Raw genomic sequence first — 72,089 nt, forward strand, 5'->3', positions numbered from 1 at the left:
TGTTAAAATCAACAAGTCTGCTTCGAATAATAAGAAACACGTGATTTTCTGGATCATATAAGCGAAAAATGAACAAACAAAACATATAACGGTAAAACTGCATGTCTATTGCTGAAAAGAGAATTAAGAAATTAAACAAAAGTAAGAATAACGGAAAGTGCAAAATTGTACACATAGGAGTTGTTTTGGTTTTTTTTGTTTGAATATTTTACTGATTCTGTTTTGTTTTTATCATATACGGCAATTTGTTGAGGTTTAAAGACATATTATTAGAACAAAAAGTTTTTTTGATTTGCTTCATTCGTTTGCATTTTATTGGCCCACAAAGTTGATAATGTCAACTATGGAAAACTTTTGCTCCCTACTGTATGTACATCACACATATGTATGTTCGTATATAAATATAATTATACTCATTTATATATAGCCAATACTTACCAGACACTGCCCATCTGATCAGCAATCATTTTAATGACACTGGATTTGAACAAGACCAAATTATTATTCAAATGGGTACAGTTTACATGCAGTGGTTCACAGCCAAAATGATGCAGCAACCACTTATGGCAATATTAAGTTAAAATAATGCAAATATTATTACCCCCCTTGTATTTAATTTCTTACATGTATTTATGTAATTTTATGTATATTTACACATGTATGCATTTTGGGGGGGAAAAAAATTATATGGAGTGCCCACACGTACCACAAGCAAACGCCAAGCGGTGCCAAATTTTAAATGCATAGCAAGGAGGGTTGGGCATTTTGCGCTACCACTAAATTTCACAACAGTAATTTGAAAACAAAAAATACAATAATAAATAAATAGTTGGCGCGTACACTTCTGTTAGGTGTTTGGCCAAGCTCCTCCTCCTATTTGTGGCGTGCGTCTTTATGTTGTTCCACAAATGGAGGGACCTACAGTTTTAAGCCGATTCCGAACGGCGAATGGTTTTTATGAGGAGCTTTTCACAGCAGAAACATACTCGGAGATTTGTCATGGTCTGCCGACGAGCGACCGCTCTTAGAAAAAACCTTTTATTTTTGATGCTCATGCACGGAGATCCGATCCTACGTACTCCCGAATGGTTTAAACTATTCGCTTATTGCATTCATTATTTAGAGCAACCCTGAGAGCAAGTGATATTATTCTTTTCGCTGGTGAGGAGGTTTAAATGTCTAATGCATTATTTGCCGCGAATCCACTGATGCTTTCACATGTTTCCTCGCTGCTTAGCATCTTGTCGATTACATTTTCGGTGGTTATATGTCCGACTGCATTCTCCAACGTTCGACGTTGTTGGCAACGCGTGCATCGGTACATTGAGAAAAGGTATGTTCAGCGTCATTTCTGCATCACCATATATTCATGTAGGCTCTTTGCTTTACCCTATTTTGAGCAGGTTTTTCTGTAAAAACCCGTGATCCGAAAGCATTTGGGTTGTCATCATCATCATCATCATCATTATAGCAATTACAGCTCGGGGTGAGCCAATTCTTCCTTTCGAATATCCCTCCATACGTCTCGGTGTTCATTGCTTCGCTTCTTCTACATAGTACGAGGGGTGCCTTCTATTTGGCAGGATTTGGCAACCCTGGTGTTGCAATCTGGCAACTGACAGCTGTATCGCAAAGTTTGACATTTTTTGGCTTTTACGTACTCAGAACGTTTTGAAATACCAGCGCTATTTGTGTTGTTTACAGTAACTTAAAAGATTCATCTCGGTCCAAAAATGGAATTAAATCGTGAACATTTTCGTGCGATTATTTTTTACAACTTTCGACGTGGATTACTCGTAACTCAGCAACATTGCATGGATGAACTTAATTCATTTTTTGGCGATGAAGCTCCATCAAGGACCAGTGTTTATCGATGGTATGGTGACTTCAATCGTGGTCGTAGTTCACTCCAAGACGAATTTCGTGAAGGTCGTCCAAAATCAGTTGTTGTTCCGAAAACCATTGATGCTGTGCGCGAACTGACGAACTGATTGCAAGATCGTCATGTGACCTATCGTGAGATTGAGACAATGTTACGCATAAGTGGCACCAGCATACATTCAATATTGCATAAATATTTGATTGTCAAAAAAATTTGTTCGCGTTGGATCCCACACAATTTGTCAATCGTTCAAAAAAAAACTCGTGGCGATTGGTCCAATGGAAATGCTCAAAAATTACGATCGCGGGGCTTCGAAACACGTCTATGACATCGGACATCGTGACAGGTGATGAATCATGGATTTACGCGTATGAGCCCGAAAATAAACAGCAGTCGACTGTATGGGTGTTTCAAGATGAGCCAAATCCAACAAAATCCAACAAAAGTTGTTCGCGCACGAAGCACTTCCAAGCAAATGGTCGCCTGTTTTTTCGGAAAAACTGGACATGTCGCAGCCGTACCACTAGAACAACGCAGAACAGTAAATTCTGAGTGGTACACAACCATTTGTTTGCCAGTTGTCTTCCAAGAAATTAGGAAAACCAATCGCCAAAGACGGATCACTCTTCACCAGGACAATGCGAGCTCTCACACATCGGCTCAAACAACTGCATTTTTGAGCACCCAAAACATCGAATTAATGGGTCATCCGCCGTATAGTCCTGAGTTGGCACCGAATGACTTCTTTTTATTCCCGTACGTGAAACACAAACTGAGAGGTCAACGTTTTTCGACACCTGAAGAAGCGGTTGCGGCATTCAGAATGCATGTTTTGGAGGTACCTCATTCAGAGTGGCAAAAGTGCTTCGATAATTGGTTCAAACGCATGCAAAAGTGTATAGATCTGCCTATACAGGGAAAGAATCGAATGCGTTGAAACGCAAAAGCATTTTAACGGTACCAATTGGCAGTGCGGAATGGACACGCTAACCACCTTGGTGGCGTGTTGCCAACGCCAATAAATCTGAGTCGCTAGGGCCAATATCAAAAGTCGCTAACTCCCTCAGGGGCGGATCCTAAATTTCATTCTGAGAGGTGCACAAGAGGCCAGCTGCGGACTTGAAATTTTTAGATGAATAATAATTAAACCAGTAATACCTACTCTACTGAAATTTGAGATCAAGAGAGGTGAATTCATTATTTAAGCAACCTCGAGATAGATTTAAATATTTTGTATATACTTAAAATGAATTAAAAAGTAAGTGAGCTAGAGGATAGTAAACATGGGGGATTTCCGACCGCATTGCTCTTATGTGATCAGTGGTAAAAATAATTTGGTTACTCATTACAATTGTGTGAAACAAGGTGGCATTGAATTGGAATATATTTTATTATTTCTTAATACAACGTATGATTTTTGTTAATTTCATAACAAAATTTAAGGTAAAAATAAATTTAAAATTTCAATTATAGATCGATAATTTATCGACGATAACACACCAATAGGTAGTGCGTTATTTTACCTATAGTCAGTAAATTGTTACTCTAGAGCATGAAAGGTAAAGGGCATTCACGGGTAATCAAGTTGACAGAAAAGTATCTATTGCCTAAAACGGTTTTGATTTGCTCTCCAAAAGTCGCCAGATAAGTCGCTAAATCATTTTTGTCGTGAAAACTTTTTTTTGTCGCCAAGACTCAAGCAAAAGTCCTCAATTCTAGCGATATAGTCGCTAAATTGGCAACACTGGTCTAAATACTTCAGGCGCATACTGCCCTAAGAATTATAGCTGCTGAAAACGACGCGCGGTTTATGCTGTTTCTTTTTTTTCATTTAAAACATAACTTTTCACAATTTGCTAACCACGTTTTTTTTTTCTTTTTTGGTTTTGTTTTGTATTCAACTAACCGCACTTGACACTTTTTGTTATGTATTTTGTTTCCATTCTCTCTTAAGTGACGTGGCAAGCAAACTTTGAAACCTATCATCCTTGTGCAAAAAATGTATTTGTTGGTTTTTATTCTGAACGAAAATTACTTGCCTACATTTATTTTCAATCATAGAAGCTCTTCAATGTTCACGGTCATGCGGAAACATCGTAAAATTCATAAAACATACTTTTAGGGGCATGTAGAAGCGTGGGAAAATTTAATATTTTTCTCAAAGCGTTTGTCAGCACATTTTTGCCTAAAAGTAGGGAATATTAGTTTCAATTTGAGTTCAGTAGTTTTTCTATTTTAGTTTTAAATTGTTCAATATTTTGTAATAATCCAAATGCAAATTTTAAGCGAGAGTAGCAGCATGCATTTCAAACCCATTTTTCGCTGCGGGTTGCGTTGGGTTGGCAAGCATTTTAACTCTTTGCGGTCGTATATCTGCAGGCACAATATTTTATAAGAGCGTACAATTGCTGGCGTATGCCGATGATATTGACATTATCGGCCTTAACAACCGCGTTGTTAGTTCTGCCTTCTCCAAACTGGATACGGAGGCACAGCGAATGGGTCTGGTGGTGAACGAGGACAAAACGAAGTACCTCCTGTCATCAAACAAACAGTCGGCGCACTCGCGTATCGGCACCCACGTCACTGTTGACAGTTATAATTTCGAGGTTGTAAAAGACTTCGTTTATTTAGGAACGAGCATTAACACCGATAACAATGTCAGCCTTGAAATTCAACGTAGAATCTCTCTTGCCAACAAGTGCTACTTTGGACTAAGTAGGCAACTGAGCAGTAAAGTCCTCTCTCGACGAACAAAACTAACACTCTACGAGACTCTCATCATGCCCGTCCTAACGTATGGCGCAGTGGGTGGACGATGACAATATCCGATGAAGCGACGCTTGGAGTGTTCGAGAGAAAGATTCTGCGTAAGATTTTTGGACCTTTGCACGTTGGCAACGTAGACATAGCGCAGCGAATAAAGATCCTTATATATATACATATACATACAATTGGCGCGTACACCCTTTTTGGGTGTTTGGCCGAGCTCCTCGTCCTATTTGTGGTGTGCGAGAAAGAATTGTGTTCCACTATACTGCAGTACCAGGAAGACGAATTCTATTGATTGAGGGTTATATCATCATGAGCGTGTTCTTGGGCCGGAGGCGCGAGGGAGACACGACAACTTTTAATTTTTTCACAGATCTGGAGTTGATACTCTGCACTTTTTTCAATATGTTCAAAGTATACTTATTTTTACTTATGAATTTTAAAACCTTGCCTAAATGTTGGTTGGGCTAACGGTATTGTCCTAACGGGACTCAAATTTCGTTTATCTATTCTGTGAAACGGCTGCTGATATTTTTACTAAAACAATTTTGTGCAATATGAATAATTATTCTGGTAAATATAAATAAATTAACAAACAAAGAGTTTAATAACATTGATAATTTAATATGTAGATGACGATGAAGCTTCCACCAGTGCAGGTGTGAAAAAAAGGATAAGCGCGAGTGAAATCAAATCAATGTGGAATTTGACAGACGTGGTTACCGAACTGGGAACACAAGAAAAATGCCCTAAATTCGCGGAAGAAGCTGGGCTCTTGAGGAAAACAATGTTGTGTGCAGTACATAAGACACAAATGCGGCTAAAAATGGGCAACAACAAAGTTGGGTTCTTTGTGTGCTCTTGTGGCCAGTGCAGCTCCAAGAAGAACATCTCTCGTGTCACAGGCACTTAATTGAGAATGCGCGACTAGATCTTCCGCGAATATTTTATTTAATGTTTTGTTTTGCATACCGCACGCCTCAAGAAACGGTGCAGCGCGAAGATTTCATAAAGGATGGAACCATCCTATCATCAAGAACGATATCTGACTGGTATGGCTACTGCAGGGAGGCTGTGGTAATATACCAGTTAGATAATCAAGCAGTTCAAGGGAGAATTGGCGGCGTTGGAAAAATTGTCCAAATTGATGAAAGCAAATTTGGGAAAAGAAAGTACAACAAAGGTAATTTGGTTAATAGTGGACAAAATTTGTAACAGCATTATCTGTGACTTATCTTATATTTTCGAGGGAAGAGAGTCGAAGGACACTGGGTACTTGGAATGATAGAGGATGGAAAAGAAGACCTTCGTTTGGAGGTGTGCCCAGACAATGTAAGATCCGCCAAGGTTCTAATACCTCTTATAAGAAAACATGTCATTGAAGGCACCACCATTCGTACTGATTGCTGGTGAGCGTACGACTCCCTGCCGGAGTATGGGTACGTTCACCAAAAGGTGAACCACAGCGATCCTGTCAGCTCATTTGTAGCAGAAGATGGAACACACACCCAGCGGATCGAGTCGCAGTGGCGGGTTGTGAAACGTTTTTTTTTTTTTTGCAAAGATAACTACAACATCACTGGCAACTTCTCCGATGTCATAGTAGAATTCATGTGGAGACGCGACAGTAAGTCGAAAAAACTAGATCCATTTAAAAGTTTAATTGAAGCAATAAAATATTTATATAAAATATAATAAATTCTTACAAAATTGTTTTTATTTTATGTAAATTAATATTTTCAGTACAAACTGCAAATGTGGTCGGAAAAAACCTAATTTTTAAACTTCTCCTGGGGGTTCTATAGGGACCCTAGGAGGTTGGGACTTTCACAGTTATAATGGTGTGACCTTGCTCTTTCGAATGGGTGTGGTGGGTGGTGCCACGCTCCCTCCCCCTCCGCTCCCCATTCAAATATATCGTTGTAGTAAATGAAAGTTTTGCCAAGGTTTTATACCACACAGCTTCTGTCCAGACTTGGAAGATATAATATGCGAATATGTACAATATGTAAATATTTCGCGCACTGGTAAGAACAGTCTTAAAAAATTTATATGAGTATATTTGATTTATTGGATGCTGTTTGTTGCAGTCGATCGAGTTGTGACTTTGTTGCTAGACAGTCTGCGCTTGCAGTTGTTTGAAAGTATGTAAGTTATCCGAAAGAGTTAGATTTCTGCAGGATAGAAAAAAAAAAAATTCACTACTTTCTTTCACCATTGAATTACAACTGATTCTCTTTATTAAAAGTGTTTAATATGAAATTTATAATTTAATTACAAAATTGCTTATTCTGTATTTTAATACTAAATCAATTTCTTAATAATGTTAATATTGCTTAATTAGCAGTTTACAAGATTTTGTTAATTCGGCAATCGGTAATATGAAGCTTATAAATTAATTGCAAATTTGCTTATTCTATATTTTAATAATAATTCTTATGAACTCAATTTAGTTCATTGACTTAGTTATTTTGTATTTAATCTTAGAGGTTCGATCGGTGGTTGTGTTATGAGGGTTTCCATAACTCGCTCATTAGAATCATTTTTAAAATTCGATCAAAGTGAAAACGCCACACTAAAACAAAACGTGCTAAGCATAGTTCAGTGGCCGCCACTAGCTTACACTCGGATAAAGAGAATACTACTAAAAAACACATCCAACGAAAAAGAAAACGGTTGGTGTAAAAACAACAAGCATATATATATATATGTATATATATATATAATTGGCGCGTACACCCTTTTTGGGTGTTTGGCCGAGCCCCTCCTCCTCCTATTTGTGGTGTGCGTCTTGTTGTTGTTCCACAAATGGAGGGACCTACAGTTTCAAGCCGACTCCGAACGGCAGATATTTTTATGAGGAGCTTTTTCATGGCAGAAATACACTCGGAGGTTTGCCATTGCCTGCCGAGGGGCGACCGCTATTAGAAAAATGTTTTTCTTAATTTTGCTTTCACCGAGATTCGAACCAACGTTCTCTCTGTGAATTCCGAATGGTAATCACGCACCGACCCATTCGGCTACGGCGGCCGCCAACAGTGTTACAAATAATATACATTTTTCTTCTTTATTTAGTGCATCAATGGTATACTCACCCGATGAGCACAACAGTTCGGTCACATTGGCAAGCAAATCTGTGAAAAAGCGCCGTATTCTCGAACCTTTTTGCTACCTCAGTGCGAAGCAGCTTAATTTGAAAAGAAAACGTACATATATATAACCTCAACGGCAGACGAGCAAACACAGACGGACGATGAAATCGACGAAGAAAGTTCCGATGAAGAGGGCAATGAAGTCGAGGATGAGGATGCCAATGAGCAGTTGGATAATGACTCGGATCTTTCGCAAATGGAAAATTTGGCCAAGAAATCAACACCAAAACAACTTTCGTTCAAAGGAAAGTTTCTAACGCCATCTGTTCCGGTAACATCAATAAATGTTCGTATACAGTTTGAAAAGTTACTATATGTACGCTTCGATAGGAATTGTCTCAAGCCATACAGGATAATCCGCATTTCCAAATGAAAGCAAAACTTTCCATTACTACCACGATATATTTGAATGGGGGGGCGGAGGGGGATGGGGCGTGGCACCACCCACCACACCCATTAGAAAGAGCAATGTCACACTATTATAACTGTGAAAGTCCCAACCTCCTAGGTTCCCTATAGAGCTGAACAGGCGAACTTGTAAAATAAATTATAAAGTAAAACTACTTTATGCCGATTGAAATTTTTTTTACATAATTTTCGACACATATGAAATCGAAGAGTGATTTTTTAAGAGCTATAGGAAAGTTTTCCAAAAAAACACACGTCAAATTCAGAAAAATGCATGACATTTTTATTTAAATCGATAGTACAGTCGATATAACTTAATGTTTGAAGATTATTTCATGCAAATGTTGACCGCAACTGCGCTTCAAATTGTCCATCCGCCTAGTCCAATTTTGGCATACTCTTTCCAATGCTTCGGCCGGTATCTCACATATAAATGCTTTAATGTTGTCTTCCAATGCGTTAAGCAGGTTTGTCTGAATAGACATGAGCTTTAACATAGCCCCACAAAAATAATCAAAAGGCGTTATATCCCACGATCTGGGTGGCCAATTGACAGGTCCCGAACGTGAAATAAATTGTTCACCGAACTCGCCTCTCAACAAGTCCATTGTTACGCGTGCTGTGTGGCATGTGGCACCGTCTTGCTGAAACCACATGTCATGCAAGTCAAGCTCTTGCAGTTGGATATCATTTCACGGTAGCGCTCACCATTCACAGTTACGTTACGATTCGCAGCATTTTTGAAGAAGTACGGTCCAATGATACCTCCAGCCCATAAACCGCACCAAACTGTGACCTTTTCTGGATACATTGGTAGCTCTTGCAATTCTTCTGGCTGATCTTCACTCCAAGATCGACAATTCTGCTTATTTACGTACCGATTGATCCAAAAATGAGCTTCGTCGCTGAACACAATTTTTCGACTTTAAACTTTCTTAACAGAACACGCATTTTTATAATAAAATTCAATGATTTGCAAGCGTTGTTCGTTTGTAAGACGATTCATGGTTAAATTATAGACCAAACTGAAGATGTTTGACAATGAAACAAAACTGTTTAAAAAGATAATAGCTAAAAAAGCACCCGTTATAATAATGATGGTAAGCTGCGTTTATAGCGGTGGAAAGACCGTCAGCCGAAGCAAGAATGTATCATTGCGTTCAGCTGACGTATTTTCCCCCCTCTACGGCGCAGCTGATTATTTTTTTTTATTCTACTAAATGTCAACAATACACAAAAAAAATTTCAGCCGGTATTAAATGAGTTGTTAAAAATTTTTTTTCGACACGTTTCGCGGCATCCCACGCACGTACCCACCGCTACTGGAGCAGCTGACGGTTGGTTTCGTCATCCATTGGATGGTGTCTGCTTTCAGTATTAAAATCAGTCGACATGAAATGATGAGGTCAAAATGACCCCTGGCTCCCGGACTATATTGCGAATGTAGATATGCGCCAAAATAAAAGAAATCAAAAGAATAGTTGGTGCGTGTCAGAACACAAAATTTACAAAGTGAGTTGGTCCTGGTGAGCAATTGTGCAATTTTTTGTGAAAAGTTTCGAAAATTATAAACATTCAAAAAAAATGTCTAAGGTGCATAAGTGTATAGTTCACGGGTGTAACGAGGAAAACAAAAAATTATTTCTTTTACCGCGGAATAAGGCCGTGGCACAGAAATGGCTCCAAAATTTGCACTTGAAACCAACTGCTCGCTCCACGCCTTATAATTCGTATGTGTGCAGCAATCACTTCGAGGACTATGTTGTTGGAGAAAAATATTTAAAACGTGATTCAGTTCGAACTATAAATCACGGCAAGTTCAGCATTTATGCGTTTATGTGCACATTCGAATATGTGCGATTATATTGTCCCATATATTTTTGTATGTACAGACATACTATGTGCATATGTATATAAGGTGTATATGAAAGTGTAATAACTCAAAAGTGTATTGATACCAAATGTGCCAACCAGTGAAGTTTCCATTAACACTCTCTGCTTGTACGGTTCATACTAACATACAGCAGCGAGGTAGAGTACTTAAAACAACAGACATCCACCAAATACTGAGGTTTGAAAAAAAATGTCTGCAAAAAATATATGGTCCCTTCCGCCGAGGTGACGGAACTTATCGATGTACCATGTACAGAATGCTCAAATGGAGAGCTGCCAGTATATAGTTCCATACGCAAGTGACTGAGCGGAGAGGTAGAGGGAGACCAAGCAAAAGCTGGATTGAGCCCACAGCCAACTTGCGGAAACTGGGGATGGCAAACTATAAAGGCGTAGCAGAGGATCGATGGGAGTGGAGAACCGTAGTTGTGGAAACAATGGTCTGCACAAGACTGTAGTGCTATTGATGATGATGATGATGACGTTGAGGTATGGTATTCTATATGTTTGATTATAACTCTTTATTTTCTTTATTTAGTAAAAATACAATATGCAATGTTTTTCATTTATAAAAAATATATTAAAGAAGTTATGTACCATTTTTCATACAATCAACACATGATTTTTGTTCACCCCACAGAGGAGCTTCCTTACATATAGAGCAATATGTATATATGCATTAGGCCGGGTCGATTTGTGGGGAGGCAAAAAAATCGCCCATTGCTCTGTGAAAATCATATTCTAGGGATTAAAATAAGAAACTTTGCCGAAGGAACCATACCTATAAAACGAATTCTGATGTCCCCCAATTTGGGTCGAACTTTTTAGTTTCTTTTCTATAACTCACTTAAATTAATTTTTTCATTTACATATGTTCTGACTAAATAAATTTCTTAAGAGAAAAAATAGATATTATTATAAATAACTAATAAATATTATTATAAATAAATAAAAATAAAGAAAAAACATAGCCATTAGTTTCTTTTCTCATGTAAAGGCCAAAAATGGTGATATTTTGAAATGATTGTATGGGGAACCCCCCAGGGGAGTTCCAGGTGGTGTGCCACTGGCATGGGTGGATCGGCCGTCCAAAGTTAGTGGGGGTCGGTCATACATTTGGACTCGATTGGAGCACTCTAAATGGGTCAAAGTGGGATTTTTCGTTCGACCCAAATTGGGGGACATCAGAATTCGTTTTAGAGGTATGGTTCCTTCGGCAAAGTTTCTTATTTTGATCCCTAGAATACGATTTTCACAGAGCAATGAGCTATTTTTAAATCGGCCCGCCCTAATATGCATGTATGTATGTGTGTATGTACAAAAGTAGTTGTTTTTTGAGCAATGGCAAAACTTGGAGTAAGTTCGGATGACTTTTAACGAAGAAGCTTCTTTTGTCATTTAAGGTTTGTTTAACTGTTTAACAAAGCGCGCCAGTCGTTTCTTTTTCGTGCTAACCGGCACCAGTTGGGCACACCAAGTGGAGCCAAGTCCTTTTCTACCTGATCTTTCCAACGCTGAGGAGGCCTTCCTCTCCGTCTGCTACCACCAGCTGGTACCGCATCGAATACTTTCAGAGCCGGAGCGTTTGTATCCATTCGGACGACATGACCCAGCCAGCGTAGCCGCTGGATCTTTATTCGCTGCGCTATGTCAATGTCGTCGTAAAGCTCATACAGCTCATCGTTCCATCGCCTGCGATATTCGTCGTTGCCAACGTGCAAAGGTCCAAAAATCTTTCGCAGAATGTTTCTCTCAAACACTCCAAGTGTCGCTTCATCGGATGTTGTCATCGTCCAAGCTTCTACGCCATACGTTAGGACGGGCATAATAAGAGCCTTATAGAGTGTTAGTTTTGTTCGTCGGAAGAGGACTTTACTACTCAGTTGCCTACTTAGTCCAAAGTATCAGGTCAGTCCATAAGTTCGTGCATTTTTTAAAGCTGGTTTTAAAATTAATACAAGAGATGTTTAAAGTAATTATTAATCAAAAATATATTTTCCTTCAATATTAACAATGTCTTCCCAACGTTTAGGCAAATTTTTAACTCCCTGCTCAAAAATTGTTTGTCCTTGGGGCCAAAATACGCTCCGATATCTCTTTTTATAGCTTCTTGTTACTCATATGGGATTGAAGTCCACGGAAAAGGTGATAGTTACGAGTATTATCAGGTGCAATATATCCGGAGAGTATGGTGGATGCGGCATTAGCTCCCATCCGAGCTCGTTCAGCTTGCCTAATGTTTGCCTTGCGGTATGAGGTCTTGCGTTGTCGTGGTGAAACAAGACTTTACGTCTATTCACTAAAGATGGTCGATTTGTTTTAAGTGCCTCATTCAGGTGTGATAACTGATGGGAATAATAATCAGCAGTTGTCATCTGGTTTGGTTCCAGAAGTTCATAATAAACAATACCGGCTATATCCCAGCAAATAGACAGGAGAATCTTCTTGGGGTGAAGGCCATCTCTAGGGGGCGGTTCTGGTGTTTCATCTTTATCTAAAGATTCAAGACGTTGCAGCAGCTGAGAACACACATTCACTCTCAACAACCTCGAAATCGTAACTGTCAACAGTGACACGTGGGTGCCGATACGCTAGTGCGCTGACTCTTTGTTTGATGACAGGAGGCAGATATTTTAGTAGAATGAATTGAGAATATAACACCTGGGAACTCAAGTCAAAAAGAAACCAATCGTCCCCTTAGTATAACAATAGCCTATGTGCTCATAGGCTATTATTTTTTTATTGAATTTTTGGATTCTCCATCGTCGATTTTATATGTGGTCAAAATTTTATCAAATTCTTGTTCCACAAAGTGGGTCAAAACGTCAGTCAAAAAATAATAAATATTTACAGACATAATAAGATTTGAGTGAGAGCTACTTTCAACAAAAAGTTTGAAATTCATTTTCTCAAAACATCGAAAAATTTATAGGCTATTTTAATACTAAGGGGACGCAATAAAAGAAAAATTTCTGCCCCTATCAGAAACACCGCATGACGTGACAGCGTGCTCATTGTGTAAAAAAGTATATGCGGTGAGCACAAGTTGATTTGTGCACCTTCTATTCAAAACACTAACTTTTTATTTTGTTCTTGGTTTTTTTTTAATATATAAGTATTGTTAACGTTTTAGTAGTCGAAAGCTTTTTATGTTGACCTTTTTTTTATAATAGCACTAATAAATTTGTCTAAAACTAAAAACCAAACTTGAAAAGCTTTGTTTTTGTTTTACTTCTAACGCGTTTTTCAGTAAGAGCGCTTCAACTTTTGAACTTTTTTGAATAAAACACAAACGGTTTGACTTTTTTAACTAATTTTTTTTTTTATTATCGAGTTTGAACATATACATTTAAGTATGAAATTCGATTTCTTTTGCATGACCACCGCGTGCACGTTTTACGAAGTCCAATCGTTGAACCCAATTTTAGACCACTCTTTTGCATAAATCGGCCGAAATTCCAGCAATTCCGCGTTCAATATTGGCTCTGAGCTCACAAATCGTCGCCGGCTTGTTACTGTAGACCAATGACTTCACATAACCCCAAAGAAAATAGTCTAGAGGCGTCAAATCACACGAGCGCGGCGGCCATTCGACCGGTCCATTTCTGGAAATAATGCGCTCATCGAACTTACTTCAACAAATCAATTGTAGTGTGTGCTGTGTGGCTTGTGGCCCCGTCCTGCTGAAACCACATGTCGTCTAAGTCCATACCATTCAATTGCGGCCAAAAATAATTGTTTATCATGTCGCGGTATCGATTTCCATTCACAGTAACGTGGCGATCGTTCTCGTCAACGAAAAAATATGGGCCAATTACGCCGCCGCCATGTAAACCGCACCAAACAGTGATTTTTTCGGGATGCAACGGTGCCTCATGAATCACGTGTGGATTGCTTTCTGCCCAGTAATGCATATTTTGCTTGTTGACAAAGCCATTGAGCCAAAAGTGAGCTTCATCACTGAATATGATTTTTTGGAAAAAAGTAGTCTTAAAGTAGCAGCAACAGAACGATTATTTTCATAAAAAATTTGCACGATTTGCAATCGTTGCTCAAGTGTGTAGCGTTCCATGATGAAATGTATACTAATGAAGTTTACAAATGACAAGCGAAAAATAAAAAATATTGCGTCGTTCGCCCTCCCTATCGGAAAAAAGTTGAAGCGCACCTATTGAAAAACGCTATACAATCTACAATATTCCTAATGTTCTTTTTAAATAGGTTTTTGGGGTAATTGGGGTGCTCCTGGCTTTTTGGAAGCAGTTTTTAGACTATGTTAGTCGATGTGACTAACATTAGCAAAAATGTATTAAAAATATGATGGGTTATGCAGGGTTAAAAAAGAACATTCTGTTTGTTGAAAATACATTTTTGGGTGCACAAAAGTATTAAACAAGTAAACCCATTTTACAACCCCGTGCTTTATTGATCACACATTGATCATTTCTCACGTTGCACACATCTTGCAGTTTTCATCCCTTGCAGTTTCCACCCAGATATGCTGCATACATATATCGATACAGAAAATGAGCCAATCAACCCAATCAGCACCTAATGTGCTGATAGTACCCCCGCAGAGAGAAGCCAAACTAGTATGCAAAAATTTTAGTACAGATGCTGGTATTTCATAGGAGAAATCATACTACTTCGCCATTGATTAGAATAGTACTGGTAGTAAAATGATATATTTGGCAAATTAGCTGATTTTTTTTAGATGAGTTTAAGACTCTTCTTTAGACGCAACAATGCATCGCGATGATTAGAGGATATTGATTCGGCAAGATTCTGGGACAGGGTAGAATGCTAAACAATTCTTAAGGGGTTAGGTGGGTTTGAAAATTTCAAAAAATCGATTTTTTTTTTTTGTCTTATGAAATAGTATAATATGTTTAAAATATTCTCCTAAAATTTCAAATTGATCCGAGTAAAATTCTACGAGATAGACCCTTCAGAAGTTCCGCCCATCAGGCCATGTCAGTGCAGCGTTTCGCAGGTATACGCGTTTATCTCAAAACTCGATTTTTTAAGTCGGTGGACACGATTTCTCGAAAAGTTATGAAGCGATTTTGTTCAAATTTTGCACACATCTTTGGAATAACATTATCAAGTTATTGAACGAAGGATTTTTTTTTTATTTTTATTACAACTAATTTTTTCGAGCCAACACATGACGAAAATTTGACCAAAAAATGTGTTTTTTTGTTCAAAGTCTGTCAAAAATTCAAATTAAATTTTATTTTTTTTTCCTTCGTCCAGTAACGAGATTTATCCATGTACTAACGAAATATTTTTGGTTTTTTGATTTTAAATGAACCAATAATGAGTTATGCTGTCCACGGCAAGAGCATTTTTTTGTGAGACGTTAAGGGAGATGAGGTACCAACGGCTGAGTTTTCGGAATTTTTAAATAAAAATTTCACAAAATACTGTCTAAATATGTATCTTTGATATGCTGAATTGTTTAAATAAAATATATGATTGTATATATTAAACAAAAATAGTAAAAATACCCTTTTTTTGAACCTCTGTAACCCACCTAACCCCTTAATTAATACATATGAATGAAAAGGTGGTACCGGAAAACAGAACAATGATGGCGTATATTATTTTCGATCACAAAAAAAGCAGAGTGTGTGCATTAAATTTATCTTTAATAGATTTCTGCAATTTTCAGTATTTTGTCAGCAAAAACCTTAAAACATAGACTGAACTCAAGGAAAGAAGAACCAAAGGGCCATACAAATTTCTAAGCGGTGTTATTGGGCAATAAACATGCACACAATATGAAGTTAAATGTAAATTTGTATTTTAATTCATGCATTTTATTTAAGGCGGCCGCCGTAGCCGAATGGGTTGGTGCGTGACTACCATTCGGAATTCACAGAGAGAATGTTGGTTCGAATCTCGGTGAAACACCAAAATTAAGAAAAACATTTTTCTAATAGCGGTCGCCCCTCGGCAGGCAATGGCAAACCTCCGAGTGTATTTCTGCCAGTAAAAAGCTCCTCAAAAAAAAATCTGCCGTTCGGAGTCGGCTTGAAACTGTAGGTCCCTCCATTTGTGGAACAACAACAAGACGCACACCACAAATAGGAGGAGGAGCTCGGCCAAACACCCAAATAGAAGATAGCCACATTTATTTTTTAGACCTACACATGAAGTATATCTGGAAAACCATTTATAGATATAATTGCAACAGACTCAACAGACCACACAAACTAACACAAGAAGTAAAAATGTGTTTTGGCTTAAGCATCTGAACGACAGTGGGAATGGAGTTCGGTCTGAAGTTTGAAGAAAACATCACCGCTACAGACTGGCAAAATCGCTGTGTGCAATTTTTTACCAGAATGAAAATAAAAGATCTCAACATGGCAAGGCAAAAAGCACAGTCAAGTGCGACGCGAATTTATAAACATTTCAAAAGGGGAATCATATATTAAATAAGTTGTGCGACTACCTCACATTACAGCAATTTTCAAAGTAAGTTGTAGTTTACTAAAGCTAAATGCAACCACCAGAAATACCCAGAAAATTTGCACCCTCTGCACTTTAAACGAGGAAGAAGATATGCAGCAGCTTTTAGGAAGCTGTCCGGTACTGAAAGAGATCAGAACAAGATATCTAAACGCAGCGAAGCTAAATGAAGCAGAAGTAATAGATATACTTATTGGCCACAATTGGAAAAGCCTAACTTGCTTTATATACTCAGCCTTACGCTATAGAGAATTTCTCATTGCAGCGTTTAATTACACTGGCACACAAAAAAAAAAAGTTGTCTGTACACCGGAGCCACCTATCTACGGCCATGTGTTTCGACCCGCTGAATACGAATTTCAAGTCAGTTTGGGCCATCCAGCCTTCAATTACGAGTAAATTGCAAAAAAACCCAAAAATTAGCGAAAATTCGAATAAAATAGCAAAAATAGCAAAAAATGGATAAAATAGCAGAAAATTGCTGCTGAAAAAATTGAAAAAAATATTTTAAATACAATTAAATAAATTTTATTGTATTGTTTATTAAAAAAAATACAATATTAAAATCTGAAAATGCAAAAAAATTTTAAAATCTATGAAAATGACGTATAAAAAGAATTAGAAGAACTATTTTCCTTTCCGACTTTCAAACTGTTGTCCGGTGGTATCGAACTCTTTTATTTTCAATTGATCTACGGAGAGGACTTGTCTTTCGTTTGTTATTATCTTTTGGTATATCTTTTTTGAGTGTCCGGCAATAGTCTGCCATCATGTTGATATTCCAATTTCCTTGATACCTAGTCTCCATTTCACTCATGTCTTGATGAAAGCGTTCTACCTGTTCTTCACTGTACTCCCCAAGATTCTCAGGAAAGTAGCCGATGTGAGAATCTAAGAAGTGGAGTTTTAGATTCATTAAGCATCCTAAGTTTTTGTAATTTGTCACTAATTCTTCGACTATTGTAGTGTAATTTTCACTTTTATTATTTCCTAAAAAGTTATGACACACATTTTTTAAACTTACCCAAGCTGCTCTCTCCGTATCATTCATTTTACCTATAAAATTAGCATCCTGAAATAGAGTTCTAATTTGGGGTCCATTAAAAATTCTCTTTTTTAATTTGGCATCACTTATCGCCGGAAACTTTTCTCTCAAGTACTGAAAACAAACACCATCCTTGCCCAGAGCTTTGACATATTGTTTCATGAGACCTAATTTGATGTGAAGAGGCGGCAGCAGATAGCTTGAAGGCTGAATTAATGGTGTTCGTATTACATTTTGAGTACCGACATTTAATTGCACTCTCGCAGGCCATTCTTTTTTCACATAGTGAGTCTTTCTGTCTCTGCTATCCCACAAACATAGATAGCAAGGATATTTTGTGAATCCTGATTGTTGGCCTAAAAGAAGTTTTGCGATTTTGAGATCCCCGCAAATTTGCCATTGGTGTTCTGAATACTTTATCTTGTCCAATCCAATTTCCAAATTTTCATAGGTCTCCTTAAGCTTCGTCGAATGGGCTATTGGAATTGGCGCTAATATGTTTCCAATGTGAAGCAAGACAGCTTTGAGACTTCTAGTTGATGAATCTATAAAGAGTCTCCACTCATCGTCTTTACAGATATTAGGTTTTAATTCATCAACCAAGCTTTTAACATTGGAACAGTACACCACCGAGTTCTCATCGTCCTTTGTGAAAAACTTCCGGAACTCCCCTTCTCTATTCCGATAAAAGTAAGTACGATCGAAATTAGTATGTAACGGATCAAAATACATAAAAAATTATGCTTTCCTTAGATCTCAAAATTTTTTTTTTGCCAAAACATCGAATTTTCGCTATTTTTTGGATTTGTTTGCAATTTACTCGAAATTGAAGGCTTGACGGCCCAAACTGACTTGAAATTCGTATTCAGCGAGTCGAAAAACATGCCCGCAGATAGGTGGCGCCCGGTGTACAGACAATTTTTTTTTTTTGTGTGCCGGTGTTATTCAAACGTAATAAACGTTTATAAATAAATAAATAAATAAAGAATTACTACTACTATTCCATAATAGTTCGCAACTACGATTTTTCCCTGCAGGGACAGTGTTGTTGCATATGTAGTTCATAAATGTCTGTACACTTGCATCACATTGAGGTATTTCTTTTCTTAAGCATACATTTGCGAATGCTTAAATAATTTGTTAATAAAAATAAAAAAACACAATTATCCGCTGCAAATAACTTTACATAATATTTATGCGTTTCGAAGGTGTACACTGTGTTGAAATAATATTTTCCACCCCTTTTCATGTAGGCATGCACATAGGACGCATGTATAGGTATATATGCATTAGGCCGGGTCGAGGAGGCAAAAAAATCGCCCATTGCTCTGTGAAAATCATATTCTAGGGATCAAAATAAGAAACTTTGCCGAAGGAACCATACCTCTAAAACGAATTATGATGTCCCCCAATTTGGGTCGAACTTTTTAGTTTCTTGTCTCATGTAAAGGCCAAAAATAGTGATATTTTGAAATGATTGTATGGGGAACCCACCAGGGGAGTTCCAGGGGGTGTGCCACTGGCATGGGTGGATCGGCCGTCCAAAGTTAGTGGGGGTCGGTCATACATTTGGACTCGATTGGAGCACTCTAAATGGGTCAAAGTGGGATTTTTCGTTAGACCCAAGTTGGGGGACATCAGAATTCGTTTTAGAGGTATGGCTCCTTCGGCAAAGTTTCTTATTTTGATCCCTAGAATACGCTTTTCACAGAGCAATACGCGATTTTTTAATCGACCCGCCCTAATATGCATGTATGTATGGATGTATGCAGAAGTAATTGATATGCAATGACGCATGCACGATAAATCCAAAACAACTATGACGCTCACTCACTTTTCCTTTGCATGCAAATATCTTCAAAACTTAAGAAAATAATAGAAGGAAAGGAAGTCAAATACGAAATCGAAATTTAGCGCTAAATAAATTTTACATTCGTTATATATGTACATGCATATACATATTTATGCAGGGATGAAAGAAACACGTTTTTATCTTTAACGGCGTCCCACAAAATAATAGCCAAGTGAAGTTAAATCGGGGCTTCTAAGCGGCCAATTGGCATCACCGTTTCGGCTGATTATTTGGCTTTAATATTTCTCAACTTTTTTTGAACGTAAAGCGACCAATATTTGAAATTCGCAAGAATCTAAATTTATAACACATTACGGATATTATTTAAGCTTAAAAAAACGATTTTTTCATAGGTTCATAAAAAATAAACAAAAATCACAAATTAAATTCTTTCACTTCATAAAATATTAAACTTAAAATTACTTCACATATAGTGCTACTTTTCATTTCATTTTCATTAGCTATGGTTCATAATTCTAAATCTATGCTTTGTATTTGAGGTCCAGCTTATTTTGCCTTCATTTCCATCTTTTCTTTGTGTCATCTTTTTTTCTAAATTCTGTGCCATTTTTCTTTTATTTCTTATAATTTTAGTTCCTGTTTTTTAGCTCGTACATGTTTCTATTATATCTAGCCATGTTTGTAGTTTCTTTTTCTATAAATTTGAAATTATTAAATAGATTATATACACAAGATTAAAGTGTACTTGCGTCCTTTTGTATTTTTTTAATGCGAACAGAATAAGCAGTAGCCAAATTTTGATAGTAATGGCGAAGTGAATGTAGTTTTTTACAATACAGAGGATCCATTTTCTACACTCATTCGCCATTTTGTGGCGAATTCACTGGCGATTCACATCTCACAATTCGAGACTGCTAGATACGCCTATATTGTCATTCGCTTCGCAGGTGACAATACTAGCCTTAGTGGTCAATGCGTCATAGTTATGTTGTATTTTAATTATTTGCATGGTTGAGCTAGGTAAGTTCTAGCTAAAGATAACTGCTGAGAGACAATATGCTGAGCAGCGACGAGAGGCTTCTTTCGAGCAATTCATGAAGTTTAATTGTGGTTTTGCAAAACTTCGCAGGTTGTTTTATGAGAAATTCATGAAATGGACATGAAATTCATCTTTAAACTCACAAGTTTTATTGTCGAAATGTGCGGTTTCGCGGCTACGTTTCTCTACAAAATAGAGATATTTTCCGTGGTCGTCCACATGCAAGTTTTAGATCCGCTTTCATTTCTTGCACGATTTATTATGTTATAAATAGTTTGTCGTGTTAAATGAAACGAATAATAACTATAATAGGCCGACTGAGTCACCACAAACAATGTCCGTTTTCCAGACATTTTTGTGTTCTTTATCATTTAGTGCGTTTTCATATTTTAATCAACAAATCACTCTAACGACCATTTTGCGGCTGATTGATGACTAATTCATGAGTAACAACTATAGCCAGTGAGATAACGGTATAAAGAATCATCTCAGCATTTGATGCCGAAAATAGATTTGTATGTACGTAAAATCTTGACAACTGAGAGGAGCATTTGTTTTGTTTTTGCCTTTTTGAGTTTCCTTGCTTTGGTGGATTCAAAAAGTTTACCTTTACGAAGTTCTCGTAATTATATACATAAGTTAGCAAAACAATTTCGAAAGCCTCTTCAAATTCAATAAGAACCGATGGTTTTAGTTAAAAAAGTGCAAATTAAATAAAGTGCAGCTGGTTATAAATTACACATCACCATATATGTATATTTGAGCACTGGTGAGAAATGTGCATGTGCATGCATACATGTATGTACATATGTATGTATATACAGGGTGAACGATATAAAGTGTTACCTATTCAAAACACCATAACTTTTTTGTGTGAAATTAGTTTTTATTGATTTCAAAGACAAAATTGTTCAAAAATGATTACAATTTTAACATACATTACAATATGCAAAATTCGTATTAGTACACCCCCTTATAAATAAAAAAACCACGTATATTTTCAAATTAATTTTAAAACAAATGCTTGAGACCGTTTTATTTTATAGATAACTAGCAAACCCGGCCCCCTTCGCTGGGCACACTAAAATAGAATAGATATGGTTTAGAACAGAAAATATATAATTTTCATATTATTTATTTCTGTATTCTTTATTCAAGCGCTTTGGCATAAACAATATTTTTTGTTTTTCTATTTGTTTTGAGTAAATATATCCAAATCAGAAAGAAATATTGACACATTGTAACTCACACTATCAATTTGACAGTTCAGGTCCGCCCCAAGCGTTAAAAAAGTAAGCGACATTATGGCTGGTTCAAAAGAACGCTGTACCCGTTGCCAGTGCTCCGAACTACAACCAAACTTTACGAAACCCATTTTCAATACTTACTTAACAATGTGCGTAAGTTTGGTTTAATTCGGTGCAAAGACACGGCGGGTCCACGTTTTGGCATATATTTCGAGACCCTAGTCATCAATAGGTATGAAAATTACCCCGTATTAAAGCACTTATCAACAGCTTTCATTTGATATCCATATTGTACAAACACATTCTAGGGTCCACGTTATGGTCTCTATCTCGAGATCCTAGTCACGGAGCGGATGGAAATACTCTGAACTAAAGCATTCACCAATAAAAAAAAAAAAAAACATTTTTCTAATAGCGGTCGCCCCTCGGCAGGCAATGGCAAACCTCCGAGTGTATTTCTGCCATGAAAAAGCTCCTCATAAAAATATCTGCCGTTCGGAGTCGGCTTGAAACTGTAGGTCCCTCCATTTGTGGAACAACATCAAGACGCACACCACAAATAGGAGGAGGAGCTCGGCCAAACACCTAACAGAAGTGTACGCGCCAATTATTTATTTTTTTGTTTTTTTAAAGCATTCACCAACAGCTTCCATTTGATACCCATATTGTACATACACATCCGAAGGTTACCCGGGTCCACGTTTTGACCTATATCTCGAGACCCTATCTACCAATAGATATCCAAACTATACGGAAACCATCTTCAATACCTCCTTAACAATGTGTGTAAGTTTGGTTTAATTCGGTGCAAAGACACGGCGGGTCCACGTTTTGGCATATATTTCTAGACCCTAGTCATCAATAGGTATGAGAATTACCCCGTATTAAAGCACTTATCAACAGCTTTCATTTGATACCCATATTGTACATACACAACCAAAGGTTACCCGGGTCCACGTTTTGACCTATATCTCGCGACCCCAGTCACGGAGCGGCATGAAAAATACTCTGTATTAAAGCATCCACCAACAGCTTCAATTTGATATCCATATTGTACAAACACATTCTAGGGTCCACGTTTTGGTCTCTATATCGAGACTCTAGTGACGGAGCGGCATGAAAAATACTCTGGACTAAAGCATTTACCAACAGCTTCCATTTGATACCCATATTGTACATACACATCCAAAGGTTACCCGGGTCCAGGTTTTGACCTATATCTCGAGCCCTATTTCCAAAATAAAATCTAATCCATGTTACTCATGGATGATGTAGCTTTCGAATGGTGAAAGAATTTTTAAAATCGGTCCAGTAGTTTTTGAGCCTATTCATTACAACCAAACAAACAAAGTTTTCCTCTTTATAATATTAGTATAGATTAACTAAAATAAGGCCAAATAACAAAACCGCTCACAAAGTGTATTGAATTGCAAAAAAAAAATAAGAAAGAAAAAAATTAACACTTTTCACAGAAGCAAAACTCGTATTAGTACACATGTATTTTTAATGATTTAAAGAGTAAATAAAAGATAGTTCAGAAAATTAATATTTTGTAGGAAACCCTCGTTGCCTTAGAACAGCAGACAATCTCTTCGGCATAGATTCCACCAATTTTTTTGTGAGATTTGGAGAAATCTTCTTCCACTCTGATTTGAGGACTTTTTTTAAAGGTTCTCGGTTCCTTATTTGATGATGTTTCAGTTGCTTTTTGAAAATCGACCATACATTTTCTATGGGACTAATATCCGGGCTTTGTGGGGGTGTTTTGAGATATTTTGGACAGTTATAAAGGATCCATAACCTTGTATCCAACGCCGTGTGCTTAGGGTCGTTATCTTATTGGAATATAAATTTTTTTTTGCAGCCCAATTTTTTAGCACTTTTGCGTAGATTCTTTTTTAAAATATCAATATATTGCCTCTCAGTCATAATTCCATCAATAAAATGCAACTTTCCTATTCCGTTTACCCCGAAACATCCCCATACCATCAGAGAACCACCACCGTGCTTGAAAGAAGGCTGCAGATTTCGTTTTTGAAGGCTAGTATTACACTCTCTCCAAATTTTTATGCGTCCATCGGACATATTTATATTAAATTTACACTCGTCCGAAAAAATTACCCTTTTCCAAACCTACATATTTTTGTTTAAATATTGCCTGGTGAATATAACACGCTTTCTTCTATTAACTGAGCTTACATACGGTTTTCTAACCGCAGTTCTGCTTTTAAGTCCTAATTTTTTTACATAATTGCGCACTGTTTGAGGTGTAATTTTGGTAGAAACGTATTTTTCTAGTTCTGCAGGTAGTGAAACTCCACTGACGGTGGGATCTTTCCTGATAAGGGGTTTCAAATAAGTCTTGTGCCTCTGTCCAAGCTTTGCCCTGTTCACATTTCGAAGCTTTTTGTCAATCCTTCCACTGTCTCTATAAATTTTGACTACGTTTTGTCTTGTAGACACACTTTTCTGCAATGTTCTCCCAATTTCGCATAAAGACTTTCCGTTTTTGTTAATATTTATTATTAATCTCCTAGTTTTGTTTGATAATTCACTTACTTTAGGCGACATTGCAAACTAACTCCGCGAACTTCAACAAATGGCTACTAAAACGCAACTGCCCAAGGTTGTTGAATGTTCAACACAATCGTTTCGAAAATAACGGTAAATACCAACAAATTGTTTACAAATTCAACGCTACGAAGTGTACTAATACGAATTTTGCCTGCAGTAGAAATAGCTACACTGCTACTAAAGCTATTTTTTTCAATTCTATACAAATGTTTCGGAGTTTTTGTTATTATTCTATTTTTTTATGAATTATACAATACCGCACTACGATTGAAATCAATTGCTTTAAAGTAAATTTGAAAATATACGTGGTATTTTGATTTGTAAGAGGGTGTACTAATACGAACTTTGCATACTGTATATTCACTTTAGCTCGATATGACCACCTTTTGCCTTGTTTATAGCCTTCAAACGGTCAAAAAATGAGTTGCATGCTGCACGAATGTGATCTTGAGGTATTTTGGCCCATTCTTGTATAATCGCTTTTTTCAGCGCATCCATATGCCATATGCCAGTTTTTAGTCTTCACCTTACTCTCCAAAATGGGCCAGATGGAATAGTCCATCGGATTTGCGTCTGGCGAACTCGAAAGCTATTGTGTGGACGAAATGAAGTGTGGAACATGATTTTTTAACCATTCTTGGTTCACACGAGCTTTATGAAACGGTGCCGAGTCCTGTTGGAACGTCCATGGTCTACGACCGAAATGTTTTCGTGTCCACGGCTCTAAACATTTTCTCGATAATAAGTCGCATTCACTTTGACACCAGGCTCGATAAAAACGATTGGAGAGCGTCCATCAGCGCTCACTGCGGCCCAAACCATTACTTGCGATGGGAAATTGCTTCGATTGGCCATACGTAGGCTCAAATACTCGTATGAGCGTTCGGTCAAGTAAACACGATCGTTTTGAGTGTTTACGAACTGCTCAATTCGGAAATTTTTTTCATCAGAAAACACAATGTTAGGAAATTCGCCACGTTCGTGCAAGCGCAACAACTCCTTTGCTCTTTCGCACCGAACTTTTTTTTGATGGGGTGAAAGATCGTGTGCTTTTTGGAACTTGTAAGCCTTGACCTTGAGCTCATTTTTCAATATGCGTCGAATGCTGTCTTGCGATATTTTCAGTTCTTTGGCCATTTTTCTTCCACTTCGACGTGGATTGCGTTCAAGTCGAGCCTTCACTTTCCGAACCATTTCTGGCGCTGTTGCGGTTTTTTTTGGTCCACCTCCATAGCGTTTTGCAATGCTACCAGTATCATTGTAACGTTTTATAGTGCAATACACAAACATTTTATTCACTTTGAGGTGACTGAGCTCACGAACAATGGCTGGCTGTGATTTTCCTGCCAAATATACCGCAATCACACTATTACGTTTGAATTCCATCACAGAAAAAAAAATTCACCAAAACTGAGACGCAAATGCTTCTGAAGGCTTATAAACAATATATTGAACTGTCATTAGAAGAATTTTGACGTTGATGTCATGAGCTGTTTTACAGATACAAGCAGTGTGAAGTTGATAACACTTCATATCCTTCACCCGTTTTCATTCCCACCAGTACTCTACCACAAATAATTTCAGAGGTAAACAGTATGAAAAATCCTGTTTGTATGGGAGGTGTCCAGGGGGCGTTGTCTAATCGAAATTAAAGCTTTTCTTGTTTTTACCTTCTACTCAAATATGAACGAGACGGTATCAATAAAACGGTCCGCGGCTGACATATGGCAAAAATAAATTTTTTGTTTTTTGGTAGGACTGTTATAAGCTTACATGGCAAATTTCAGCGTGATATGTCACATAGTTTGTTTTCTGTGCTACTGTAAACAAGTCAAGCTCGAGTGTGTTCTTCGAATTTAACGATGGAAATTCAAGTTGAACAAAGAATTTGTTTGATATTTTGTTATTCCAACAAAATTTCGGCTTCAGACGCCTTAAAAATGTTGCAGACAACCTATGGGGACTCTGCTCTATCGCGTGCACGTATTTTCCAGTGGTACAAATCGTTCAAAGAGGGCCGTACATCAACCCAAAAAACCACGCCAAAGTCGCTCAAAAATTAAGGTTAAGCTGACTGTTTTTTTCGATTACGAAGGTGTGGTGCACTCGGAGTTCCTTCCGCAAGGCCGATCGGTTAACGCTGAATATTATTTAGACGTTTTAAAGCGTTTGCGCGAGAACATTCGTCTTAAAAGGAAGGAATTGTGGGACAACAAGTCATGGTTCTTGCATCACGATAATGCACCAGCTCACACATCACGTCTTGTTCGCGATTATTTGAACAAAAATAATGTTAATATCGTTCCGCAAGCACCGTATTCGCCTGATATGGCTCCATGTGACTTTTTCCTGTTTCCCAAGCTCAAGTTGCCGTGGAAAACATTTTGAGACAATTGAAGTCATAAAAGAGAATTCGAAGAACACACTCGAGCTTGACTTGTTTACAGTAGCACAGAAAACAAACTATGTGATATATCACGCTGAAATTTGCCATGTAAGCTTTTAACAGTCCTACCAAAAAACAAAAAAATTATTTTTGCCATATGTCAGCCGCGGTCCGTTTTATTGATAACGTCTCGTTCATATTTGAGCAGAAAGTATATATAAATCCTGACCAAATTGTTAAACAACATACTTAATGTTAATGAGGAATATAAAAAAAAAACTTGCGAAAGTTACAGTCGGGAACAGCCATACCTACGAGGAAAGTAAATTTGAAGCGTCGACGTAATATAAGAAAAATTGTTAAAAATCGTAGTAAACTAAATGAGTTTCATTATTTACTATCCATTCGTTTTAATATTCTTTTTGCTAATTAAAGTTGTTACTTATTTTATTGCTTTATAAAATTGTGTTTGCATTGAAATCTCTATTTGAACTTTCGTTCTATGTAAGTAAGTAAGTCGGTGTGAATACCAAAGAAGCTGATATCGCTTATCAAAACTTTGTATGAGCAGGCAACTTGCCGCATCCTTCGTGAGAATCAACTTGGTAACAAAATGTGGTGTGAGAAAAGACTGCATTTTATCACCATTACCTTTCAATACTGTGTTGGACACTGTGTTACTTAACCCTAGAACCCTACCCAGGGTGCCCAAGCACCCTGCTGTTTAATCAAATTGTTGTCATATTTTTATTTGGCGGTGCACATTTTTTTTTTGTTTTGCCTATTTTCATAATATCACCCGTCCTTGACATTTCATCTGTTTTAAGGAGTTACATGGGTTTCGTCGGGTGAAAAAAGGCCTATTTTCAATTTTTTTTTTTTCTATGTAAAAAATTATTTACTTAATTCAAACTTTTTTCTGTCTTATAGATACATATTTAAAGAATAATTTCTGAAATTTTCAGAAAAAAAAAAAGTTAAAACTCCTCCATTGTGACGTCATTTCTGGTGACCCCTCGAAAAAAGGTGCGTCCGCGTTGTCAGCATAACTCCTGACAGGCTCATCAAAAATGAAAAAAGAAAAATAAGTACTTTAGTTAAGACCATAAACTCGTGCTTGAACGAAGGAAAGAAAAAAAAGTAAAAATTGTAATTTTGGCAGACATTTTTGCAAAAAAATGAAAATTTCGATCGAATTTGCTTGACATTTTGGTTTGTTTTAAATAGTTGTAAATGAAAAAAAAATCAAAATTCTTCGTTCAAGCACGAGTAAATTGTATTTCGAACACCTGTGTAAAATTTCATCAAGATCGGTTGAGTAGTTTTCGAGAACACGGTTCCGAGAAAAACGCGTTTAAAGTTTTGAGTAACAATAAAAGTGGCTTGGAGCGCACACATTCCAAAGGCTGTATCTCCGAATTTATTATTCGGATCGACTTGAAAATTTAGGATAATATTCCTGAGATGTTGTAGAAATTAATAAGCAAAAAAAAAAATTAAATCGTATATAGTGAGTATAAATGTGAGTATAAAATCTTAAGAGTATATGGATCAGTGAAGTGCGATGAGTGACGTCTAACAAAAGCGAGCATAGCAAGAGAATTGGAAACGGCATAATTTAGGTGCGTGATAAAATTAAGCTTTGAATCAAAGAAAACCCCTAAATCTTTTACCACATCCGACGAAGCAAGATATGTATAATTGATATGATAAGAGGTGTTGAGGAGGTTTTGAAGCTTAGAAAATGTGACTTTATGACATTTTTTAATATTAAGAAATAGACGATTTATAAGGCACCAGGAAAATAAATTATTCAACTCGGACTGTAGGGCGGCTGAATCACTAGAATTTCTTATTTCAGCGTACACTTTTAGATCATCAGCATAGAGAAGAAAATTAGCGAAGGAAAAACACGAATAAATATCATTAATAAACAAAACAAATAACAAAGGTGCTAAAATACTACCCTGAGGTACCCCAGAGATGGCAGTGTAGTGTTTCGAAGAAACTCCATCGATAACTACAGTGCAGCATCTCTTTATTAAATAGGACCGAATCCAATCAAGGAAAGTAGAATGAAACCCGAGACAAGCCAATTTAGTTACTAAAATCGTATGGGAGATTTTATCAAAGGCTTTAGAAAAATCCGTGTATATCGCGTCAGTCTGGAAACCATTCTGGAAGCCGGCGTGGCAATCATCAGAAAAAACGGATAAGTTAGTTAAGGTAGATCTTGCAGCTACAAAACCATGCTGACGTGGACTAATTAGACGTTTAACACTAAAATATAACTTGTCTTTAACAACGCATTCAAAGAGTTTAGATACAGCAGATAATTTGGAAATTGGTCTGTAATTTACAATATCACTTTTATTACCGCTTTTGAAGATAGGAGTGACTGAAGTCAGCTTCCAATCATCGATAAATATTCCTTCGGCCAAGGATTTGTTAAAAATTAGTTTAAGAGGTTGAACCAAAGAGCGACAATTTTTAAACAAAGTTACAGAAAGCCCGTCTACATCCGAATGGGCCGAGTTTTTAATCTTTAACAATCCCTCAATGACATCATCATCTGATAGAACAAGTGAACCAAAGTCAACTGAAGAAGACACTTTCCCCACGAAATTATGGCGAATGGCTGCCAAATGTTCTTCCTGAATATCTTCATCAGACACGAAGTTAGATGAAAAGAAATCAGCAAATAAATTCGTTGCATCGCTGACAGAGCAGGCAGTTACGTCCCTATAAAAAACAGAATTAAGAATAGAAGAGGCCTTTTTGATCGATTTAATATATCGCCAAAAATTCTCCGGATTACTTTTTATATTAAGCTCAGAGGAGGACGAAATATTGGATAACTTACCAGAAAGAACAAGTGATTTTCTAAAAGTGTTGGATGTGCCCAAAAGAATGTACGGTTCAAACAGATATAAATGGAGTGGAGAAGCTCCGCAACCATCTGGACGTACTCCACAACATTATATTACACCCACCTGGTAATAAAAGACGTGCTAAACAAATTTCTACACCATTAGAAGCTTGGTCTTTATTTTTTGATGACGAATTTCTCCAACGTATTTTGTGTTACAATAATGCTGAAGTCAATTTACAACGTCAAAAATATAAAAACGATCGCCAAAACTATGACGAAGATGATAGCTCTACAAGTATTAGGCCATCGTACACTCGGAACACTACCATTACTGAAATAAAAGCCTTGATAGGTTTATATTATTTGTCTGTAGTTTTAAAAATGAATTCTGTCACGGTAAAAGAATTATTTGATAAAGACAAAGGAGTACCATATTTTAGAGCAACGATGTCTGGATCTAGATTTGAGTTCCTAACAAACCTTTTGAAAACACAACCAGTTGCTGATTATTATCTTCAGTCTTTGACATCTCCCATACACGGATCTAACAGGAACCTGACATGTGATAATTGGTTCACGTCAATACCTTCCGCTACTACTTTACTGGAAAAGAACATAACATTATTGGTACTTAGAAACAAAATAAGAGAGAATTCCTTCACAAATGGAAGATAAACCATCATTTCAAAGAAATTCTGCTAAATTTGCATATAGCGGACCTCTAACTTTATTAGCTTACTGTCCACCTAAAGGCAGCCAAAAAAGGATAGTCACCTTGTTATCAACGAGCACATTAAACCTGATAAAGATAAATCTGTTGTTTTGCCTGAAATGGTTGACTTTTACAACAAGAGAAAAGGAGCAGTTGATACTTTTGATAAACTAAGTCACACTTATTCAGTGTCACGTAAAACCCTTCGATGGCCATTGTGCGTTTTCTTTGGATTACTTAACAGCGGTGGGTTAAACTCGATTATACTACTGAGCCTAAGTAACGCAACAAGTAAAGAAAATGCACCGAATACACGTATTTTTTTAAAACCTTTGTCTCTCCAACTCATAACAGCTTTTTTGGAAGAGCGCCCAAATTGTCGCACTTTGTCTACCAATATTCGCGAAATGATAAATAGCATTCTGAAAATGTCCAGTGAACCTAATGCACCATCTGATGGCACCATAAAGCAAGGGCGATGTAGATTCTGTCCTTACAAGAAAGACAGAAAAAGCAATACTTTTTGCATCAAGTGCAAAATACCTACATATAGGTACCTATGTGGAGAGCATCAAATAAAAATTTGTAGCAAATGTCTCTAAAGCATGTTTTGTGAATTTTTTTTTTATAATTCAATACAAATTTAATCAATAAACACACTGAAGTTAAAAAACCCGCATTTTTATGTCTTATTTGGAAAATATAATCTATAAAAGTTATGGGTGCTCAGGCATCCTGGGTAGGAAAAGTCAATGTAAAATATGGGTAGGGTTCTAGGGTTAATGTAACTAGGGAAAACAGATACATTGCATGTGGCTTCAGTGAAAGGCCCGAGGAATTAGAGTATGCTGATGGCATCTGCCTTTTAAGCAGCACCGCTGCAGACATGAAAAAGAAAATCGAATTGGTGGGCAATTTTGGAACAAAAGTAGGACTGCGGATAAACGTTGTCAAAACTAAAGCTCTCCGCATTAATACCGAATGTAGCGAGCATTTTTTCATCTACAATAAGTCGTTGGAAAATGTAGAACGTTTCTTGGTCCATCCTTGACAAATGTGGCGGCACTTCGGCAGATGTCGTTAATCGGCATGTAAATGCTAGACAAGTTTTTCGGCGCCCTAAGCCCAATATGGAACTCACGCGTCATTTCTCGCCGTACAAAACTAAATATGTATCTTCGAATCGAATATATAGTATAATCAACACTTTTGTACGTAACGTGGAATGCAGCACCAAAAGACATACAGAAGGTACAAGAGTTTTCCAATAAGTGTCTTCGCCGGATCATCAAAATATTCTGACCCAATACAATAACAAATGACATCCTGTGGCACTTGACACAACAGCAACCGATCAATACAGAAATTGTAAAATGTACGGGGAATTGGATTGGTCATACGCTACCCACACCATCAGACATAGCGGAAAACCAGCTCACACATGGAGAAGTCAGCTGCAAATCGAAATGAGGAACCTCCAGCTAAGTTGGAACGAGATTAAAACTCATGCAAGTGACAGAACAGATTGGAAAAAAGTTGTTACGGCCCTTTGCTCCTTAACGGAACGAAATGAACTTATATACATGCATATGTAAGTGACTCATGTACTCATTTGTTGTTCATTACTATATAAATTGCTAATTTTTATCCTTGTTAAGGTATTTATTACTGTTCAACAATTCTACTGTTTATTTATTTTTTTTTTTTGTTTGTTAAAAAAAAGTGTAATCTTAGAAATTGAAAAAAGAAAATTTATATTTCAAATAAAAAAATCCTTCAGTCAATTTCCATACAGCAAACGTATACATGATGGAAATACTACTGAGATGGCGCCTATCGTGGTCCCGTTACTATGCTCTCAGCGAATTTGACAACGAGTTACGTGATTTTAGCACCAGTATGGCCAGATTACCATTTTCGTAACCTGATTTAGCATTTTTTTTTTGTTATTTAGTCTCGGAGTTTTAGTTCTTTTTTCATGACATTTTTCTAGCTGTTCTAATTAAAATTTCATGTTTATAATTTTGTAAAATATACATTTTTTAATAATTATTTAAATAATTCACTCAGTTTTATTTAGCTTTACTTTTTTTAACATCTGGTAGCATTACCCGCGATTGCAGGTGTTGTTGGTGTTCTTTGCTTTCGGCAGTCAAATCTCTCTCTCGCTACTGCAGTGTTGCCTAGCTTTCGATATAAAAACGCACTAAAATGCCCATTCAAAGAAAATAACACAACAAATTTTTATTGAATCACTTAAAGAACTTTGTATGCGTGTCAAATTGTCTTTAAAATGCGCGTTTTCTTAAATAAATGTGCTATGCTTATGTACAATTTATTTTATGACTTATTTGCTATATTTGAGGTTATGTAATTAGATAAGGTACTCTTTTTGTAAAAATGTCAGTATGGTTTCTTTAGTATTTTCTGGTAATTTGTTGCTTATTTTTATAATAAATACACCTCTGGATGCCCTATGCCCCACTAAGGATTGATGGCCGGAAGAAACGATTACACCTCTATGGTTTTAATCACATTCAGTAAATTCATACGCATTTTAAAATGTGTAAAAAGGTTTTCAATCTTAAGAAGAGTTGAGAGAGGGACATTTAATATTTTTGCATAACCTTAAAAGAAGCAAAAAATTAAATTCACACTTTCAAAATATCAAATTTTATAAGAACCAACTAATTTCCAATAGCATTAAAATCTTCTCAGAGTGGCCGTTTTTAAACTTCTTTTGTATAATAATACAGTTTTTTTAACTTAAAGCTTCGGTAGCTTAAAATTAAAAAAAAAAAAAAGAAACAAACACGAAACTTCAAATTTTCGCATTTTCGGCATAAAAAAGCACTAAATTTATTGCGAAGAGCAAATGGTTGGCAATACTGCATAACTTGGAAAAACGTGACGTCACGTACTCTCTGATGGGCGCAATCTTCTTTCAATCATTCTTGAAACGTATAATATTGAAAATTAATTTCTACAAACGATAAAAAATAAAATTAATATTATTTAAAAATACAATTAATATTACTTATTAATATATATGTATATAAGTAAATACATGTAAGGCTCAAACATGACATCGCCACGATTTGAGACTTAATCTAAACCGCTTTCAAACAAACCATGGAGATTTCCTTTTTGATTTTAGGTATTTTGATTTTTGGGATTTCAAGCGCAACCCACATTAGTGCATTAGTCGGGATGAGCTTTTCTTCCAGAAACTCCTGGTATCGCTTGGAGCTCATTCAAGTATCATGGGCAGAAAAAAACCATGCGATTATTATTATGTCGCTCTCGCGAAAGAACTGCAGAACTATCATAGGTAGGTATGCTGAGAGGCCATAATCTATTGGCTGCACATGCGTACAAGATAGGGATTGCCAACACGGACAGATGCAGGAAATGCAAAGTGGATGTGGAGGAAACTTTAAAACACTTTCTGTGCGTTTGCCTGGGGGCCCCACTGTTTGAGAGTGTGGAGGGCGTCCCAACCACGGATCTCCCAGCTCTGCTGAGATTCGCCAAAAGCGCTGACATCCTACATGATGTCTACTTTCAGTATTCATAGAGGTCGATCTCCATCTGGTATCGCTAGGGACCAAAAGGTCTATGCGTGGTCTATTGCCAACCAGGCCAACCTAACCTATTACAGATACACCACTTAAATTTCTTGCAGAAAAATTCCTAGGTTTTGATTATGCCAACAGTTATGAAAACTATCAGGGCCATCAAGATTAAGTTTTTCATCTGACCAGATAAGCTTTAAAAATAAATTCTTCACAAATTGAAGTCTGTGATGTTGATTTTCAAGGATATACTTACATATGTATGTACATACCCTTTAAACCATATCTGATAGTTGTCAGCAAATCCTGCTCTTTTTTAATGTGTACACCTAGTAGAGCAAGAACTGCAACAATTTTTTTGTGAATCTGTAATTTGGACTCATTAAGTGCATTCCAGAAAGGCCACATTAGGTGTAAATTTTCTTCTATGACGGAGCGTACAGTTTGTCGAATTCGAAGCAGCTCTACTCAGCGACGAACTTTTGAAATGAAGAATTTTAAAACGTGTCTGGCGAAAACAAATTTCAACCGCTTGTACTTATTTTCATACTTCATGCTGCGTATTTAAAGGCCACCTATTTTTTTGAAAATGGTAACACAAATGACATGTGAAATGTGTTCATAATTTACTTAAAAGTTTGACATTTACGAAATGGGACGCTAGACGCTTGAACAAAATTGGGAAATATTGAAAACCTATTTCCAAAGTGGTGAGTCTTCTACTCAAACTGTGAGAAATTTGAAAAAAAAAATTCAAAAAAAAAGATTTGCCAACAAGACAGTTTGTGGATCAATTTGTTAATCGTGTTCGTGAAAGTGGATCGTTAATGGATAAAACAACACGTGAACGTGCTCCTACAGTGCGTACACCCGAAAACATTGCTGCTGTAGCCGAAAATGTGCATGAACATCCAACTGCCAAAGTTACACTCGAACTTTTGGCTACCGTTTTTGAAAACCGAATAATCAGCCGAAACTCCGATATCAATTGGCCGCCTCGGAGCTGTGATTTAAGCCCGTTGGACTATTTTTTGTGGGGAGCCGTTAAGGACAAATGCTATGCGAACCATCCAGAGACGATTGCGACGATGCTTTAAAACACGAAATCGAAGTTGCCATTCATGAAATTGGAGTCCAAACAATCGAAAATATGCTTAAAAATTGAGTTGATCGAATGGCCTACTGTAAAGCCAGTCGTGGCAGTCATTTGAACGATATTATTTTTCATTCATAAATGACAATGTTCAATCTTCAAAATAAAAAAAAAAAGTTTGAAAAAATATTGGTTAGTTTTTTTTTATAGCCGATTCAAAAAGCAAATTTTACATGGCCCACCCTTTATTTTAAAATGTAAAAATATTGGATTTGCGTGGACGTATGCCAGGATCTTTTAGGAAAATTAATGAAGAGGATAGAGAAGCCGTAAAAAATCATATTAAATCTTTTCCTCAATATGAATCTCTTACACAAAATCTCATAATCCAAGTAGAAGGTACTTACACCCTGAATTAAATGTTACTAAAATGTTCAATTTATGCCTGGAAGAGTGTAAACAAAAAAATTTAAGCAATGTTAATGAGTGAACATATAGACAAATTTTTAAAAACGAATTTAATTTACATTTTCATCACCCACAAAAAGATACTTGCCAAAAATGTTATCAATTGAATATTAAAATTAAATCACCTTGGAATACGGAAGAAAAGGAAAGCCTCACGGAAGAGCATAATATTCATTTAAGATGTGCTGAATTGGATCAAGATTTGGCCCGAAATAATCCAAATATATATTTCGCTTTTTCATTCAACTTAGAAAAGGCGTTACCTTTTCCAAAATTGTCTGTTTCCATCGCCTATTACAAACGTAACATGTACATTTTAAACTTAGGTTGTCATAATTTTCACAATAATGAAGTTCACATGTACGCCTTGGATGAAACTCGAGAGGTTCTCAAGAAGTAGTATCTTGTATATTAAAACACCTCAAAAATCTTAAAAATCAGAAACATATAGAAATCATAGCTTACGGCGATATGTGTACTGGGCAGAACAGGAATATAAAAGTGGCAGTAACATGGTTGAAAATTGTGCAATCGGCAGAAAATAATGCACATATTATTGACCATAAGTTTTTAGTATCAAGACATTCATTTTTGCCAAATGATAGGTATTTTGGAGTAATAGAAATGGCTTTGATGAAAAATAATTTAATGTATGTCCCCCAGGATTACTATGAAACTATGAAATAAAATGAAACGTGAAGATTTTTTAGTTCTATATTACATAACCTCGGGAAGAAGCAAATCATAAAAGATTAAAAAACACTAATGGCGAACCAGTAAATTAGCTAAGGATATGTTGGATGCAATTTATAAAAAGTGAACCCTATAAATTTTTTTATAAAGAATCTATGGCAGTGGATACAGAGTTCAAAGTACTTGATTTATTACCTTGCCGGGGAAGACCAAGGAACTTCAACCAAATAAAATTAACACCATTATACAAAAATGCACGTCCCATTTCAACTCCTAAGTATAAGGATATGATGGAGTTACTACGGTATACCTTCTACTCAAATATGAACGAGACGTTATCAATAAAACGGTCCGCGGATGACATATAGCAAAAATAAATTTTTTGTTTTTTGGTAGGACTGTTATAAGCTTACATGGCAAATTTCAGCGTGATATGTCACAATTTTGTTTTCTGTGCTACTGTAAACAAGTCAAGCTCGAGTGTGTTCTTCGAATTCTCTTTTATGACTTTTTGTCTCAAAATGTTTTCCACGGAGCGGCAACTTGAGCTTGGGAAACAGGAAAAAGTCACATGGAGCCATATCAGGCGAATGCGGTGCTTGCGGAACGATACTAACATTATTTTTGTTCAAATAATCGCGAACAAGACGTGATGTGTGAGCTGGTGCATTATCGTGATGCAAGAACCATGACTTGTTGTCCCACAATTCCTTCCTTTTAAGACGAATGTTCTCGCGCAAACGCTTTAAAACGTCTAAATAATATTCAGCGTTAACCGATCGGCCTTGCGGAAGGAACTCCGAGTGCACCACACCTTCGTAATCGAAAAAAACAGTCAGCATAACCTTAATTTTTGAGCGACTTTGGCGTGGTTTTTTGGGTTGATGTACGGCCCTCTTTGAACGATTTGTACCACTGGAAAACACGTGCACGCGATAGAGCAGAGTCCCCATAGGTTGTCTGCAACATTTTTAAGGCGTCTGAAGCCGAAATTTTGTTGGAATAACAAAATTTCAAACAAATTCTTTGTTCAACTTGAATTTCCATCGTTAAATTCGAAGAACACACTCGAGCTTGACTTGTTTACAGTAGCACAGAAAACAAACTATGTGACATATCACGCTGAAATTTGCCATGTAAGCTTATAACAGTCCTACCAAAAAACAAAAAATTTATTTTTGCCATATGTCATCTGCGGACCGTTTTATTGATAACGTCTCGTTCATATTTGAGCAGAAGCTATACGCCCTATGCACCATGAATATTTTAACAACCTCACACATAATCTAAATGAGGAGAAATAATATGGCAATATCTTTAATATTATCCTTAATAAATAAATGTTAGTTAATTTTTTAATAAATGAATTAATATTTATTTTTAAATACATGTTTTTCTAATTGAATAAATAAAAATCTGTATCTAAATTGAAAGCTTCCCTATTTATTTCAAAGTTATTACATTCTACTGCATCAAAAATAAAATATAAAATAATAATTTCGAGAACTTACCTTAAAAATATAACTATTTACAGGAATCACTAGATATACAATTCTTTTAGATAATTTGTTCAATATTATTGTGAAACTAAAGTATTTTGTTTGCTAATCAACCCCAGATAATAATTATTTTGGAATTATATAAACGTAGTGGAGTAACTTTAAGTGAAAAAATTAACTTATAATAATATTAAACAAAGAACACAAAGTAGACTTATTCCTTTTCACGAACAAAAAGTTATTTCATTAATTTTGAAAGTTAAGTCCATTTTAGGGTCTGAAACACAGCTTATTTTTCTAGTAAAGTTTACAAAATGTATTACGTTATACATATATTCTAACATGTTTAAGGTCACAAAGCTATAAAAACAACTTAATACCATTTAACAATATTTTTGAAACAATTCAAAAGCAAACCCGTAAATATCTCAATATAAGAAACAAATGGACTTAAACCACTTTCAAAATAAACGTCTCATATAATGAGAAGGTAGACAAACTTACAAGGAGGAGTACTTCAACTGGAAGAGCTTACTCATACCGATCGTTTCGTACAAGTTCTTTGTTAGGACACTAGGCGTATGTACCTCCAACACATATGTACATATGTACATGCGTATATACTCGTATGTATGTTCAGAATACAGCTTGAGGAAATAACAAGAACTACTCACGCTAACTCTCCATGGAGTGACTTAAAAGAGAAATGCAAAATGACAAGGAGATTTTTGTAGAAGCTGGTAGGACTATATATAAGTATACATAGTATATAGTCAAAAACTGTTGGGAGCAGTTTTGTTGAGCCCAGAGACTGTTTTTTTTTAAAGAAAAGTAGGGGTTTTGGATCTATGTCGTAGCGCAAAGGGCGTGTGTGTGCTCTCAACTGAAGATAAACTTCACTTCAACCGAACGAAAGACGAACTAAATCCTCTAAGTTCTGACTGGGTTAGTTAGTTACTCTTGCAGAAGCACTCTCAGCTACAGGTCGTTTGCGTACGGGTACGCTTTTCTTATAACTAATGGCTAAATACGGCAAAACCTTAACTCGTACGCAACATACTGGTGTCCTTGCTTTTTATTGCAGGAAAAATTGACAAAATACGCTCGTATGTAAATTATTAATTTAACAAGAAACGGTTACTGTAAAATACGAAATCCGAATTACCGGAGGGGTTACCGCACCGAACGTGTACGGTGAAATTATAGACCACATAAACGGTTCCTGAAGAGAGTCGCTAAAGCATCCAATCTAGAAGGCTTAAAGTGTATACTATCAGAAATAACTTCAAATTCAGATAAATGTTTAGAAGCTACATATGATAAAAACAAAAGGTTAATACAAAAGAAATATTTGCATATAAACATATGCACATATGTATATTCATATATACATACATATACATAGATATGGATAAAATTGGCGCGTACATCCTTTGTTCGACGTTTGGCAGAGCTCCTCTTCCTATTTGATGTACATATGTATGTATGTATGTATATATACATAAATAAGCCGTATGCCAATATTTCCACTAATTAAGGGGACAGCCGTCAAACTTTTATACATACTACATACATATATACATACATACGTTTTTCAATTTCATTCTGCAACGCTTTATGGTGGGCTTTTTGTTTTTTAAACGCCTTAATGCATCCATAAGAATGTACATATGTATGTACATGCATACATATGCAATATGAATTATAGCCTATTGCAAATACATATGCAAATATAATACGTATTTATGAATGTAAAAAAATACATATAAAATAAATTAATCAACCTAACGTGGCTTTATTTTCGCACTCTGTCCTAATACTTTCACCGCCGTTTTCAAGAAAATCAATCGTAATTATTTTACTGGTATGCAACAGAATATGTATGTATGTGCATACTTCCATACGTACAATCGTGTATGTATGCGATCGTGCTTACGCATCGTTCAGACGCGTCACGTTGACGTTGTCGTCACCGTCGACTTAGGAACAGCGACTGCGAAACATGCAGTGACGCTAACGTGTACATCAACGCTCGTGTCGCTCTGCTATAGTATCGTTTGTATTATGTTTCCACTATGCATTTCGCTTTTGCCATTTTCTAGAAGCATAGAATATACGTAGAATGAGGGAATGGACGATAATCACTTCGCTATGCCGCAAAATCTTCATCAACACAATAAACTTGTCAAGCAGTTGGTCGATTCATGGTTGAGTTCGTTCGTTCGTTCGCTTACTCGTCGGTTATTAGTTCGGGCGTTCGTTAGTTTTTTTTATTTTTATTATAGTTCGAAGGAAGGTGCGGTGGGTACCAAAATCCTAAGCATTGTGCATACACATACATTCACACGAGAGTCATGTAAACATTTGAAGAAATAAAGAGGGGTACGGGGTTGCTGACGTTATTGCGTTATTGTGTTGGTGCAGACGAAATGATGTGGCCGACGTCACTGCCACTTGGCACACCACAAATGTTTGACTGCCTACCTACGCACGAATACTATATGATTTGACCGTTTGGTAGGAACTTAAATGAACAAATTTGTACAGCGAGGATGGTTAATGAGAATTGCGCTGGTTAGTCGGACTCCTCTCATGGCCTGTGATTCTTTTTGTCACATTTAGTTACAAACTTCGGTACATATGTATTGTATATACATACATACATATGTATATATGTATACATGCTCCACGAATCACTCAGGTAAAAACCTAAAATACGAGGAATTAGCTCATCTGTTTAGTTTTGGCAAGCGAAGTAAATATTTTCTGCCGATAAAGCTCTTTGTTGCTTGGTTTTGCTGATATTTAAAATCGTTAAGCCTTTAACTTATGACGTGGTAGTCAGCTTTGCACTCTCTACTTTTCCGATATCTCTACTTTTTGTTTTTATAAAAAAGGGTTTTAAAATAAACTACCAAAAAAGTTGTATATTTATCTTTCCAAATACTGTAATTGGAATTTATTTAGATTCATTTATTTAAATCTCTAACCTTTATAAAAAAGCATATTTATTATAAGAGCTCTACAACATACATACATACATATGTACGTGGTGTAAGACTTCTCCTCCCTCATAAGTTAAAGGTTATTATTTTCCAAAATTTTCAAACAGGTACCTGATAGCATTTATCTTTCTAAGATTATTCCGTATGCTAGAATCGAACGTTATTTTCTTTTGTAATTGAAGTAAAATAAAATAATATACAATACATACATACATATGTGTGTGTGTATGTACATATTTTACCTGGATCATGGGTAGATGTATCATAGATACTACACAAATGCTTTTTTAGCTTCAATTTTGTCGTTTGGTTGGTTAGAGTGGTGACTCATCCACAATTTTGGAGTACTTATAAAATCATCCATCTTGCAATTCATACACAAATTTGGGATTAAATTAGTAAAAGTGAGTATTTTACAGTTTTATTTAGTGAAAAATTTCACTATTCTCCAACTACAGAAAAACAATTCAAAGCAGTTGTGGTGCGACAGACATCGGCCCAGGATGTACATACATATGTACCTACATATTTACTTACATATTTGGATCTTGATGTTCACTCTAACGTTACTCTTGCGAGGGGTAAAAAATTAAAGAAAGAAATCGAAGCCAGCCAAAAGCACTAAATAAAATATAACCATAGATGACGGCATACATATACATATATGTATGTAAATACTTCTAACTTTCTGATACGGTTAGCATAGTCATGCAAAACGAAATTGTGAACGCGTCAGCAGCTAACCGTACTAATGCAAAGAATAAAGCTGGCGACTTGCAGCGTGCAAGTACAGTAGAGAATGCAGTGAGTACATTACTGCAGATTTGTATATTACTGCTCTTTTGTATTTTTTGATTCTTCTCTATAAGGAAATTTTCAATGAGGTTATGCTTTTTAACCTTTCGAACCTCCTGGTACACCATATGTACCACTAAATACTTAATATATAAAGGTCTAAATCCCAAAAATACATATTCCAAACTCAATATAAAATGTACCAAAGCAGGCTTTTTATGTTATTTAACGGTACATGGAAACATTAATTCATTTTCTCTCTCGCAGCGTGCACAGTTTTGAGTGAAATAGCGAAGGTTTCTGACACGTGTTTGATTTTGTGCTAAAAATATTGTAAAAGAAGGTGTGAGGTGCCAAAAAAATTAATAAAATTGGATATAATCATTCCCTCTTCAAATGTAAGTAGAATTAATGAAAATAATATTTTGATTTGTATATTCTTGAGGGGTTTTAAGACCGTGGTACTTATACGTATCAGAAGTCTTTTGTAGCGGTACCTATTTGTATCAGCAGTGCTTATTTGCAATAACTAAGTGACCTCTTTTTTTTTTATAAAGTAATACCATGTCGAAAAAACTAAGGACAGATAAAATAACGGAAATGCTGCTGGATGAAATACTGGACTCAGATTCCGAAAATGTAGAAAGTGATTTTTCCAGCGGAAGTGATGACAATTATGAGCCGGAATCGAGTTTGCAGGACGAGGAATCTAGTTTATCTTCATCGTCGAAAAGTGAACTGTCAGAAGTTGAAAGCACCGTTTCGATGGATGAATTGGAAGAACCCCATTAACAACAAGGAAGGTTATGCTCTTCTCCTGAAGGAAATTTTGTTCCTAAGCATTTTGTAATTGATTATCGTGAGTGTAATATAAATCCAGGAATCCCCCGTACTTCTTCGGCAATCGAAATTTTTCATAAGCTGTTTCCCAGCCTATGCATGTACATACATATATCGTACAATGCACAAATGAGCGCTTTGATGAATTTCGAACAGCAAAAAAACCGACTAATATTTTAAAAACTGTTGTTGGAGAAATACAAATTCTCCTAGGTTGTATGTTTGTTATGTCTTATGAAATTTAAAAACAATCTTCTTTTTTCCTGATTTTCAATTTATATTTTATATTTACTCAAAAACAAATAGAAAAACAAAAAATATTGTTTATGCCAAAGCGCTTGAATAAAGAATAAAGAAATAAATAATATGAAAATCATATATTTTCTGTTCTAAACCATATATTATATATTCTATTTTAGTGTGCCCAGCGAAGGGGGCCGGGTTTGCTAGTGTCTTATAACAAAGTTCACACCATCCGTCCATGAATAATTATTCTATTAAGTCAGCTATATCTTGTGACCGCTATACATTTTTATCATCAAAATTATATTTCGCACCTCCTCAAAAGCCAATGGACTGTAGCAAAACATACTAAATAGATGATGTTGTCGAGTGTCTGAAAAATACATTTCAGAAATACCGACAGGATAGTACTAGGCAGAGTATTGACGAATCAATGACGAAATTTAAAGGAAGATCGTCCTTAAAACAATATATGCCACTCAAGCCAGTAAAACGTGGTATAAAAATGTGGCAGCGATTGGACGCTGAGATGTATACCCGGACATATGATTTTCATATATATAATGGAAGGGAACAAAATCAGTGCGATGGTACTTTGGGAGAACGTGTGGTTAAAAGCTTAGTAAGAGAACGTGATGTGACGGTATGTTTCGATAGATTTTTACTTCTGTGAATCTACTTGAGACTCTAGAGTTCCCAGCTTTAGGATGCATACGAAACAGAAAAAATCTACCAGTATTAGATGAGAAATTAAAAAGAAGCGAGTCTTCATTCAGGGTCAGCACATCTGGCCTTCTTTGCGTTAAGTGGCAAGATACAAAAGAAGTTATGGTGCTAAACACCTATCATACGTCAACAATGAGTTGACAGTCAGTTAATAAAACGTTGAAAGATGGAAAAAAAATATCAGTATCATACCCTGAATCTATAAAGTTTTACCAAGAAGCAATGGGAGGAGTAGGTTGCGCCGACCAAATGGCAGGAATTTACGAATACGATAGGAAGTCTACAAAATGGTGGAAAAAGGTTTTCTGCCGTCTACTAATGTTTTCCGCAGTAAATTCCTGGATAATTTACTGCGACCTTAGAAGAGAAAAACTTCCTTCCATCGAATTTCTAATAACATTAACTGAGTCATTAATAGCAGAGGTAAGAACACTGCAGTCGTCCGCAGATCCCAATCATCAGGTCGTTTATCTAAGCGTCAGAGACAGCTGGGAAACGTATCTTTTCATTTGTCGGTGCCAATTCAAACTCTCAGACGTTGCTCCAAATGTGCATTAGAAAAAAAAGCAAACCAGAACAAAATAAATTTGTCAGCAATGTACGAGTAATACACCACTTTGCATGAATTGCTTTGCCACTTATCTGAAAATCAGTAGATTCCGTACATTTTTTATGAAGCTAAGATACTTTACATTTATTTCGAATAAAAATCTGTTTGAATAAGAATACTATTTTTGTATAACTTGAATTTTTCACCATTAAATGATATAAAAATTTAATTCTATACTTAGTTTTACTACTTGTCGATAGAGGACTGATGGTACACATGCAATACCACTCAAAGGTACTGATGGTACAATGTTGTACATCGTGCTACAAAAACAAAACGTAATAACTTTTTTTCTAATCAATGTATTTAACTTTTTGTTGTTTTATTGTATAGATAATTCAATTTTATTTTATGTAACTAATTAGTTTTGAAAATAATAGAACGTAAATGACCTCCATGCTCATTCACGCATATGCGACACCTGATGAGAAAATTGTTCATTGCGCACTGAAGGGTTGAAGTCGGGATCGCCTCAATTATTGTTGTGATGGACTGCTTCAATTCAGTCAAATTACTTGGTTTTGTTTTATACACCTCTTGTTTGAGATAACCCCATAAAAAAAAATCTGGTGCAGTGAGGTCAGGTGACCTTGGGGGCCAGCGGAAAGTGGAATTTCTGGATATCAATTTATTTCTAAATTTTCGTTGGAGCTCCTCCATAACCGGTCTGGCTATATGTGCAGTTGCTCCATCTTGCTGGAACCAAATGCTGTTAAAGGGATACGTCTTCGCCGCAGTTCTGGATAAAAAAACTCCTTCAACATGTTTAAATAACGGTCCGCATTTACAGTCGCTGTTACACCGTTTTCTTCGAAGAAGTATGGCCCGACAATGCACCTTGATGAAACTGCGCACCACACTGTGACTCGTTCTGGGTGCAGTTCCATCTCATGGAGTATTTGCGGATTTGATTGACTCCATATACGGCAATTTTGCTTGTTTACATTGCCGTTTAGATCAAAATGGGCCTCATCAGACATAAACAAGCAATTTATGAAGTTGTTGTCTTCTTCGACCATTTCAATAATTTTTTGGCAAAATTCCAGGCGAATAGGCAAATCCAGAGGGTTTAATTTGCTTGTGATTTGAACTTTGTACGGAAACAAGTTTAAGTCATCATGAACTATCCGCTACAATGACCGTCTGCTAACTCCAATTTGCGCCGACAAGTTACGAGTCGAAACTCTTGGATTTGCCTGAATTGACGATGCTACAGCCGCGATTGTGGCTTCGACCCGAACATGGGGATCTCGATGGTACGGTCTGCGTGCGATGCTTCCAGATTCAGCAAACATGTCACCAGCCTCATAATGGTCCATCTGCTCGGGGGAGTGCCGCCAAACTCCCGCCTAAATTCCCTTTGGACGGAAATGATGGACTGCAAAGCATGGTACCGCTGCACTATCCAAATCCTCTTTTCGGTATCCCAAGCCTCCATTTTTTGTAAATCTAAATACTAATCTGCAAAAAAAAAAAAAAAAGCCGATTACGCACACAGAAAAAAAGTTATTACGTTTTGTTTTTGTAGCACGATTCGTGCGCCACCCTGTACCATGCCCCTCCCATGACGAAATTGGGAAATCTTTAAATGCACACTTTTCAGTTATCAGTAATCCAATAAGTTAGAGCTAGTTAAATTATTTTTATTTAATAGGCTGAATGCCGGTTCGAAAGGGTTAAACATATGAAAAAACTGTCATGAAAAGGTAAAATATTATATCCTACATATATGTATACATATGTATGTATGTATGTATAATAAATAATATAATTTGTAAAAATGCTGCCGCAATTTAATTCTAAATCTCAAGGTCAAACCCATAAGCTTATGAGCTCTCACACGACGCACGGGCCTTGAGTCTTATGGAGTTATTCAAGCTGAAGGTAAAGTATTAACTGCAGCAGAATTGCTCATACTCAATTCTCGAGCAAAGCTAAAAACAGTTGCATTAAATGCGGAAAAAATGCTTTGATAATCGTCTGTAAAGGTAACATGGGTTCCTTCCAGGCCATTCTGGCATTGAGGGTAACTTCGGGGCCAACGAACAAGCGAGTCGTGGCACCAAGTTGCCTGATGAGTGCACAGCCAAAGACATACAGATGTAGGCATACCCTCACAGACTCGTAAGCTCCTTATTTTTTAAGAAATTGTAGCGAATGAAAGGTGACGTAATGAAACCTCCTACAGAATCGCCCGACAATTGTGGCCGACTCTCAATGCTAAACGCACAGAATCCCTGCTAAGCCAAAATAAACAAAGTATTAGCACACTGATTTCCGTTATAACAGAACACTGCTTAATAGGCAAGCGTGCAAACACATTCGGTTTACCAATTTAAGTTAAACATTTTTTTAATGAATTGGATGTCACAAAAGTTGATTACAAACTCATTTTTTATTATTTATTTCAGTCAAATGAGCATGAACCAAGATTAGGAATGTCATTTAACTCCTTTAGGGTACTGACTAAAGGTGCATATCTGGTGTAGTTTGATTTTGTAAGCCCTACATAAAAGAAAGGTACACGTCTTAGATCGATTTACAATATTTGACACGAAGATGGAAACAAGAAAGGATAATCTGCTAATTGGAGGACCAATAAAATTTAAAGAACGTTAGGCAAATTTGATGAATGGTACAAGATTCAGTTGAAAGAGGCATAGACAAGCCTAGATCTCTCTAGATAAACATACCATCAAGCATCTTCAGAGTGTACGAATCCGGAAAAGCAACGCTATTACGTCGCACAAATAGTTAATGTTGGGTGGAGAATCTCAATTTCTTGCCGAAATAAACACCTAAATCCCTAAATTTCTTCATCATTGGCGCGAGGCTGGTTCCGTATGTAGAAGTTCACACGAGTGGGGAAAGCCCCTGATTGTCATTCATTAGCCAGGACGATTCTTCTTCCAAGCACCTCACAACTTCCGGACTTCGCCCAAATATCTTCTGGGTAGCTCCCGAGCATCCATCTGAGAGCGAGCTAATGTGAGAAGGCGGAGCATCCCAGGATATCTGGTTATGCGCAGACACCGAATTAAGAAAGGACCTAAAGATGTAATGACGCATAGGGAAGAGACTAAGTTTTCGGGCGTATGCGGAGTGAGAACACTTATTAACAATTAAAAAAAAATAAAATAAATAATTGGCGCGTACACTTCTGTTAGGTGTTTGGCCGAGCTCCTCCTCCTATTTGTGGTGTGCGTCTTGATTTTGTTCCACAAATGGAGGGACCTACAGTTTCAAGCCGACTCCGAACGGCAGATATTTTTATGAGGAGCTTTTTCATGGCAGAAATACACTCGGAGGTTTGCCGTTGCCTGCCGAGGGGCGACCGCTATTAGAAAAATATTTTTATTAATTTTGCTTTCACCGAGATTCGAACCAACGACCTCTCTGTGAATTCCGAATGGTAATCACGCACCAACCCATTCGGCTACGGCGGCCGCCAACTTATTAACAATTAGAAATAGATAATTCCGTCTACACCACAAAATGTATTGGGTATGAGAATAAGTTTCCGTCCTTTCTTAGCCAAAGTTACGAATTACTTAAACAATTATGTAAATAATACATGATATTATGTGAAGTATGTGCCACTGGAAGCTACAACTTTGCTCCATCTTTCAGGCAGCATACGGATTCTTCTGACGAAAAAGTCGAGATCTTTTGACTTGATTCATTCCTTGAGCCAGTTTGCGGTGCTCTCGTAAGAAGTGAACCGCACTTCAATAAAGGCTGACTGCATTGATCGGAACAGATGGTAATCCGAAGGTGTAATGTCTGGAGAATACGGCGGGTGGGACAAGATTCCCCAATTCAGTGAATCTAAATATCAAAATTAGTTTGTCTTGTCTACCGTCACATTCCGGCCGTTTTTCTTTGAGAGCTCGATTCAAACGCATTAGCGGCCGTGATGGTTTCAGATGGTTTAATGCACAACGTAACCTTTGAAGCATGAATATTATTTTTCGCTGTCAATGGAACTGGTTCACCTGGCAGGTTCCAACATTTTCGACGCTTAGGGTTATCACAATAGATCCATTTTTCATCGCCAGTGACGATGCGATGCAGAAAACCTTTTCGTTTCGAAGAAGCATCTCACACGTCACCAAACGTCTCTCGATATCCCTCTCCTTCAATTGATGTGGCATCCAGATATAAATATGTTTTCTGGACCGTCCCCATCGCGTGTGCAAATATTTACCGACGGTTGATCTGTCAACATCCAACTCTTTGGACATATCATCAAGGGTTCGACATACGTCTTCATCCAATAATTGTTGTAGTTGAGTACCTTCGAATTTTTTCGGTCCCCCTTCGCTATCTTTATCACTCACGTCGAAATTGTCATTTAGGAAGCGTCGAAACCACTCTTTACAAGTTGTATTTGATGGAGCGTGATTACCGTAATTACATATACACCTTCAAATCTCCAGTATATTACTAGAGCGATCACAAAAATAGTATCAGCAGCGACACCTCTTTTACAAGGGCGGAAACTTATTCCCATACCCAATAGTTTACCCAAGGTCCGCTCGAAAAACAATGGAGTCATTGAAATGTTCAATTGCAGACCATAAAGATCTAGGTCTTAGAGAAGAAATGTAGATCTATGTAAGCAGGAACCGACAAATTGTAAAATAAATAGCACGCGCCTTAAAATACTACCTTGAGAAACGCCTGATGTGGCAAAGAAAGGTCGCGAAGACACATCATCGATAGCAACCGCACAAAGTCTGTTAGATAGGTACGACTTTATCCACCTAAGGGAAGTAGAGTGAAAACCAAAACCAGTGAATTTAGAATTTAAAACCTTGTAATACTGCGTCAAAAGCTTTTGAGAGGTCTGTATAAATTCTAACTATAAAATAACCTTCTTGGAAAGCAATAAAATAGTTTTCGGTAAAAACTACAAGATTTGATACTATGGACCTCTCTTTAACGAACTTATGTTGATTGGTGTAAAAAGGTTATAAGGCATTTTATAATCATCAATAATGATAGATAAAGTTTTTCCCCCGAATGTATTTCTGCCATGAAAAAACTCCGTTCGTAAAAAAACATCAAGACGTACATCACAAACACAAAGAGAAACTGGGGGGCGCCATAGCCGAGTGAGTTGGTGCGTGACTACCATTCAGAATTCAGAGGGAACGTAGGTCCGAATCTCGGTGAAACACCTAATTGAAGAAAAAGCTTTTCTAATAGCGGTCGCCCCTCGGCAGGCAATGGCAAGCCTCCGAGTGTAGGTATTTCTGCCATGAAAAAGCTCTTCATAAAAAAATATCAACCGTTCGGAGTCGGCTTGAAACTGTAAGTCACTCCATTTGTGGAACAACATTGAGACACACGCCACAAAAGGAGGAGGAGCTCGGCCAAACACCCAAGAAGGGCGTACGCGCCAATTACATATATATCGTCCCCTTAGTATTAAAATAGCCTATAAATTTTTTGATGTTTTGAGAAAATGAATTTCAAACTTTTTGTCGAAAGTAGCTCTCACTCAAATCTCGTTATGTCTGTAAATATTTATTATTTTTTGACTGACGTTTTGACCCACTTTGTGGAACTAGAATTTGACAAAATTTTGACCACATATAAAATCGACGATGGAGAATCCAAAAATTCAAAAAAAATAATAATAGCCTATGAGCACATAGGCTATTGTTATCCTAAGTGGACGATATATATATGTATATATCAATATTTATTTTTATTTATTTATTTATTTAAAAGAGTAACAGTTATTAATAACTATTCCACTTACGAAATAAGCACTGGCTGCCAGGGCCTTCGGCTTATGGTATCTTAATTAGAGTAATAATATAGGTAAGTAACTATACAAGAGGATGGGAGAGAGGAGTTGAGGGAGTATTAAAGGATTAGTGGGTAGTGTGAGTTTGACCGGAGTAGAATTTTATATATGTATATCTAGTTTTCGCAAAGAGTTAAAGTTTTAATTTAGTTAGTTTAATAAATTTACAAATTAAATTAATGCTATTGTCATCTGTGTTGTTGAGTAGCTTCGAAAGTTCAAGGTTAGGATGAATTGCATTTCTAGTGCATTTCAATCCTGGGCAGGTATCGAGGAGGTGTGAAGTCGTGTAGTCGTCTGAGTTGCAAAAAGGGCAGGCTGGTTTGACTGTGCTGTTTAGGATGTGAACATGGCTGGCTATAGTGTGACCGATTCGAAGGCGTGTAAATATCTTGAGGTTCTTGGAAGCCATGTGTGTAGGATATATCGGCTTGATGCCAGTAGGGTTGTACTTTTTGTAGTGGTGTTGATAATTAAACCATTGGCTATTGTATGCATCCTGAAGAGATTTTAGTATAATTTTTCGAATATCTTTGGTAGTAAAATGTGCACTGAAGTGAAGGGGTTCTTGAGCAGCTTCTTTGGCTCTAGTATCAACGCACTTGTTGCCTTGTATTCCGGCATGACCCGGAACCCACATGATCCTTCTGGAATTTTTATTTAATGCGATATTATTTCGGATTTCAGTGATTATTGGAATTTCGTTAGAATGGTTCAATATAGCGTCCATTACGGATTTACTATCGCTGCAAATAATGAATTTTCCGCCTTTGTTGGAGGTATAAACTACCGCTTCAAGCAATGCAGCTGCTTCTGCTGTGAATACTGAGCAGTAGGAAGGTAAAGCCCCGACTGAGATTGTGACACCAAGCTGGTTTGTGACTGCAAACGATGTACTGGTGTCTGTTTTAGATCCATCGGTATAAACGAACTCCCATTCGTTTCTTAAAGGAGCAACGATTTCATAAAAATGTTGGACGTATTCATTAGAGGAGGTGGACTCTTTGGGGAATTTCAGCAAATCCGCGATAAAAATAATTTTTGGATTTAAGCCTGGTGGAAAACTGGGATTGGTGGCAAAATCGCATCTGATGTGACATTCAGTTTGTGCATTAGTTCAACACAACGTTGTATGGTGGACGGTTTGTGGGTATTTCTATGTTGTTGCTTCGCTGAGTTTACCAGTCCAAGTAATATTTTATTTCTGCAGTGAAGAAGCTTGGGTAGGAGCATTATTGTGTTGCGGTTGACTCTGTGTGGTATATCCGGTAATCCTGCTTCTGCAAGAACAGCTTTTGTTGGTGATGTTGGAAACGCGCGGATACTCCTTCTAGCTGCTGCATGGTAAGGAGCATTTAATAGTTTGATATTTTCTTTGGCGCAGTGTCCGTAAATACAAAGTCCAAAATCGATTTTGGATAACAGTAAGGCCTTTGTTACGTTAGCAAGTGTGTGTGGATGAACATGGAAGTGCTTAGAAGATAAAAACTTAATTATGTTAAGCCTTAAAAATAAGCTTATTCTAATGGCTTTACAATGTTCTTTATATAGTATGTAAGTTTTTTGTCAAATGTTAAGCCTAAAATCATTAGTGTGTTAGAATGTGGGATTAGTACATTGGAGAAGGACAAACTGGGGAAGCAACATTTACGTTTTCTACATATGTATATGAAAAGTAGCGCATTTATTTGCTGAGATGTTGGCGCCTGATATTTGTGACCATTTGCTTATACTGTTTAAAATGTTCAGGAAAGTATAAGTGACTTCGTTAAGGTTTTTTTAATTTGGAAAATACTAAAACATCATCAGCATATATAACACGTTCCACCTCGGCATTAGAGGCGATAATTGAACTGATTTCATTGAAAGCTATTGTGAACAATGTTACTGAGAGAGGTGAACCTTGTGGTATACCATTAAAGAGGCTATGAGCCTGTGATTTACAATTATATATTAACGCTGACTGAAAACTTGCGATTACTTAAAAAGGATTTAACGAATTTATATATTTTGTTTCCGATTTTCCAGCGCTTGAGTTGGTTAAGAACAACATGAATGCCGATGCTTTCTCGAAGTCTAAACTTAATACAGAAACGTGATTACCTGACGCTAATGCCGAGGATGCGAAATGTTCAAAGTATAAAAGCGACTCGGTCACTCCTATGCCTCTTTGGAAGCCAAATTGATTGGGATTAAGAAATCCCTTTGCTTTAGCGAACCACAGAATTCGGACGGAAATGATCTTCTCAAGGATTTTGGACATGCAAGGGAGTAAGGAGATAGGTCTAAAGTTCGTAATGAGGGTAGTGGGTTTATTAGGTTTAGGGATAAGGAGAATTAAAGCAGTTTTCCATTCTTGAGGAAAGATTCCAGCATTGAAAATATCATTGTTAAGATTCAGGAGTCGGATTTTGAGGATGCTGGGTAGGTTTTTTAGTATTTCATAGGATATTTTATCCAAGCCGGGTGTCTTTCCTGTCATTTTTGAGATCGTGGAATCGAATTCATGTTGAGAAATTTGGGGTTCTATGAGCGAAGCTTCAATTGAAGTTTATGGGTTGGAGTAATTTTCAGGTAGGGTTAGATTTTTTTGCGAGTTGAAGGCGGAATGAAAATTGGAGTCGTGGGAATAGGTCGACCAGGATTTAGCAAATTCTTCAGCGATATCGGGTGGAGCGTAGATTGGCCCTTGTTCATTATAAATAAATGGTATATTAGAACGACGCGATAATAATAATCTAGCCATCTATAAAATCGTATTAAAAACTAGAGCTAACGGCTCAACCAAAGGCGAACCTTTTTTAAGAATAATTGATGCAAGGCCATGGATGCCCATTTGTTGAGAGGACTTTATACTTTTGATGCCTCTCTCATAATATCCTCATCAGTTAAAATGAGCAACCCAAAATCAGAACAAGATTCAGGGATTAAATGGCAGTTCTTCATATCTTCAAAGTCAGAAACAAAATATGAATCAAAAACAAAAATATTAGCAGTCTCTTCAGAAGAATCTATCGACAAGCATGCTAGACGATATAAAAAATTTCAGAAGGAGTATTAGAACATCATTTATTGGCTTTAATATAACTTTAGAAGGCCTTTGCGTTACATTCAATAGATCTTTCCTATTTAACACATGGACTGAAAAGTTCCGAGCCTAACAAGGAAAACACGTTTTCCACAAATAGGAGGAGGAGCTCGGCCAAACATCTAACAGTAGTGTACGCGCAATTATTTATTTATTTTTTGAATTTAAATTATTCTTAAATACAAATTCATTTTTTCATTAAATAAGAGCTTCACATATTTATTTCAATTCAATATGTTGCCAAAAGTTAAAAGAATTTAATTGTCATAAACAGAATAGGACAAGAAAACATAAAATAGTCAAAAATTCATACAACATTAAAATTGGGTTTTTCAATACGGCAACAAAATAATTATACAAAGGTGCTTAAAATTAACTAAATTAATATTTCGTACTAAATTCACTATTTGTAATAATATCGAATAAACGTTTTGGCATATTTTAATTATTCTTCGTGTATAATCGGTACGATTCTTGCTCATTCTTCCTGTAACCTTCCTTTTAGTTTTCTGGGAGAAGAAACTGGTCTCTGCCGCTTACGCCGATCCAACTCGTCCCACTATTTTTCTATGGGGCTTAGATCGGGTGATTGGCGAGGGGGGCAACGATAGCTTTTGGGTAATTTTAGAACAGCCATTCACGTAAAATATGGGCTTTATATTTAGGATCATTATGTTGGTACAGTTTAAAACTAGGCGTAATGCCTATTTTCTCTACTGACTGAATTCAAATTCTGCCTTAATATACGAGGTGTGTTAAAAAATAAGGTGAATTTTCATTTTTCACGAAAAATATTTATTTATTCATCAATTTATATTTTATTTCCTTCAAAATAGTCCCCCTCAGAGGGGGACTGCACTTGTGCCAGCGTTTTTTCCAATCCTCGAAGCAGTTCTGATATGCACTTTTTGGCATGTTCTTGAGCTCTCTCAGCGATTCGGTTTTTATCTCCTCAATCGCCGCAAAACGCCACCCTTCACATGGGTCTCTTCAATCTTGGGAACAGGAAAAAGTCACATGGGGCCAAATCTGGTGAATGCGGTGGCTGAGGCATGATCGGTCTTATTTTTGGCCAAATAGTCTCGCACAAGCAAAGATGAGCGAGCAGGTGCATTATCATGATGCAAAAGTCATGGATTTTTTTCCCCACAATTCCGGGCGTTTTTTCGTATTGCTTCGCACAAATGGCGCATAACTTCAAGGTAATACTCCTTATTTACCGTACGACCTTGTGGTAAGAACTCCTGATGCAATACGCCATGGTAATTGAAGAAAACAGTGAGCAAAACCTTGACATTTGATCGAACTTGGCGTGCTTTTTTTGGTCTTGCCGCTCCTGGACTCTTCTAATGGGACGATTTGATTTCGATGTCACAACCATATACCCATGATTCGTCAACCTTTTAAGCAAATCCGGATCATCGTTGACGTCATTCAACAACTCCTGAGCGATGCTCATGCGATGTTGGTTTTGGTCAAAAGTCGGCAATTTTGGCACGAGCTTCGTTGCCACACGCGTCAAGCCCAAAATTTCCGAAAGAATTGCATGGCATGCATTAACCGATATGCCGATACCCTCAGCAACTTCTCTAATTGCGATTCGCCGATTCTCCATAACAATTTTCTTCACTTGAAATTTTGAACATTCACCTTATTTTTTTCAACACACCTCGTATTCAAACATGTTTCTTTATTCAAAAGTAGCTAACCCGGCGAACTTTGTTCCGCCCTAGAGGCAATAAAGACGCAGATTTTTGATTTTATTAAGTAAATTTTTTTATTAATCAAGTACTTCAATGAAGCTTTAATAGATTGCACTCTTCAGTTAAGCACCTTGTGATACACGACATTTTTTGTTTTATTATTAGGTGCAACAACAAACAACGCAGATGGTTTTCCGACCCGTGAACATGCCACATATAATTGACCATGTGAGAAACATTGATTTTCTAGATTCAGACTACAAACTTTCAAGGATTGGCCTTGTGATTTGTTAATGGTCATGGCGAATGCAAGACGGATCGGAAATTGAAGTATTTTAAACTCAAACGGAAGATCGGTTGGGATCATCACGATCCTCGGGATGAGTACTTCTTCACCTTCGAATTTTCCTTTGAGGATCGTCGCGTAAATCACATTGTTCATCAATTTATTTACCACCAAACGCGTACCGTTGCAAAGTTTTAGTGGGCTTATGCTTCGAAGCATGATTACTGCGGAGCCAACTTTGATCTACGCAGCCATTGATCTTGGAATTACTGGCAGTGTTTGGCGGAAGTCGCCAGACAGTAAAATCATTGCGCCTCCAAAACATCTCGAGTCATTGCGTATATCTTTCAATGTTCGGTTAAGTGCTTCTAATGCAAGTTTATGCGCCATTGTGCATTCGTCCCAGATGATGATTTTCGATGCTGATAAAACTTTGGCCATTGCTGAGTTTTTTGAAATATTACATGTTGGTTCTTCAATTTTTTGAAGATTTAACGGCAATTTTAATGCGGAATCAGTCGTACGGCATCCTTCTAATAATGTGGCTGCTATTCCAGAAGAAGCAACTGCAAGCGCAATGTTGGATTTCGCACGAACAGTGGCTAAAATTGCTGACATGCGGAATGTCTTACCAGTTCCACCAGGGGCATCAAGGAAATATAAACCACAATTTCCATCATCAATTGCCTTCATTAATGTATCATAAACTTCTTTTTGTTGGCGATTCAACAGTGGTACATTCGTTTGAACTACTAAATCTAATTCCTGGTGATCATATTCACGTTCCCGTTCAAACTCTCGATTAAATGCGTCATTAATTTCACGATTTGGCGCTGGCACTCCTAACCTGACTACCGCACATAAGGTAACACATGTCTTCGATCAAGAGTAAAGCCCGATTATGTATCTCCTCATTCATCTCAAGATCCGGATTCCTGGAACTGACACGAATTTGATGTAAAATATCTTCTGAAATATTACCCTTGGATTTATGACATAGGTTAGATGGGTTCGATAGAAAGCATGTCGAAATGATGATAGCAAATAATGTGCGCATCTGACTTGGAGATGCAGAGATAATGGCTTTAACGATTGTCGTATCCCAATGGGTATCGTTTTCTAGTAAATTGAGTTCTGCACATGCAGCACGATATGTTGGGAATATTGCACCATTAACAGTCTGTAGTGACTCAAATGACGTAGGCCCACGCACATTTACCAGCAATAACCGCAAATAGAAGCATTCATCATTCTTTGGATGAACTGTATACATACGACCAAGAGCATCAGTAGAACGCACATCCGCAATGTTTCATATCCTTCTTGCATTACGGCTTTGTCGGAAAAGATTCGATCGTCTTGGTCGCGGCATTTATAATAATGATTCAAAGAGAATACAAATTACTGTGATTATATATTTCTGACAAAATTTATATTATCAAATTTTCTACTTAACCATAGACAAAATTACGTTTAGCTGTCATTTGCGTTTTGTTATACCATATTTTATGGTGACTTCACGGAAACGCGTTCGAATAAGATAAAAAGTATCCTATGTCCGCCTCCTGGCTCTAAGCTACCTCTCCACCAATTTTCAGCCAAATCGGTTCAGCCGTTCTCGAGTTATAAATAGTGTAACTAACATGACTTTCTTTTATATATATAGATTGTTTCCATAAAAACTAAATTGCTGGTTCCGAATAAGTTAAATTTGCTCTCATCTAGGAAAATGACATCATTTCACCAAGTTTCATCACGTTTTCTGCGGTCTTTAGAAAAATTCAATCGCAGCTTTCCAGCGCAATCGTTTATATGTACATATATGGTTTCTTTCTAGCTACTCGGCCATTATAGTCTTCTGATTTCAGGACACGACGAATGATTTGGGGTTGTACGCTCTTACCAAACGTTGACAAGACATCAGCGGAAAGTTTTGGCGCACTTCACTACGGTTAACGTTCAATTTCACGATCAATAAGATATTTTTCGCGAGAATACAATTTTTTCTGCTGGCCCTTCAATTTAATGTAGGCAATCCCGCAGAGACAAACTTTGTATCGTCTTACGATACGAGTATCTCCAACTGTACTCGCCTTCATGTGTAAAATCTCCGAATATTTTACTTACTCACTGTACATAATTGCATTTTTGCGTTTCAACTGCCAAACCTATTACCGGGTGAGCACACAGTGCAGGGTGAATTCTCAAAAGATTCTCAAAATTAAATTATGTATTATATATCTTTTAATTAATTTATTGCTCATATAAGATTAGGATGCAATCTCAATTTCTACTGCAGTGGTCCAAAGGAAATAAATTGTTTTTTTAAATGGTTCGTTAGTAGTTGCTCAGTAGTACAAAAGGTACATTACTGCCCGTGTTAGATACGATGTTTCACAAAATCAATAAGGTTAATGCGTGTTTTAAAAAGTTGTTTACCAATTTGCAATATTTTTGCCTTATATCCAAAACAAACTACTCAGCCAGCCGAGTTTAAAAAACCGCGCCAGTCGTTTCTTTGCCGTGCTAACCGCCCAAGTAATTCTTCAACTGATCTTTCCAACGTAGAGGAGGCCTTCCTCTTCCTCTGCCACCACCCGCTGGTACCGCCTCGAATACTTTCAAGGCCGAAACGTTTCTATCCATCCGGACGACATGACCCAACCAACATAGCCGCTGGATCTTTATTCGCTGCACTCTTAGACCGATGTGGAAGCACTGATTTCGTACATTCCTTGGCAATCGAAGCAGTGTGCTTGGGAAAAAAGCTGCGAGCTGGCAGATTTAGTTTTTCAATTTGAGGAATATTTTATTTTAGTATTTTAAGGTAATATATTTTGTTCATAATTCCCTCAATGAACTGCAACGAGCCGACTCCGATGGCTGTCATTGCACCCAATACCATCGCGCTGCCACCACCACCATGCTTGACGGTTCCGACGACATTGGCTGGCTCAAGTGCTGTCACCTCTCTTCTCCAAATAAAATGTCGGCCATCGGATCCAAAAATGTAAAGATTGGACTCATCAGTCAAAATAACTGATTTCCAAAATGCTGGAGGCTTTTTTAGGTAGCACTTTGCGTATTCTAAGCGCTTTTTTATATTTTTCTTGGACAGAAATGGCTTCTTTCTGGATGGAAAAGCTCTTTATAGTCCTTCTTATGCAAAAAATTTCTTGTTGGTTCAGGAAGAACATCAATCATTTCACTTTTCTTCAAATCTTTTACAATATACACCTGTAAGTTTTCCTGATACGTTCTTCACTACGCCGTTTCGTTTGGTCAGACAAAATTTTTGATGGCCCTCTGCTACCTCTTGGACGAAGCGTAGTGCCACTTTTCTCGAAAGTTTTAGATATATTGAACACTGTTGACCGCAGCTTTTCAACAATTGCTGCGATTTTACGAATTGGAATGCTTTCCTTATAATGTTGTATTTCACTATGAGATCCTTTAAATCTTTAGAAGTTAGTTTTTGCTTCAATTCAATTATATCGGCAAAACTTGTGGGTTATTGTAGCTGGCGTTTAAAAAGTATTGTTTAACTATTCTCCACTGCGATTCGATCCGTTGCGTATAGATACCATCCGCCTGTATATGTAGGTCGCTATGGTTTACCTTTATACCCATGGCCGTGAAGGCAATCGCCCATACCCACGGCCTTTCCTTTCGCAATATGCTTCTTTATCAAGGGTATGATGAGCACCTCCGCCGAACGCTGTCCGGACATACCTCTAGCCTCATATGTTCGCTGTTGTCCTCGATCATGCCAAGAACACAATGCCCTTCTACTTTCCCTCCTAAATTAAGAGCAGTAATATGCATATTAATTAATAAAAGGGTTTAATTTGCAAGCAACAAAATTTACCTTTATTAAATTTACGGTTTAGAAACATGCTTTCGCCGATCCGCACAATTTTTCCTGAATCTCCTATTTTGCCTTTGGCCACCTGCTTGTCAATCTGTTATATGTACATACATACTTGCAAGAAAACTGCTTCATTACAACGGCTATTGCCATTGCCAATCAGTTATCGTTGTGGTAGACAAGCAGGAGCCCTCAACGAAATTCTCCTGCCTCGTAGTGGCATTTGTCCAGTGGTGAGCATAACCATGCATTATATGGAAGATATGTGGACGCGAAATTCTCGCATTCTCGAGACATTCTCGGATTTACTTCTGAAATAATATTTTTTCCAACGAAATGTGTCCAGTGAGCTGTTACCTCCCAAAAGAAGTGGCGTATTTGTTTTATGCACTGGGCACAATGAAAATTCCATCGCTGCTGAATTTCAACGGCAGAGAAAGCCTTGCTTTTGATGCCTCCGTTCCTTCAATTGCTTGTTGAAAGTACACGTAAAAATCTATATCTATAAGTTTAAGAATCAAATTATCTGCTTCTATTTGACTCTTTTTGTAATAGGACTATGAATAAGTTCGTGCGGTTTTACAACAGATGGCGTAACTTGATTATTATTCCATCGATCCACATTTCCAAACATTCATTGGAGAGCTACTGTCGTAAGGCACAAACGTCAGTATAAGTTTTTTATTTGAAGCGTAAACAACAATATTTTTACCACACTTGAAAATGCCGAATTTCGTGCCAAATAATGTGTTTTTGCGGGGAATTCTTCTTCATTATTTTAATATGAAGAAAAAAGCAGCCGAAAGTCATCGTATCTTGGTGGAAGTTTATGGTGAGCATGCTCTAGCTGAGCGAACGTGCCAGAAGTGGTTTGCACGCTTTAAAAGTGGTGATTTTGGCTTGGAAGACGAAGAACGCGAGGGTGCGCCGCCAAAGTTCATGGATACCGAATTGGAGGAATTGCTCGATCAAGATCCGGCTCAAACGCAAGAAGAGGTTGCAAAAACTTTGGGAGTTGATCAATCAACCATTTCCAAACGTTTAAAAGCCATGGGAATGATCCGAAAGGTAGGCCATTGGGTGCCGTATGAATTGAAGCCAAGAGACGTTGAACGCCGTTTTATGGCATGCGAACAACTGCTTCAACGGCACAAAAGAAAGGGTTTTTTGCATCGAATTGTGACTGGCGATGAAAAGTGGGTCCATTACGACAATCCAAAACGTCGGGCAACGTATGGATACCCTGGCCATGCTTCAACATCGACGTCGGCGCAGAATATTCATGGCCTGAAGGTTATGCTGTGTATCTGGTGGGACCAGCTGGGTGTTGTGTATTATGAGCTACTGAAACCGAATGAAACGATTACGGGGGATGTCTACCGACGACAATTGATGCGTTTGAGCCGAGCACTGCGAGAAAAACGGCCGCAATACGCCGATAGACACGACAAAGTTATTTTGCAACATGACAATGCTCGGCCACATGTTGCACAAGTGGTCAAAACATACTTAGAAACGCTCAAATGGGATGTCCTACCCCACCCGCCGTATAGTCCAGACCTTGCGCCATCCGATTACTATCTCTTCCGATCGATGCAACATGGCCTGGCTGACCAGCACTTCCGTAATTACGATGAAGTCAAAAAATGGATCGATTCGTGGATTGCGGCAAAACCGACCGAATTTTTCACAAAGGGAATCCGTGAATTGCCAGAAAGATGGGAAAAAGTAGTAGCAAGCGATGGACAATACTTTGCATATTAAATTTGTAACCATTTTACGTCAATAAAGTTTCAAATTTCGAAAAAAACCGCACGAACTTATTCATAGTCCTATTAAAAATGTTTTGATTGCAAAACAACTTTTTCACAATTTTTAAAAGCATCAATGACCATTAAGAGAATGCAATTTAACGCCTAGCCAATAATACAGGGTGGCTGATGAATTTTGCTACATTAAGAAACTCAAATAACTTTTTTTTTAGTGTATGGAATTCATTTATTTTTTTTCAAGTTGAAGGTCATTAAATTTTATTAAATGAAGCTTAACTAGTTTTAAAAATAATTGAATTTAAATGCCCCCCATGCTCGTTGACACAAGTGCGGCATCTTAGTAAAAAGTTGTTCATCGCTGCTTTGAGAGTTGCGACAGGAATAGCCGCAATTGTTGCCCGAATGGATTGTTTTAGTTCATCCAAATTTGTTGGCTTTGTTTTATAAACTTCTTGTTTACATAAACCCCACAAGAAAAAGTCAGGTGCAGTAAGGTCAGGCGACCTGGGGGGCCAACGAAATTCGGAGTTTCTTGAAATCAGTTTATTGGGAAATTTTCGTCGCAACTCTGTCATAACAGTCTGGGCTATGTGAGACGTTGCCCCATCTTGTTGAAACCACACAGAGTTGAAAGGAATTCTCTTTCGGCGTAGTTCTGGATAGAAAAATTCTTTCAGCATTTTCAAATAACGGTCTCCCGTAACCGTAACGGTGTGACCATTTTCTTCAAAAAAATAAGGCCCGACAATACAGCGTGAAGAAACCGCACACCACACTGTCACGCGAAGAGGATGCAATTCCGTCTCGTGGAGTATCTGTGGGTTAGAAGTACTCCATATTCGACAATTTTGTTTGTTCACATTGCCGTTTAAATCGAAATGGGCCTCATCAGACATGAAAAGGCAGTTTAACATGTTTTGGTCTTCTTCCACCATTTGCAGGATCTTCTGGCAAAATTCCAAGCGAATCGGCAAGTCTGCTGCATTCAGTTTGTTAACCATTTGAATTTTGTAGGGAAATAAGTCTAAATCTTTGTGCATTATTGTTTGCAAAGACTGTCGGCTGACACCAAGTTGAGCAGATAAGCTTCTTGTTGAAACCTTTGGATTGCTTTGTATAGCTGCAGCTACAGCAGCGATCGTTTCCTCCGTCCGAACTGGTGGGTTTCGATGATAAGGCCTTCTTGCGACTGTTCCTTGCTCAGCAAAATTATTCACCAGTCTCATTATGGTCCATCTGCTCGGGGGATCGCCGCCAAACATCCGCCTGTACTCTCTCTGTACCAAAACTACGGACTCCAGTGCGTGATAGCGGCGGACTATCCAAATTCTTGTTTGCGTGCCCCAGTTATCCATTTTAATAAATTTTAAAGATCAATCTGCAAATTAAAACAAAAATGGAACAGATAACTTAAAAAGAAAAAAAGTTATTCAATTTTTTTTGGTAGCGGCTTTCATCAGCCACCCTGTATAATCTCAGGAGTTAATAATTTTACTAATAATATCACAAATTTATTTGGGAGAATTTAACGCGACACTTGAAAGTCTTTGTTTATAGTCCGGGAGCCAGGGGTCATTTTGACCTCATCATTTCCTGTCGATTGATTTTATTACTGAAGGCAGACGCCAATGGATGACGAAACCAACCGTCAGTTGGTTGACCTGGTCCAGTAGCGGTGAAACGTGTCGGAAAAAAATTTTTAACAACTCATTTAATACCGGCTGAAATTTTTTTTGTGTATTGTTTACATTTAGTAGAATAAAAAAAAAATAGTCAGCTGCGCCGTAGAGGGGGAAAAATATGTCAGCTGAACAGGCGAACTTGTAAAATAAATTAAAAAGTAAAACTACTCTATATGAAAATATAATAATGATGGTCAGCTGCGTTTATAGCGGTGGGAAGACCGTCAGCCGAAGCAAGAATGTATCATTGCGTTCAGCTGACGTATTTCCCCCCCTCCACGGCGCAGCTGACTATTTTTTTTATTCTACTAAATGTCAACAATACATGAAAAAAATTTCAGCCGGAATAAAATGAGTTGGTAGAAATTTTTTTTCGAGACGTTTTGTACCCTCCCACAATCATATCCACCGCGGGGGCGCCATCTGACGTTCACTTTCGTTATTCATGAAAGCTAAATCACAAGTATAATCAAGAATTTAACGGTATAAAAACGTAGTACAAAATCGACCTCTGGCTCCAGGACTATTACGTTCCTTTATTATTTATTACCCAATTTGACTTTGAAATAATTATTTCTTTTTTTTTGCATCCTTTTCATGTTATATATTGCTTTGCTATTCACCTTGGTTATGACTTATTAAGCTGTTTCACTCGTTGATTTATAGGTACGCGTTATAAAGAAAAGTTTTTTAATATCCATGCCGTGTAAGGAGAGTTGAACAAGTTTTTCCAAATAATTTGGAACATTCAAAATTTTGTCGCCATTGAAATTACAAAATACAGCTTCCATGCATTTTATAAATTAAGAAAATTACTTGTTGGCTTTGTTAAGGCACCCTTCGATAGTTCGTTGATCCATGTAAAAGTAGGCTCATTGGAAACATGTTCCGTTAAGGCAGTAGTCTGGTAACTTATTTTGAAAATTTCGAATTTCGGTTTTTTACATATTTTGAAAGTGCGATATATTGGTAATATACGGGTTGGTGTCGAAATTCTGTATGTACAAAATTCTAAAAAAGAAATTCTGCTTTTTAAAATTCTGCTTTTTTAAAATTCTGCTTTCTAAAATTCTGCTTTCAAAATTCTGTATTAAAATATAATGTTACCAATGTTAAAGAGGGAATGTAATTATTTAATTTATTGTTATTATTATTTTTTATTATTATTCGAGATATTAAATAAAAAAAAAAAATAATAATAATAATAATTTGTTCTTCAGTTTCGATAGAATCCACAGTATTTTTGCGTAGAACTCTTCTAAAAAAAACGAACAGCTGCGAAGAATTATTAAGAAAAGAAATGAATTAAGTCACATTACATATTTAAAAAGAATTCCAAAAAATATTGTAATTGGCTAAACTAAAATATTGTTATCGCTTAAACATATACATACATATGTATATTTATGGAATAAATGTTTATTTTGTTATTGTACTTCTTGTATGACGAAAATCACAAAACTTGAATAAAGCAGAATTTTTCGCATTAAACATGCAGAATTTTGAAAAAGCAGAATTTTAAAAAAGCAGAATTTTAAAAAGCAGAATTTTTTTGCAATTTACAGAATTTTGTCATCCAGAATTTTGTAATACAGAATAATGACACGCTCCCTACTGTACAAATTTTAGACCGAAATTCGAAATATTGACGAAATTAAAGCACATACATGAGAGCGGCTCGTACTTGCGCGGCTCAATTGCTAAAACTTTAAACGCGTTTTTCTCAAAACAACGTTTTTCCGGATGGCCGTCGGATTGAAATTTAGATGTGTTCTTGCGGATAGTAGATTTAATTTATTTCGTCCCTAACTTTCCATTTTTTAGTCCGATTTCCACTTTAAAAAAAGGCAATTTTCCTACGAAGTCCGCCATTTTGTTATTTTTTGTCAAAATCATTTGACCTTACTACCCGCCATAACGACAAGCACACTGATTAATAAGCAATTTGTTTTTTCTGTTTCAGATGACCACAAGTGACGAAATCACGCCGGCCAGCCACTGTACCTCTTTTTTTTGCCGCTTGCTGCAGTGTACAAAAATAGTATGAAAACATTAAAAAAAAAAAAATTTTTTTGTACACCTTCTGATACCTTTAATAACATATCAGAAAATCAAACCGATTGAATTTTATTTTCCCTCCCAAAAGATGTCCCAAACATGGCCTCAAAAAACGTGTAAGTTACCAGACTACTACCTTAAGCCTAGTTTATATTTGATAACCTGCTAAATACTCTAAGGCGTCTTTGTCCAGGCTATTAAATTTCGTTTTTTGTCCTACTTCATTTGGAAATGCCAGCTCAGTGGAAAATATACGTTCCTCAGATACCACCTCATCATCACTAAGGATATTTTTCAAGTTTTCCGTTGAAAAGTCATTGAGGCGAAGCCACTCGGTTTCATCCATCTCTACATTTCCACGAGCAGCGAAGCTTTCCGTTTAAAACATGCTGATAAGTACATTTAGGAATTGAGCGAATTTTTCATACACACGTCAGTTTTGTCTTGAAATTCTTTTTGATTCAACGAATCCATGTCAAAAGGCTTCTTCGTTGGCACTGATTGAATTGCTGAAAATTTTGTGTAGTTATTAATTCCTACAAACTCATTGTAAATCTCAAGGCCTGGCGCATAAACGCGCCGTATTGCGCTTAAAGTGCTGTGTGTGAGCAATTGGATAGCCAGCATTAGCTTTGACGCCTAGCATGATGCAAGTTTCTAGGTAATGGAAGCGTCCGACACCGCCGTTAAGGTGAGCAACTGAGCAAACGTTCTCGATGTCAGCAGTTTGCCTTTATCCATATATCTAGTGTTCAAGAAGTGATTACGAAGTAATTTAAGTAAATGCAGAATGTCTGCAAGCACAAATAACGGATGATTTTTTAGCTATTACCTTTTTAAACATTTGGTTTAAACAGCTGACGCACGTTTGGTGTTTTGTTTCACTGTCAAACATCTTCAGTTTGGTCTATAATTTAACCATGAATCGTCTTACAAACGAACAACGCTTGCAAATCATTGAATTTTATTATAAAAATGCGTGTTCTGTTAAGAAAGTTTAAAGTCGAAAAATTGTGCTCCGCGACGAAGCTCATTTTTGGATCAATGAGTACGTAATTAAGCAGAATTGTCGATTTTGGAGTGAAGATCAGCCAGAAGAATTGCAAGAGCTACCAATGTATCCAGAAAAGGTCACAGTTTGGTGCGGTTTATGCGCTAGAGGTATCATTGGACCGTACTTCTTTAAAGATGCTGCGAATCGTAACGTAACTGTGAATGGTGAGCGCTACCGTGAAATGATATCCAACTTTTTTTTGCCCAACATGCAAGAGCTTGACTTGCATGACATGTGGTGTCAGCAAGACGGTGCCACATGCCACACAGCATGCGTGAACAGCAATAGCGGAAGAAATGTCTTGACATGACCAGTGCACGTTCTTTTGCGGATCTGTAATTTTTCGGATTTGTCCATTCGTAAAAATTAATAATATAGGGTGGGTCATGTAAAATTTGCTTTTTGAATCGGCTATAAAAAAAATCTAATCAATATTGTTTTTTATTTTGAAGATTGAACATTCTCATTTATGAATGAAAAATAATATCGTTCAAATGACTGCCACGACTGGCTTTACAGTAGGCCATTCGATCAACCCAATTTTTAAGCACATTTTCGATGGTTTGGGCTCCAATTTCATGAATGGCAACTTCGATTTCGTGTTTTAAAGCATCAATCGTTTCTGGATGGTTCGCATAGCATTTGTCCTTAACGGCTCCCCACAAAAAAATAGTCCAACGGGCTTAAATCACAGCTCCGAGGCGGCCAATTGATATCGGAATTCAAAAACGGTAGTCAAAAGTTCGAGTGTAACTTTGGCAGTGTGACAAGTTGCACCGTCCTGTTGAAACCAAATGTCGTCCATGTCATCCTCTTCAATTTTTGGAAACAAAAACTCGTTGAGCATGTCACGGTAACGCTCGCAATTTACTGTAACTGCAGCTCCTCGCTCATTTGCGAAAAAAAAGCACTTCAATTTCATCTGTCTCACTAAAAACAAATATGACACGTGTTACTGCGCAAAGAAAAATTTATTTGCGTATGATTATTTAAGGGGTTACGCCACTCTAGCTACTGTAAAAAAAAGCAGTTTTTTAAGGATTTTTTTTACATTGAAAGAAAGGTGCTAGGAAAAAAATTTTTAAGTATATTATTAAGCATGTATTTAAGTGTAATTACAAATATTTTTATTGAAAAATATTACAAAATGGCGCCTTTGGAGTGAATCTCTGAACGCGCCCTGCGAAAAAGGCACTTCACGGCACGCAGTACAACTGACGTAAATGTCCACCTAAACCAAATTAAAAAAATTCTTCTCAATCGACGTGAGTATAGCTGTAGAAATACGTACGGGATTTTAGAAATATTGAAATTTGTGTATTTTGCAGATGTTTGAAGTCAAAAGTAGAATTTTTCATCTAAAATGGAACCGTTAATTGTTTATAAAAATGTTTCTAATTAATTAATAAAAAAATCCGTACGTATTTCAGTGCGGAATAATGTTCTAAAGATCCTTGTACAATTACAAGTGAAAATATTAAAAATTGTTTGTGTTATGCTGCGTGCAGTTTTGAAAAATCACGTTTTGAGATAAACACGGTTTAAATTTGAAAACGAGTTTTACATATGAAAAAGTGACAAATTCAACTGTATAAAATTTTTTACCTTTAATCTGCTATCCCAGGTCCATAAAGTTGCCCTTCTGAATCCAAATTTTGCTCTTCTTTTTTTTTCTTGTTGATTTAACGGCCAAGCGCGCCGCTTTTGCTGCTCCCGTCAATGAGCGTTCTGCGAGTTTGATGCGATTAGCATCGGTTTCAACGCAAAAATTGTATGCTTCGGCACCAATATCAATCTCCAAGACCTTCATAATTTGCAGAATACTTTTAATACCATCATTAAAGTTGCAAGTGGCAATGCTAACTGCAATATCTAAGACTTTTTTTCCACTTGAATAGGATTTTGGAGCCAAGTTCCAGACGGTTGCGTTAAAACTTTCGTTTGCATTTTGAGTAAATGCACCCAAACAACGGCTTAACAATTCTTCTCGACTTAAGTCCTCGTATATTGGTTTGATGGCCTCAAAAACTTCGTTGGAAAGTGAGGGCTTGTGCTGAAAATCTTTCAAGGTGCCTGCTGCTTTGGCTTTTTTCCATTCACACCAACTTTCTGAGCATGTATCATGCATAGGCGTTCTGTCTATTGACATTTTATGATAAAGCGTCGCCCAAATACACCTTTTCATGTTTTCCACAGAGTCTGAATTCCGCCGTATCGCAAGTCCATAATATATTGTTAGCTCATCAATTAATTTGGCAGTTAATTTGCCTTTGCCTCCAAGGCCTTTCATATTTTTTTTCTAAGTTCTTAATCTTGAACCCATACGTTTTTGCACGTGATCGACACACTCTTTTTTTTTACCTCAAAAGTTTGGTATGGATGACTATCTACGATTCCCTTAAACGTTTTACTATCACCGTCGCCGATGTAGTTGGTATATTTAATATTATATAATGATACAGATCTGGCAAACATTTCGACAATAGAGTCAACTTCCATTTTACCACTTGAGCCTTCATGGTTACATTGGCACTCTTTTTGGTGGCTAAAGTACCATTGCTCATACTCAGTCGTATTTTTTTTAACTTCCCAGTACTCACAAGCTTTACAGTACTTACACTTGACAGATACATCGATAATTTTACCCGTGTGCCATCCAATCAAAGAAGATACGCCATAAAGAGACGAGAATCCCCTTTTTCGCCAAGAGCCATCACCAGAAACTGTAATTCCTCCTTCTTCACCTTTTTCACGGCTTTCATTTATCTCTTCTTCTGCTGCTTTCTTCATGGAAATATCTCTAACAGCAGTGCTTGCGACGTGTAACAAGTTAACTATTTTATCATAGAAAGAATGAAAAATAGGTCGCGGTAACTCCATAAAAGCACAGAATTTTTTTATGCCATTGAGCCCAAACCAAGTATTCTCATAGCTAAAACAATTCGTCGATTAATTTCGTAGGCTTTATTAATAAACTTACAACTTGGAACCTCAACATAATTGCAATTCGGGCATACGATAACTATCTTAAAACCAAGCCCACGTGGACTTTTTTGCTCAAAAGTTACATCTGCATCACACGTTTTACACTTTATGTATTGAGCTATTGTTGAAAATACCATTATAAAATTCAAAATGCAATAACCAGCAGCATAGTCAATATTAAATTCATCATCAGATTGTTTTAATTTTTTAGCAGATGCACTCACACCTGGCACATCACTTTCAGCTTCAAATCGATTCAGTGGTCTTCGCTTTTTCACGTTGCTCCGACGCCTTGTAACAAACGATCCTTTTGTACCTTTATGACCTGTATACACTTTTTTATCACTCATGTTCAGAATTTCACTATTATTAAGCAAAAATCAAAAAAAATTATAAATGAAAAAAATCACACGAATATTTCAAAAAATTAATATTTTTGACAATGTTCAACAAAAAGAGGGATATTTCCTCATGCTCCAACGACTAACAATTCGTAACTAATTATTTGGATACCTGCAAAAGTACTAGAACCTATAACAAGAAACAATATTTCGTGCAGAGGCTAGCCAAAAATGGGAAGGAGAAAATTCCAGAAATTCTTAGAGTAGATTGTCAACGTAGATAACAAAATTTTTCTTACCTGAGACATCCGGTTACAAAGCTGGTTATCTCAAATAATTTCATGACAAGATAGAACAAGTTAAAGCATTTTCACCAAAACGTGAATGTACAAGAATTTCTTTATTTCAAATAATTCAAAAAGTTATTTATTTTATACTGGTTTTCATAATTATAAATTAACACTAATTATAACAAACAGAAGGAATATAATCTAAGAAAAAAATATATATATTACAATTGATAAAAAGCAAAATTATAAGATTACGCATTTTAAGCAAATAGTCGTGTCAGAGACGTCAGAGGCGCTCGCGCAAAAGTGCGAAATATTAGAGATAAACATTTTTTTCACGCATAGGACTTTTTGTTTTGTATTCTAAAGAGTTTAAAGCATCTTTTAAGCAAAAAAAAAAAAATTCGATATTTTGAAAATTCTAGAGTGGCCTAACCCCTTAAACAGTTATACAAAAAATGTGGTATACTTTAGGGGCACTTTTCGTTTTTCATAAAAGTTAGTGAATTTCAACATCAGCGCCCAGGCAACAGAGGCGTCAATCAACGAGTGTGCTGCTGTGAATTGGCACCAAGGGCATTGCATATAAACAGGCGCTCGATTGAGCAATAAAAATATGTTAAGTAATAATAAACAAAGGAAAGAAGTATCTATGCTCGGTCGAGATAGAACCAGAGAATGTCAACGCATGACAAATGCATAAAATTCGTGGAAGAAATTGACCCTCTGAGAGAAGCAAAATTATGTATGCATGTGCGGTACACAAAGTAGAGATTCTGTTCACAACAAGGTGGATTTATTATAGGTGACCCAGCTGAATTTTTCGCCGTAGATATGGCTCACGTCAAAATGATATGCTTTGTTTGTATTGGTATGTTTACATTTGTGATTGTACGTTGAAATTTTTAAATTTGAATTGAAATCAAAATTAAAATAATACATACCAAATTAAAAAAATGTAAAGTATGTGCAAAAGTAGTTAAAAAGGGCAAACGACCTTTGTTTTTGCAATTCCCGCTGAGGAAGGAAAACGGCAACTATGGATCAATTCGTGTCGAATGGATCTACGATGGAAAGACGTAATATGTGTAGACCATTTTACCCAGGCGGCTATTGCCCACACGGGCCAAACCGTACGATTATTGCCAAAAGGCATTCCCAAACCTGCACCTCTTCGCGCAAGTACGTCAAATGACAGGCCACCGATTCCAGTGGAAGATTTTGAACAATTAGGGTAAGTGGTGATCTTTTAGTTTATAAGAAGTGTCAGTTTTAATAATTTGTATAGGACTAGTTTGAAGTGGCAAATACTTGATTCCGGTATTTTGATGAAAACACCGTAAGTGAAGATGTTGAAAAAAAAAAAATTATAAATAAATGATTAAAATGCAGGTTCGATTTCGCGATGGTAGAAGAAGTACCTAACGTTGAACAAAATTTTGATACGCCATATAAGTATGTATAAAATAATGATTTAATTAATTTTTCAACGTAATATTATATCTATGGTACATACAGTGAGTCACAGTCAAAGTGAGCCACACTTCCTAGTCATCAGATTTAGTAGATGGATTTAAAAATACCACAGATTGGAAAAAAGATGTATGTGTTTTTATTGTTTGAATATTAGCTTCAATAATTTATCGCTTACATGAAGAACTTTCTTTGTTTATTATAAAAAAAAAGAACAAAAACTAAAATAATTCACAAATCTATCTCACAGTGAAAGTGAGCCACCTTAGCTGAACTGAATTTAAATAAGAAATTAATACTTTGTTGGGCCACCTTTGGCGGAAATAACGGCTGTTAGACGTCGGGGCATTGATTCTAATAACTTACAGATATATGTGGAAAGAATTGCATGCCCCTCGTCTTGTAAGGCATCTAAAGACTTTGTTTTGAAGAAATGCTATGTTTCCGCAGGTTTTGGTACAGACGGAACCATAAGTTTTCAATTATATTTATATCTGGAGACTGCGGTGGTACTTCCAATACGTGGGGGCAGTTATATAATAGATATTCCCGCGCAACAAACGATTTGTGCTTAGGATCATTGTCCTGGTAAAAATAGAAGTCGCCTTCGATTCTTAGTTTTTCGACACTTGGCTTAAGATTTTGCTTCAGAACGTCTATATAAACGTATTTATCCATTATGCCTGGAATATGTTGAAGATTTCCAGTTCCACCACCTGCCATGCAGCCCTAAACCATGACGGAGCCACCGCCGTGCTTCATACTGGGAGTTAGGTTTTTCGGCTGAAAGTCAGTGTTTTTTTGTCGCCATACCATCTTCTTACCGTCAGAGCCAAATAAGTTAAATTTACTTTCGTCTGTAAAGAGAACCTACAAAAATATTATTATAGCCTCTACGTTGCATTATACCGTTATGAACCTTTGCCAGAAACTCATATCCTTGTAGACATATTTCAGCGCAAACTCCAACCTTTTTTTCGATTTTTGCTGCTAATAAATGGCTTGTTTCTGGCCGTACGACCATTATAACCATGCTTTCTGAGAACTCTTCTTACAGTTTCGGGGTTAACGTGGATATTTAGCTGCTCCTCAACCATCTTCGTCAATTTTGGAGCACTAAGATGAGGATTTTTCTTCACTTCCCGCAAAATAAATCCCTCGTCCCTTTCTGAAAACGCCTTTTTTTTGCTTTCTTTCTGCTTGTTTCCTACTCTTCCTCCTCTAGTAAAGCGATGTATGATGTGCTGGACAGTTCCTCGACTTTTATTCACATATTCCGCAATTTTTCTTTGGGATTTTCCTTTTTTAAAAAGATCAATTACTAACTGTCTAATTTCAACACTTGTTTGTCGACCCATCTTTATAAGCCGCTTGATAATAAACAACTAAAACTCTAAGAATAAGATGCAAGCGAAAATTAATATCCAAAAATACATATCCCGTTATTTTAAAGGAAACAATGTTAGGTGGCTCACTTTGAGTGTGACGTTAGTTTGTGCGTTTTTTGTTTTTGTTCTTCATTATTACTCCTACTTCGGCAGCAAACAAACAGAAAAAATACAGTTAGATTACACAAGCATGCTCACTTGATAAAGTTGACAAAAAATAATGGGTGTTTGAAAGTATTTACAAAAGTTGTTTAAACAAATATCTTCAAGGAATTGGTGGCTCACTTTGACTGTGACTCACTGTATATTAATTAGTACAATTAGGTTGCCTATTTCTTTACCCGTAAGTAAAGTGTCGGTTAAGGATAGTGAAACTCAAACGGAGTAAGTGAACAAAAACAGCATTTATTCGTTGACAATTTCAAGCATAACAATTTTCAAATGTGCTTCTAGTTTTGCAGGGG

General features: G+C 36.8%; 1 pseudogene; it reads left to right on the forward strand.

Moving 5' to 3' along the window:
- The first annotated feature begins 5,211 nt into the window (after window positions 1-5,211).
- LOC129238301 (uncharacterized) lies at window positions 5,212-42,192 on the forward strand (annotated as a pseudogene).
- Window positions 42,193-72,089: the final 29,897 nt, after the last annotated feature.

The sequence above is a fragment of the Anastrepha obliqua genome, chromosome 2 (genome assembly GCF_027943255.1).
Source record: "Anastrepha obliqua isolate idAnaObli1 chromosome 2, idAnaObli1_1.0, whole genome shotgun sequence".
Taxonomy (NCBI): Eukaryota; Metazoa; Arthropoda; class Insecta; order Diptera; family Tephritidae; genus Anastrepha; species Anastrepha obliqua.